Below are 72089 nucleotides of genomic sequence, written 5' to 3'. Positions count from 1 at the left end.
GTAATTCCCCCGAGAGGGTAAAGTAATTCCCCCGAGAGGGTAAATCAATTCCCCCGAGAGGGTAAAGTAATTCCCCCGAGAGGGTAAATCAATTCCCCCGAGAGGGTAAAGCAATTCCCCCGAGAGGGTAAAGTAATTCCCCCGAGAGGGTAAAGTAATTCCCCCGAGAGGGTAAATCAATTCCCCCGAGAGGGTAAAGTAATTCCCCCGAGAGGGTAAAGCAATTCCCCCGAGAGGGTAAAGTAATTCCCCCGAGAGGGTAAATCAATTCCCCCGAGAGGGTAAAGTAATTCCCCCGAGAGGGTAAATCAATTCCCCCAAGAGGGTAAAGCAATTCCACCGAGAGGGTAAAGTAATTCCCCCGAGAGGGTAAAGTAATTCCCCAGAGGTAAAGCAACTCTCCGAGAGGAATGAGGAGTTAGGAATAAAGAGTGAGGAATGAGCAATAAAGAGTAAAAACTTGAGGCATGAAGAATGAGGAATAAGGAATTAGAAATGAGGAATAAGGAATGAGAAGTGAGTTGTGAAGAGTGAGAAATAAGCCGAGGGTGAAGAACAAGGATTGAGGAGTGATGAATAAGGAATGAGAGTGAGAAGTTAGGAATGAAAAGTGAGGAATGAGAAATGCTGAATGCGGAGTGAAGAATGAGTTGTAAAGCATGAGGAGTGAATTGTGAAGAGTGAGGAATGAGGATTAAGCAGTGAAGAATGAGGATTGAGGAGTGAGTGTGAAGAATGAGAAACGAAGAATGAGGAGGAATGAAGACCGAGGAGTGAGTAGTAAAGCATGAGAAGTGAGGAATGAGAAATGAGGTGTGAGTAATGAAGAAGGAGAAGTGAGGTGTGGACAGTGATGAGTGAGGAATAAAGAATAACAAATGAGGCGTGAGGAGTGAGGAACGAGGAGTGAGGTATGAAGAGTTGGGGGTGAGGAATGAGGAATAAGGAGTGACGAGTGAAAAGTGAGGTTTAAGGAATGAGGAAGAGTGAAATGTGAGGAATGAGGGATAACGAATGAGGTGTAAGGAGTGAGAAGTTAGCAATAAGGAATGATGGGTAAGGAATGAGTTATGAGGAGTGAGGAATTAGGAACGAGGAATGAGGAGTGAGGAATGTGGAGTGAGGAGTGAAGAATGAGGATTGAGGGATGAGGAGTGAGGAATGAGAAGTGAAGTGTGAGGAATGAGGAATCTGAAGTGCGAAGTGAAGAGGAAGGGATGAGGAATGATGAATGATTTGTAAGGAGTAATGAAAGAGGAGTGAGGAATGAAGAATTAGGACTCAGATGTGAAAAGTGAGAAGTGAGGAATGTGGGATAACGTATGAGATGTAAGAAGTGTGAAGTTAGCAATAAGGAATGATGGGTAAGGAATGAGTTATGAGGAGTGAGGAATTAGGAACGAGGAATGAGGATTGAGGGATGAGGAGTGAGATATGAGAAGTAAAGAATGAGGATTGAGGGATGAGGAGTGAGGAATGAGAAGTGAAGTGTGAGGAATGAGGAATCAGATATGCGAAGTGAAGAGGAAGGAATGAATGATTTGTGATTAATAATGAAAGATGAGTAAGGAATGAAGAATTAGGACTCAGATATGAAGAGTGAGAAATGAGGAATGAGAAATGAGGATTGAAAAATGAGGAGTGAGGAATGAGAAATGAGGAGTGAGGATTGAGGAATGAAGAGTACATAATGAGGAGATATGGAATGAGAGAGATGAGGAATGAGAAATGAGGAATGAGGAGTGAGAAATTAGGGGTAAGAAGTAAGGAATGAGACATGAGGAATGAGGAGTAAGAAGTGAACAATAAGAAGTGTAGTATGAGGAATGAGAAGTAAGAAATAAGGAATGAAGAATGAGATATGAAGTATGAGGAGTAAGAAATGAGGATTGAGAAATGAGAGATGAAGAATGAGGAATGAGAAGTGAGGATTGAGGAATTTGGAATGAGGATTGCGGAATGAGGTTAGAAGAGTGAGATGTGAGAAATGAGGAGTAAGGAATGATGGGTGAAGAATGATGGGTGAGGTGTGAAAAGTGAGAAGTGAGGAAGAAGGAGTGACGAGTGAAAAATGAGGTTTAAGGAATGAGGAATAAGGAGTGAGAAATGTGGTGTGAGGAATGAAGAACTAGGAATCATATGTGAAGAGTGAGAAGTGAGGAATGATGAATAACGAATGAGGTGTAAGGAGTGAGAAGTTAGCAATAAGAAATGATGGGTAAGGAATGAGTTATGAGGAGTGAGGAATGAGGAGTGAAGAGTGAGGAGTGAGAAGTGAAGAATGAGGAGTGAGGAATGAGAATGGATGTGTGAGGAATTAGAAATCAGAAGTGCGAAGTGAAGAGGAAGAGATGAGGAATGATGGATGATTTGTAAGGAATAGTGAAAGAGGAGTGGGGAATGAAGAATTAGGACTCAGATGTGAAGAGTGAGAAGTGAGGGATGAGGGATAACGAATGAGGTGTAAGGAGTGAGGAGTGAGCAATAAAGAATGATGGGTAAGGAATGAGTAATGAGGAGTGAGGAATGGGGAGTAAGGAGTGATGAGTAAGAAATGGAGAATTAGGAATGATAAATGAGGAATGAAGAGTGAGGAATGAGGAATGAAGAATGATGATAATGAAGTTGTAGATACAAAATGTTATCTCATTTTTTGGAATATATGTATGTTATCTTTAATATGAAAGAACTCAAGGACAACATGAAATGAATAAAAGATAATAGATGAAGCTATCTTACAATTATAAGAGTAGATAAGGAGGAGAATGTAGGGATTGAGAGGGGTACTATAGAAGATATCAAATAAGCAGGAGGGCATATAGTTCCAGTAACAATGAAAACCTAAGCAAACGGGAAAAGGCGAATGACACGTCAGTCTTGTAAAGTGTTTCGAGCGATGAAGTTGCGATGGAATTGCTCCTGTTGCAATTCGGCTGATTGAGCCATTAGTTTTGAATGTGCCGGTTCCTCCTTCCGGACACTACAGGTACCAACCAAGCAAAACCTGGCAGACGTTCTAACAAATTTTCAACGAGGAGCACTTAACAGTGACGGGGAGTGGTTCAGAGGTCCATCGTTCCTTTATGAATCAGAAGACGAATGGCCTACCCTAAATACGCCAATAGAGCAAACAAACGAAGAAGCCAGGGGTTTCGTATCCTTTCATGTTGTCATCGATGTCGATCGATGTTCTCGTTGGACAAAAGTTCTGAGAGTAACAGCTTACGTGATCAGATTCATCGATAATTGTAAACGTAAAGCAACAGTCCAGCAATTAGTGACAATACCAGCTACGAGGAATCAACAACGCCTGATACTCGCACAGCTACCGACAACTCAACGTCCTCTAGAAAAAGAAGAGTTTCGTAAGGCCGAAGTTATACTATGGAAACAAGCGCAATACGAAAGTTTCCCCGACGAAATGAATATTCTAGTGAAAAATCTTGGAAAGAGACCAGGAGACAAGTTAGAAACAGTGAAGAAGACGAGCTGTATATACAAGCTTTCCCCAATGTTGGATAGCGATGGTGTTCTTGACGGATAGTCACGGCTACGCAGCGGAAAAGTCAGCGAATGGATTCGGGAGAAAAAGTAAATTAAGGCACTCGCGATTACTTTAACGTGAACTTTTATTTAACCAGAGAAATATAAAGATTAAGGAAACGCACGTGTCGGTCGCACTACGATGGCGGTTTGAATGACGCTGTTCGATCAGCTTCGGTCGATTGCACTGCGCGAGGGATCGGCAGCACACACAGGGTTCGGACGAGTGTGGCAACCAAAGTATATTGATTTGGTAAGGTGTGCATTGTTTCTCTCCACACTCCTCCTCGATGGACTACCGGTTCACTTGCACTACTGAGTCCCAATAGTTCACAAAACATTTGATGTTTCTTCGGCCCTAGGGGCTTTGTCATGACGTCCGCAATCATTTGATCAGTAGAGCAATAAACCAGTCTGATCTCTTGCTTTTCACACAAGTTTTTCACGAAATTCTCCCTAGTGTCTATATGTTTTGAGCGCCGGCTAGAACGCTCCGTCTTCACAAATGCGAGGCAACCTTGGTTGTCCTCGTTAATCATTGTAGCGATCTTCTGTTCTTCACCAAAATCACGTAGCAGCTGCCTCAACCATACGACCTCCTGGCAGGCTTCGCTGAGCGCCACGTACTCCGCCTCCATTGACGAGAGCGTGACTGATGATTGACGTCGACTGGACCATGATACTACTCCTTCACCAAACATGAACACTGCGCCAGATGTCGACTTTCGACTTCCAACGTCTCCGGCCCAATCAGAATCTGAATATCCAATCAGCGCTTGATTCGGTTCTCCTCCTAGTCGTAGACTGTAATCTGCCGTTGCCTTCAAATATTGCAATATGCGTTTCGCCGCTGTCCAGTCAGCTTCGCTTGGAGCGCTGAACTTACGGCCAAGGATCGCTGTAGATGCCGCTATGTCCGGTCGAGCATTCACACCAAGATAAATTAATCCACCTACAAGGCTTCGGTATTTCGTTGCATCCTCAAGCGCTTCTCCAGGTTCAACCAGCTTCAGGAACCCAGGATCCATGGGTGACTTCGCCTTCTTGGCCTGCTCCATCCCAAAGTTTGCGATAAGCTTCTCGATGTACTTCTGTAGTCGAATGCTATACACTCCACCTTCTCGCTGTATCTCCATTCCAAGGAAGTGTCGAACTTCACCGAGTGACGTGAGCTCGAACTCCTCCTTCAGAGAATCGAATAGTTGTTGCACTTCTCGCTCATTCATTGACCCAATCAGCATGTCATCGACATAAACAAGTAGAAAGACTTTCCCTTCACCCACGCTTCGGATGTACAAGCATGGATCGGCTGCTGAGGGCTTGAATTCCAGTTTCGCTAACACTTCGTTGAGTCTCCGGTGCCAGCAGCGTGCTGACTGCCGCAATCCGTAGATACTGCTCTTGAGTCTACAGACATACTCCTCCTTGCCAGGTACTGCGAATCCAGGGGGCTGTCGCATCATGATCTCCTCATCCAAAGATCCGTATAAATACGCGGTCTTCACGTCAAGGTGTCGTACTACCATATTGTGCTTTGAAGCCACCGCGAGAAACGTTCTCAAAGTAGCTTGGCGTGTAACCGGTGCGAACACCTGATCATAGTCGACTCCTTGTTGCTGGCTGTACCCCTGAGCAACGATTCGGGCTTTCAACTTGACAACTTCATTCCGCTCGTTACGCTTGACCTTGAACATCCACCTTGATCCCACAGCTTTACATCCCTTGGGTGGTGGAACTAGCTCCCAGGTCCTTAGGCGTTGATGCGAAGCAAGCTCGTCCTCCATTGCGCTCTTCCATTCCGGCTTCTGCATTGCTTCCCGGAAATTTGATGGTTCTTCCACTGCACATGCCGCTATTCCAACTGAATAATCCAGAACAAAATCATCGTAACGCTTGGGGATTGCTCCACGATTCAGCCGATCCGATCGACGGCTTGGCTCAGGAACCACTTCACGATTAGACGCATCCACGAAATCGTCGCTTCCAGAAACTTCATCGACTTCACTTTCTTCTTTCTTCTCAACAAAAGGCAGCAGCTTGATCTCGTCTTCTTCATTCTTCTCAGGAACAGTTTCATCCGGAGCCGAAGCAGGATAATCCATAGAATTCGATCCGTTGCCGAGTTCGATGAACCGGGCATCTCGACTCACTGTTACTTGATCCGTCGCAGGGTCCACGAAACGGTAACCCTTATGTTCCATAGAATAGCCTACGAAAGTAAGCTTGCGCGCCTTCCCATCCATTTTTCTTCGTTTGACCTCTGGAATGTGTACATAAGCCTCGCTTCCAAACACTTTCAGGTGGCCAAGTTGCGGCTTACGACCCCACCACAGCTCGTATGGTGTCTTCGGCAGGGCTGGCATCTCCTCAGTGAAAACAGAAAAACACAAAGAGCGCGCACTTTGTGTTGATCATGAATTTGAGTGCAGTGCGACAGCTACACTTTCTCACTGCTTCTTACCTCTCTGACGCCTCTTTGTGTTTCTGCTCTCGCTGCAATGCATCCTTCGACACAAAGTGTTGATGGAAAATGGTGAACACACACTCTTTGTGTGGCTCATTGAGTACCTACCGAGTGCTTCTATAGGAGCTTCTATTGGAATATATGGGAGAATTGTTGGAACGGGACCGACGAGTAGGTAACGGAAATCGATGTCCGATGTCATTTTGGAATCCAAGATGGCGACTTCCGGTTTGTGAAAATCACTTTGAACCCATGCAATATGGGTATTTTTGGAACGGGGCCGACGAGTAGATGACGGAAATCGATGTCTGGCACCAATTTGGAATCCAATATGGCGACTTCCGGTTTGCAAAAATCCCTTCAAACCCATTCAATATGGGTATTTTTGGAACGGGGCCGACGAGTAGATGCCGGAAATCGATGTCCGGTGTCGTTTTGGAATCCAAGATGGCGACTTCCGGTTTGTGAAAATCACTTTGAACCCATGCAATATGGGTATTTATGGAATGGGGCCGACGAGTAGATGACGGAAATCGATGTCTGACACCATTTTGGAATCCAAGATGGCGACTTCCGGTTAGCGACGTTCCAATATTGTGGAGTATCGATATTTGATTCGATACGATTATCCAATCGAAGTATCGAACCACCGATATATTGAATCAAAATATCGATATATCGCAATATCATTTGATATATTTAAAAGGGGGCAAACTTCCTGTATCGTTTAGTTACCTGACGTTGAGTTTCCTACAATTTGCAAACAATTTTTTGAATCCTCAATATTATCGGAATTTTGATCGATATGGGCATGAATATCTTCTTTTATGATACATCATATAACAATTGGTATGTGAACTGCTTTCAAATATTTAAAAATCAATTGTTTTCTAGAAACCCCTACAATTGTTATCCAAATTTTGGTATACGATATATCAGAAGGAAATATCGATACCATCGATATATTGAATAGGAAATATCGATACCAAAATATCGAATATCGAAAGTAAAATATCGATATTCCGATATATCGGAAGTATCGGAACGTCTCTACTTCCGGTTTGTCAAAATCACTTTGAGCCCATGCAATATGGGTATTTTTGGAACGGGGCCGAGGAGTAGATGGCGGAAATCGCTGTCCGACGCCATTTTGGAATCCAAGATAGCGACTTCCGGTTGGCGAAAATTTCTTCAAACCCATGCAATATGAGTATTTTTAGAATGGGACCGACGAGTAGATGGCGGCAATCAATGTCTGCCACCATTTTAAAATCCAAGATGGCGGAATCCGGTTTAAAGTGATTTTTACAAATCTTGGATTCCAAAATGGCGTCAGACATCGATTTCCGTCATCTACTCATCGGCCCCGTTCCAAAAATACCCATATTGCATGGGTTTGAAGCGCTTTTCACAAACCGGAAGTCACCATCTTGGATTCCAAAACGACACCGGACATCGATTTCCGTCATCTATACCCATATTGCATGGGTTTGAAGCGCTTTTCACAAACCGGAAGTCACCATCTTGGATTCCAAAACGACACCGGACATCGATTTCCGTCATCTACTCGTCGGCCCCGTTCCAAAAATACCCATATTACATGGGTGTGAAGCGCTTTCCACAAACCGAAAGTCGCCATCTTGGATTCCAAAACGACACCGGACATCAATTTCCGTCATCTACTCGTCGGCCCCGTTCCAAAAATACCCATATTGCATGGGTTTGAAGCGCTTTCCACAAACCGGAAGTCGCCATCTTGGATTCCAAAATGGCGTCAGACATCGATTTCCGTCATCTACTCGTTGGTCCCGTTCCAAAAATACCCATATTGCATGGGTTCAAAGTGATTTTCACAAACCGGAAGTCGCCATCTTGGATTTCAAAACGACACCGGACATCGATATCCAACATCTATTCGTTGGTCTCGTTTTAAAAATACCCATGTTATAAGGTAAAAAGAGCCAAATTGTGTACACTTTGAGCATGTTTTGCCAACACACTCCGTCAGCATTACTCTTTGCGTAATTACTCACACTCTCTTTCCTACTGCGTGCCCTCATTGTGTTCGTGTTGTTACACTTTGCGCGCGTCTGTCTCCTCTTTGTGCAGTGGTTAAATTCTGCTCTTTGCGCGCATTGTGCGAGTTGATGCCAGCCCTGGTCTTCGGAACAGATCTTGACGGTAATCGGTTTTGAAGGTAGGTTGCGGTAAGCGTCGCTTCACCCCAGAATCGCTTCTCGAGTCCAGCGTCGAGGAGCATACAGGTAGCCATCTCGGTGAGCGACCTGTTTTTGCGCTCGGCCACTTTATTCTGTTGTGGCGTGTAGGGGGTGGTAAATTGTGGTTTGATGCCTTCCGCACGATAGAAATTTCGCAGCTCTTTGTTGTCAAATTCTCCTCCTCCATCTGACCGAATAACTTTCGGCTTCTTGCCGAACAAAGTTTGCACCCATCGCACATACTCCTTGATGGATTCAGCGGCTTCCCACTTGTTCTTGAGGAGGTACGTTACCGTAAACCGACTATAATCATCGATGATGTTCATAACATATCGGTTACCGCTTGGGGTGGCGGTCTTCATCGGACCACACAGATCGGTGTGCACGATGTCCAAAATTCCAGTCGATTTACGTTCGGTAACAGCAGGAAAGGGGGGTCGCGACAATTGGCTTGTTTAGCGAATAAAAATTCACAGTTTTTTGTAGCTTAATCGAAAGAGCACATTTTTCTAAGTATAACACGATTTTATTGCACTTCAATATCTTAATGTTGATATTATAAATTGTTAAAAAAGATTTCAATCCGTCGACTCAATGACATTTCAATTTACATAATGACAGCTCGTCACGAAGTAAAATTTGCCGAGGGGTGATTCAAAAGTGATTTCCATACTAATTTCAAACGTGTTTTAAAAATAGTTCCAGGTCACGGAAAATTGTTAAATTTTGGATTCTAGTTCAATTTTCAACGTAGATTCAGAATATGTAAAAAACTGGATACCCTTAAACAAGCCAATTTCCCCTCCAAACAACACTCACATACGACACGCATACCACAATCGCTTACCTTCATACCTGTCGCAAGGTTTCCCTTCACTAGACGTTCGGCAGCCGCCCAATCACGGTGGCCCAAACGTCGATGCCATTGATGTTGGCAATTCTCTCCGTGTTGAATGGTAGTTACCTTGAGCGAAGTCTCAGCAAGCCTCAGACGGTACAGGCCGCCGCAACGACATCCAGTCGCCACAACGACACCTTTCGGATCGACAATCCGACACTCATCTTCGTCGAAACAAACTTCGAATTTCTTCTGCGTCAGCTTAGAAACCGAAATCAGATTGGTCGACAGACCAGGAACAAACTTCACTTCACTAATATCAATCTTCATGACATCCCCTTCACCGTCAACGCCATAGAGAACACCACTACCTTCACCTTTGATCTGCGTCTTCTTGCCGTCTGCCAGAGTTATCCAGCCACCGGCGAACTCCTTCAGCACCGTGAAGAACGAACGGTCGTTCGTCATATGGGCGCTGGCTCCGCTGACGATAATCCAGCAAGCCGACTCACTTCTGATATGTCTAGTGACCGAGAGGTATTTTAGAGTTTTCAGTTATAACGAGATGTAATGAAACACGTCTAGTTTCAGTGGTAGTCACAAAACTTCTGCTCTCTGTATTTCTCCTGTTCCTTACATAGGCTCTGTTTCTCCCTAGTTCCCTTTTTCATTTCTTCTCACTCTCTTTCTAACTCTGAGCGAGTTCTAAAGCGTTCGCACTACTACAACTCCTCCATCCTTTAGTTCGAAAATAATTCATTTTATTTCAAACAGATTATCTTTAAATTCACTACTTATTAAAAATCTTCGAATGCACTTTATGCTTAATAATCAAAAATCGAAATATACAAATATATACAATTAGAAAATACTAGTTAATTCGAATCTACTAATAGTAGAGAAAATCACTCCTCCTACGCTTCTTGCTTCTTCTCTTTGATCTTCTTATCGAAACCACTGGGAGTGGATCTGATTCCTGATTAACTTCAGGATCATCGTTTGAAAATATGAATGAATCGGCCGGATAGCCGTAGAATTCAAAATCTGGATTTGAAACATTTCCGAAATCTTTCCCTTCTTCTTCTTCTCTTCTTCGTTTTCTTGTATTAGGAACTTCACTATTGCTTCTTACAGGAGACGATGACAAAACATGTACAGATGACGAAATTGGTGCTTGACTTGCTAAAGATGACGAAATTGGTGCTGCTTCCGGATTTGGCGACAAAATGGATGCTGGATCGTTAACTGGGGCATTCGCACTCTCAATTGGGAAAACTAAGATTCCCCTGCGAAGAGTGCCTGTCGATAGCTTAAGCTGACGCTTATGCGCCAACACTATCCTTCCCCCAAGAGAAATCTGGAAAGTAGCATCAGAAACTTGTCTTAAAAATGTGGCTGGTAACCAACGTCTGATGTCTGTGGTGTTTATGTTTTTGTAGTAAATCAGATCTCCATTTTTGAGTGTGCCCAGGTAACCAATAAGCACTATCATAGGCGGCATATGAGCCGCTCAACAGGTTTTCAGTGCCAACAGGCTTCATATAACATTTTCAAGTGCTTTTAGGCACTGTCACCTTCGAGCACTGAAATAAGCCGTATATGCGTATATAACGCCATACCGCAGTGCTTGTAAGCCCTGTGCCCACAAGCCGCATACAACGGCTGTCAATGCTGTTGAAAGGCTGGTATACGTGACGTTTATGTCAATGGGATCAAATATGGCTTCACCCAAAACAAATCCCGTGATGATTGTTTTCAATCAGAATTACAAAATAAATGCTGATACAAATTGAGTAGCAGGATAATCGTTGCTATGGATGATTATCGAAAAATACTTGCGTATGTTCGTGATCTTCTGATTCCTGATGGTCTCCGAAACGACGGGAGCGGGAAGGCGAAACAATACGAAACTCAAGCTGTATTGGTCCCGGAGGCCATCTGGATTCCAGGAATTGTGATCCACTTTACGACGCCTAATGCAAGGGTTCATTCACACTCACCCACCCCCTCGTAACGCTTTTTGCATGAATATTATTCCAATTTTGTATGAGTCGTAACAACACGAGGACAACCACCCACCCACCCCTACAGCGTTGTGAATAAGCCCCAAGCAATTATTCTTGATACTTTTACGGTCTTTTCGATGTTTTTATTCTCCCAAACATTCCTCATACTTCATTTTAAAATCCTTTTGGACTCCCTTCGCAATGAAGTACAAATTATTCCAAATTAAAGCCTGGTATTTCCAGCCTCCAATAATCCTCTGCCTTATGAACGATGCTGAGCAAAGCAACTCAGAAAAGCATAGATGGGGCAGATGGAAAAGGGGACCGAATCATCTAATAGGAGCCTGGAAAACATCAGTTCGAGTCTAAGATACTAAACAAAAAAATTAACTTGGAACAGGTCAAAGAAAGAGAGAAAAGTACAGGAGATAAACAAACTTTTTTTTTCTCTTTTCTCCAACCAACTTGCTATAAAATTTTGACGTCTCTCGCTTCAGATACTCGGTACGAGTAGGCAGTATATAAGCCAAATAATTCGCCAAAAGCGGCTTTTTAACAGCCTTTAATTACGATATAGTTCCTATTGGCTCTGATAGCCATGTCTTTTATTCGACTATAGAACCGACTTGGTGCCAAACTTTACGGCTTATTGGTTACTTGGGTGGTAAAAGCATCAGGCTTTTTATTACCTTTTACTGTGTGTAAATTAGGTTCATCATGCGAGTTAGTCAAATGGTTTTTAAAATTATTCTTGGGATTAATTAAGTCCAACATAGTCTTTGGCTTATAAGAGAGTAATCTTTCTGAAGGGAATTGGCCTTTGTTGTCTAGACAAATGTTGCGGTAGTTTGACAAAAAATATGCAATTTGTTCTTCAACGTCCAAACTCCTCATTTCCGGGTCAAGGAAAAACTTCTTCAAAACATCTTTGACTAACCGTACAGTTCTCTCTGCTTGCCCGTTGCTTTCAGGATGATATGGTGGACTTTTCATCACCAAAATCCCCTGGTTTTCCAAAAATGTCACAAATTTGTCAGAGTTGAACGGTGGTCCTCCGTCCGTGACAACAACGTCTGGCAAACCGTATCTGGCAAATATTCCCAAAAGAACCTTCAAAACCTTATTGCAATCTGTTCCGTTCCGCATGTACTCCAACTCGATCCACTTGGTAAAGCTGTCAACGACAACCAGGAAAACTTTTCTGTCAAAGTGGAAAAAATCAGCATGAATCCTGCTGAAGGGTTTCGTCGTTGGAATCCATCGGGAGTAGGCAGGTTTCTTGGTGGTCGCAGTCATCTGATGGCATATCACGCAGCTCTTCACGTAGTCCTCCACGTCCTTGTTCAGTCCGAACCAGTAGACTGTCCTCCGCGCTAGTTGCTTGATTTTGCTTATCCCTGAGTGATTCATATGAAGCATTTTAAGTACTTTGTTCTTCATACTCTCAGGAATCACTATTCGATCCTGGAACAAAACGCAACCTTCGATTTGCTCAAGCTCCTGGTAGTGGGAGTACACGTCGACAAAACGCTTTTCCAACCTTTGTGGCCAACCTTCTTTCAGGTATTTTAAAATCGTAAGTAAAAAGTCGTCATTTAAAGTTTCTTTAGCCACCTCTTTGTAATCGATTGGAAATTCATTGGAAAAATTCAAATTCTTGACATATTCCCGTGCCAACTCTCTGGGAACTTCTTCAGTCAAAGGAAAACGACTGCAAAAATCGGCATTGCCCATCCTTGAAGAAGGTCGATAAACAATATCGTAATCGTAAATTGAAAGCTCCATAACGTATCTCTGTAAACGCGTCACCGAAATAGAATTCTTACCCTCTTTACCAAAAATACCGATTAGAGGCTTGTGATCGGTAAAAATTGTAAAATGTTTTCCGTAAAGAAATTTATGAAACTTCTTCACAGTGCTCACAACTGCTAGCGCCTCGAGATGCAAAATTGGGTAGTTTTTCTGGGCGTTATTCAAAGAAAATGAGGTGAAGCTTATTGGTTTTTCTTCGTCGTCAACCAAATGAGCGATTACACCTCCTAAACCATAGCTACAGGCATCTGTTACTACAACTATAGGCTTATACGGGTCAAAATATTCCAAAAGGTTTGGGTTTAAAAGAAATCCTTTACAATCGTTAAAAGCTTTCTCACAGTTGTCAGTCCAACAATACGTCACGTTTTTCTTTAAAAGATTGTAAAGGCAGCTGATGCGAGTGGACAAATTAGGAATGAACTTTGAGTAATAAGTTACAAGTCCTAAAAATGCCTTCAATTCCGACACGTTCCGTGGAGCTTTCGCTTCGCGGATTGTTCTCACTTTGTCGGGGCAGGGAAGCAATCCCTTGTCTGTCAAAACATGCCCCAGGTAAGGCGTAACAAAAAATTTGCATTTTTTTAAATTTACTTTTATGTTGGCTTTGGCAAGTCTATCCAAAACCAAAAAAAGTTTCTTCCTGCAGTCATTAAAGTCCTTACCCGCTATCAGCACATCGTCCAAATAAACTGAAACGTTCTCCAAACCACAAAGAACTTGGTCCATGACCTTCTGAAATATAGCTGCGCTAGATGAGGCTCCTTGAGGGAGTCTATGGTAGGTATAGAGGCCCTTTATGGTATTGATTACCATGAACCTCTTGGAACGGTCGGTCAAAAGCAGCTGGGTATAAGCACCCTCTAGGTCCAAGGAACAAAAAACCGTTGAACCCGAAAGTGTAGCGAAAAGATCCTGTGCTACAGGTAAAGGATACGTATTTGGAAGCAAAACTTTATTGATGGAGACTTTGCAGTCTATCACCAAACGAATACTTTGATCCTTCTTCACGATGGCAATAACCGGTGAAGCCCATTCGCTGGCTTCAACGGGTGTGATGACTCCTTGTTTCTCCAAGTCTGCCAAATAGTCAATTACTTGTTGTCTCAAACGTAATGGAACTTCGTAGGCCTTTTTAAAAATGGGTGTGTCTTCCTTCAAGATTAAATCTCCCTTATAACCAACTATGGGACTAGAAAAATCTTTGGTAAAAATTGTCGGAAACTTACTTTTAACTTCTTCAACAGCTTTTTGTTCGCCAGTCAGGTCAATGTTCCCCACAGTCAAAGGGGGGTTGGTAAACGTATATCTCCAACCGGTGTAAAACTCGTCCAACCATGTGCGGCCAACCAGCGAAATAAAATCGTTTTTGCAACGTAAAACAACCATGCTGAGCTGTTTTCGATTCCCAGCGAGCTGTACCTCCACCAAAATTTTTCCAACAACTTTGAGTTTGTTGCCGTCAATCACAACAAGTTTTTTGTTGCAATGCTGCAGTTCACAGCTTGCAAAATTTCGAAGGTACAACTCCTCTGAAATCACACTCTCCGCTGAACCGCAGTCGATCTCCATGGTCAAACGTTTCCGGTTTACTAAAGCCTCAACATAGCAAGGATCACTGATCTTGTTGACGGACGAAATCATAAGACATGGCATGCCGTCAGAATCATCTGAATTGTAGTCTAAGTCCATCTTCAACCTTTTGAAAAGTCCTGAATCTTTGGATGCTTTGGAGCTAGAAGATGGCTTTGGAGTGTCTACAAACTTTACACTGGCTTGACTTTTACGCGGGCTTTTGCCATGTAAACGGTAGCAAAACTTTCTAGTGTGTCCAGTTTTCTTGCAAAAAGAACAAACGTAAGTTGGTTTATCACCTGAACCTCTTTTGCCTTGGTATTTGTTGTTACTCCTACTTCTGGACGAAAATGATCGGTTCCTGTCAAAACTACGACTCCTGCTTCGGAATCTGTTCCTAGAACGCGAAACTTCCAGTCGGGGACCTAATCTTGCTACTACGCTTACACGCCTGTCATCATCATGCTTCAGTTTTTGTGTTCTATTTGCTGAAATCTCGGAGTTCAAAATCAGCCTTTCCGCTTTTGCAGCAGACAAATCTTCCTCATCACACAATCGCTTTTGTAACTGAGGGTCATTTACTCCTATTACAAGCATGTCGCGAATAGCCCTGTCTTTAAAATCTCCAAAGTCACATCGTTCCGCTAAATTCTTAACGGTTATTACAAAATCTTCCAAAGATTCATTCCGGCCCTGCCTCTTCGTCCAAAATTTATAGCTGTGCACAACAGCTGAGTCATTTTTATCATAGCGTTTCTTCAATTCATCAGTTAGTTGTTTGTAAGTTAACTCATTAAAATCTTTTCCAGGAAAAAGCCTTTTTAGTTCGGTAAAAACTTCTTTACCGCAAACCGCTAGGAAAGATGTTTTGTATCTATCCTCTGGAAAATCATTGTGCTTAAAAATCCATTCCAGCTGTTCCTGATACTGGCTGAATGGCATAGAAAATGGCACGTAAGGGTCCGCAATCGATGTTAAAGTCATCCTTTCCAAAGGAATGCACAAGAAAACAATACAAAAACAAAACTAAAATGGGACTAAACCGATAGTCAATTCAAAATAAAATAAAAAAATCTCACAGGAAAAAAAAATATCCCAAAAAGGTAAACAAAACCACGTACCTGATGACAAAAAAAAACGATCCGTGAACAGCCCTGTAGGCCAAAAGTCGCACTCCAAACAAAATCCAATTGGAATCCTTCCCAAAAGCAGCAGCAGCAGTCAAAAGCACACAAAACCTTCAGATGCGCTTGTGCATCCACAATCCAACGGCGAGTTCAACGGCAACAGCAGCAACAAAACGATGATGGCGAATCCAGCTGTAGCACAATCACCACAATCACAATGGCAAATTCTTTTTCTCCTTCGACGAATGGCTCCAGCAGTAGCAGCAGCAGCACAATACACACAATCCCGGTCGGCTGAACACAAAAATCAAACTGGCGACGGCGATTCGATGGTTTTCGGAGGAAACACCCGAGTTCGATGACCTCCGATGCACTTTCGATGCACTTTTTGTTGACACTTTCGCTTTCACCAACCTGCCGACTGGCTCCGTCGTTCGTCGTTCGGGTTGTCGGTATTGGTGTGTTCGGTCCGCTCTGCTTTCCACTCTGCTTCTTCGGACTAGTCAAAAATCAGCTTGAAATTCCCCTTTGCGTTCCCGGTCGCTGGGATCTTCTGGGGATCTGGTACGCACACTGAGAAACTTGTTGCTGGTGGTTGTAGTCGTCGATAAAAATTTGCTGCAAATGTGTGAACGAAAAATGGTGTGTGTAGAAAAACTATCGTCGACAAAAATTATCCACGTTTTCACAAAATGGCTTTTCTTCAAATGGCTTTTATTTTACAAGCAGTTTCAATAAAATGTTGTCGCTTCACTGTTTCACCGCCAATAAAAAAGGACAAAGCAAGGTTTTGTTCTGGCTCAAAGGATTTTCACACACAAAAGGACACTCTCAGAACAATGGCAACCAAGCAAAAATTATGGCGAAAAATTCACAAGGAGGAAAAAAAATTACTTACGCCGCTCCTTGGATAAAATTCGTGGCAATTCTTTCCGAATACACTAAAATTGCACTAAATTCACACGCGAAAAAAATTAAACTTTCTAAAAAAATTCTATCCTCGTACGTCACTGATATGTCTAGTGACCGAGAGGTATTCTAGAGTTTTCAGTTATAACGAGATGTAATGAAACACGTCTAGTTTCAGTGGTAGTCACAAAACTTCTGCTCTCTGTATTTCTCCTGTTCCTTACATAGGCTCTGTTTCTCCCTAGTTCCCTTTTTCATTTCTTCTCACTCTCTTTCTAACTCTGAGCGAGTTCTCAAGCGTTCGCACTACTACAACTTCCAACCGTAAAAGCAACTCCTTTGTTGTCACTGTGAGCAGCCTTCGCCTTAGCACTTTCTTCTTTTCTGGATTTCGGCGCACTTTCACTTTCTTTCTTCGACGACAAAAACTTTCGGCAGTTGCGTCGAATATGGCCAGGCTTCTTACAGAAGTGGCAAACTTTCTTCTCACTTTGTCCGTATTCCGCGGAACGCATCGCTTTCTCACTTTTCGTAGCACCCCCACCTTCCCTCTCCAGCCGCCGATGGTACTCATCCATCAGCCTGGATTTGACGACATCCATCGAAATGTCATCATCAGAACGACTGTCAAGAGCCGTAACAAGATTGTCGAAAGACGGAGGAAGGCTTCGCAAAAGCATACAAATTTTTGTATCTTTGTCGAGTTCGGTACCGGCGGAATCGAGCCGTTCGAAAAGTTCATCAACTTCGAGCAGATGCTGCTCGAGATCACCACGTTTGGACATATTTATCGCGCACAGTTTCTTTAAGAGGGATACACGAACAGATCGCGTCGTTTTCTGGTGGTACACTTTCAATGCTTCGTATGCGTCACGCGCATGCACACACTTCTTCACCAGTGGCAGCTGGTTGTCTTCCAGCATCAACATAAGCGTAGCTTTGGCACGGCGGTCGGTCGTTTTCCACTTTTCACTTTTCTCTTCCGGAATGTCTTCGGCAATCGTGTGCCACACATCTTCACGGGATAACAGATTCTCAAGGCGGACTTTCCACGTCTGCCAGTTTGTGCCATTCAATAGACCATTTCCGTCAGACCTTACCCCCTATTTTTATATTTTTCTTCGAAAGACGATTATTTTTAATGATTATTGACGCTTTCAGATCTAATTTATATGCACTCCTGATTTTATTGTAAATTTTTGAAAATTCGAGAATTTACCACATTTTGAGTAGTGCGGCACAGTTGTTTCAACCCTGTGGGTAAACAAAGTGGAGATTTTCCCACAACTTTCAAAACCCCTGCGCTGAGTGTTTGTAGATATGACGAAATGTCAATGTCAAATCAAGCACACGAGACGACACGACAAAATGGAGAAATCTGAGGTCCGATGGGCAAGCTTCGTTGTAAATGAAGCCCATCCTTTACTATTGTACTTATAACAAAAACTTTTACCGGAAGACGACTGCTAATAGACCGTTTTAAGCTTAGCAAGTGATGGAATTCTCCTTGGAAGCATTTCTGCAACGCTGCGGAACGTTTTCTACAAGAGGGGCATATTGGCCGGTTTGTTTTGAAACGTCAAGAATTGGACCGTTTGCAGATAACGTCTTGTACTCGCTTTAGAAGCTACCTGGCAAGAGAAAGTTGCATGCAAAGCATGATTAACTAAGTAAATAACACTTTGACACCAAAAACTGTATAAGTAATGGATTTGCCACTGCGATAGAGCAGTTTTTCCTTAGGGGGGCCTATACCTGTTTACCCTACCGTTTGATATCTGCTGCTTATGTCGTCAAGCTGTTCCGGAACCATATGACCAATGGATTATACATACTTCCCCATTTTACCACTCTCGTAGGTCTCCCCGAAAAATCTGCAAACGGTCCAATTCTTGACGTTTCAAAACAAACCGGCCAATATGCCCCTCTTGTAGAAAACGTTCCGCAGCGTTGCAGAAATGCTTCCAAGGAGAATTCCATCACTTGCTAAGCTTAAAACGGTCTATTAGCAGTCGTCTTCCGGTAAAAGTTTTTGTTATAAGTACAATAGTAAAGGATGGGCTTCATTTACAACGAAGCTTGCCCATCGGACCTCAGATTTCTCTCAGATTTCTCCATTTTGTCGTGTCGTCTCGTGTGCTTGATTTGACATTGACATTTCGTCATATCTACAAACACTCAGCGCAGGGGTTTTGAAAGTTGTGGGAAAATCTCCACTTTGTTTACCCACAGGGTTGAAACAACTGTGCCGCACTACTCAAAATGTGGTAAATTCTCGAATTTTCAAAAATTTCGAGACGAACATTTCTAAAGGTCCTAACTAACATTTTTACTCAAATTGAGTTATCACTATTTTCCAAATCCTCAGCATAAAATATAACGATTTTCATTTAAAAGTTAACTTTTTTTTATTTATTAACCTTAAAACACAGACAAACAGACGTAACACTTAGAACAAATCCCGATCAAAATCATAGTCACGATGACATGTACGCCCAATGCTAAAATCGGTGTGTTTGGCCGATGGACCAACAGATGGCGGTAGTGTGTAAACGTCAAACGCGAACAAAAACGATGCGAGCGCTGCGGGTGGTGGATTGGCCACCTACCATATATTTGAATCGGCCGTTAAAAAGGTGGTCGATGGACATCGGTGAGAGTGTGACGTCTGTTTGTCTGTGCTTAAAATTCGAAAAGAACAAAACGACCCAACTGCATTATCGATAATATCGACCAGCTCTGTTGATGGGACTTTTTGCTCGCCGAAGGTCTCATCTGTCATTTTCGATTTTTGTTTTCAAAATTGCACATGGGACCTTTGGCATGCAAGCGAGCTCTCACAGTAATTTTGAAACTATTTTGAGTTAAATTAATAAAAATGGATCCTACACAAGACCAATTCCGGATGTTCATACGTAAGTAAAGTTCAGTGCATTGAATAAGATTAAAATTTAAGGATGAATAATATTTCAGAAGCAGCATCACGTCGAAGCCAAAGATCCGATGGCAGCAGTCACTATGGTAGTCAACCTACACCTCCGCAGATAGATGATTCGTGCGATGAAAAATTCAAGCTACGGGAGAGTTGCAAATGCCGAACCTGCACCTTCAAAGAAGGATAATTCAGTTTTTAAGCTCTCTAAGAGGAAAAGCGCTGAGTCACCACGGAGCTGAAAGAAGCGCACTGGAACTTTTCAAAATGGTACGGAGACTCTACCGAAGCAGCATGCTTGAAATTAACTGCAGGACAGGTCAACAATCCTTGCAAAAACAGCAGCATTCATCGTGTTCCGTTTCATGAGATGAAAATGTCAAGCTACGGGAATGTTGCAAATGCCCGTACAACGGATTGGATTTTGCAACAGAATCACGCAAAGTACGACAGATGTAGGTTAACAGATTTATCCAACACTCGAGTCAAAAGCAGTAAGTAATTTTCCCGATGTACAAATGGCACATAAGTATAACGATTTTCCTTGCTTGGTTGTAGGCAATCTCTCCTCTACAGTAGCCACGCCACCCATATATCGATCTTTGAAGTCTCACTCTGTATCCATCAAAGGACATGATAAATCACTGAGAAAACTGATCAGTGATTCAACGGGTACAGAAGAAATGATCGATCTTGATTCGATTCCCAGTTACTGTAAAGAAAATGTCGTTAAAGCAAGTCATCAGCAGTATCGAAAAAGCGTTATTGAAGAAAGAGAGCAGATCAGCCCAAGCCTGGCTTCTACAAAATGCAAAGAACAAATTATAATTTCATTGGATCATCCATACATTAAGGTGTTCGAACTCTTAGTGCCACCCTCCATCATGTTCAAAGATGCGAGTACAAGTCTAATGTCTTCTGCGAGGTCTGTTGATTGCAATCTTCTTTAAAGTATGCAAAAAAAACTGTATGTTCAGACTTGAAGTAGATTGAATATTATCCCTCAAATGCTTATATTTTGACAGATTCGAGAATTTCGACTACCACCAGTCTTCAACAGTATCGTACACTCATGTGCACTGGATAAGTTCTCCTTTTCAGCAATATCATAGACTGTACACTGCATGCCTTTGATACAAAAGAAAAAAGAAAATCTACCAAAAAATATTTTTTTTTTGAATACCTCACTATTGCCCAATAATTTAAATAATATTTTACTCTAGTTGACGTAAATTTGATTTGAATCCATTATTCTTTACAAACTTAATCAACATTTACCAGTTTTTATTGAGTTTTACAAATATCCCAAGTAACAAAGGTATTTTCATAAAGACCCATTTGATAGGTCCCAACTGACAATAAAAGTGCAAAAGGTCTCATGTGATAAAAATATCCAAAAATAACGTAAACATGTAGTTTTCCGCAGAATGAACATCATTTTTTAATTTTTGAGCTTTTTTCACGTTTAGAAATGAAGTTCAATGTCTTATTTTATGTTTCTATTCTGATTGGCATTTGATTTTCATCACGATTTTTTCGAAGCTTATTTTCTCCGATAAAGGCAAAAGTCTGATGGGACCTTTTGAAATGTTCGTCTCGATTTACAATAAAATCAGGAGTGCATATAAATTAGATCTGAAAGCGTCAATAATCATTAAAAATAATCGTCTTTCGAAGAAAAATATAAAAATAGGGGGTAAGGTCTGACGGAAATGGTCTGTTTGGCAATCACGAACCGCGGATCCATTTTCACCGACGAAACAGTTCACTTTTCGACCCGATCGAGTTTGTTTACTTTCACACTCAACGATCGTACACCGAGCCGGTCGCGAATATGCTCTTCTTATTCTTCACCTCTTCCTCACTCTCGGAGGGGCCCACGAGGCGGATCACCAAACAAAATGGCTCTTCGACGCCAAATGTTTTCCAACACTTTTTCACTCCGATCCGGCTGGGCACATCACCTGACGGATAGTCACGGCTACGCAGCGGAAAAGTCAGCGAATGGATTCGGGAGAAAAAGTAAATTAAGGCACTCGCGATTACTTTAACGTGAACTTTTATTTAACCAGAGAAATATAAAGATTAAGGAAACGCACGTGTCGGTCGCACCTGAGACGAGACTCGCGAAGACGGTCTTCTTTTTCTGTGATTGCTGAGTTTTTTTCTTATTCCACTTTGTGTTTATACCAATTATGCGCAAGCCGTTCAATCCCTCACATGAGCCTCTTAGCAAAAAATGATTGAGTTTGCATCACATCGAATCATAAATATCCGTTTGAGTGAAATTTCATGCCAGCAAACGTAGCAGGCATTAGAAATAATTAATCTTCTGCTTAGATTTATCAGCAACTTTGGAAAAAACTGCTCCGCTGACTGAGGTTTTTAATAACAGTTAACTTTGAACACAATACTTTTCACTTTTTCAGCCATAAAAACGGTGGGCTGCATTTGACGTTTCGTGAGAGGGGAATCTGGGCTGCATATGACGTTGATATTTTTCCTCTTCGCGAGTCTCTCTCAGGGTCGCACTACGATGGCGGTTTGAATGACGCTGTTCGATCAGCTTCGGTCGATTGCACTGCGCGAGGGATCGGCAGCACACACAGGGTTCGGACGAGTGTGGCAACCAAAGTATATTGATGTGGTAAGGTGTGCATTGTTTCTCTCCACAGTTCTACGGCTGGGTGGTAGAATGGAATTGTCAGAGGAAATACCGTTTGATAAGAAGTTTGCTATCATTCTTCCACGCAAACATCCAACGACAGCTAATGTAATCCAGTTCTACCATGAGAAGTTCGGTCATGCAAACCGAGAGACTGTAACGAACGAGCTTCGCCAGAGATTCTGGATTCCGAATATCCGCACCGCAGTTCGCCAAGCAGTTAATGAGTGTGTTTGGTGCAAAGTGCATCGATGTCGTGCGCAAGCGCCCATGATGGCTCCTCTTCCAGTTTCACGAATGGCGGCGTACATCCGACCTTTCCATTCAGTAGGTATCGACTATCTGGGACCAATAGAAGTTACTGTCGGACGCAGGAAGGAGAAAAGGTGGGTTGCGGTGTTCACGTGCCTTGCTGTTCGAGCCGTACATCTTGAACTCGTTGCGAGCTTGTCGACTCAATCCTGCCTAATGGCCATTCGACGATTCAGCTGCCGACGAGGTGTGCCGAGTGAAATATTTTCAGACAACGCAACATGTTTCAAAGGGGCTAACAATGAAATGCAGAGAATTCACTGTGAATGCGCAGATGAATTGGTAAGTGCTACGACAGCGTGGCACTTCAATCCACCAGCTACGCCGCATATGGGCGGCATTTGGGAACGGATTGTGAGGTCCGTAAAGGAGTCAATGAAGGCGTTAGATGACGGGAGAACTTTGTCAGATGAAGTACTGTTCACAACCATTGCTGAAGCGGAAGATATGATTAACGCTCGTCCGTTAACATACATGCCACAAGAAGCGGCCTACGAAGAAGCAATCACTCCAAACCACTTCCTTCGCGGAACAGTGGTCAATGCCGATTTGATAGTAGACGGGACGGTGGATACGGCAGCATCTTTGCGGGATGCCTACAAGCGTTCTCAACAACTAGCAAACCAAATGTGGGAGCGATGGTTGAAGGAGTATTTGCCGACGATTAACAGACGTACCAAGTGGTTTGAAGAAAAGAAGCAGTTACAAGTGAACGATCTATAGTGTTTTTGGTGGACGGAAAAAATCGAAAGAACTGGAGCAGAGGAATCGTGGAAGAAGTGTTGCCTGGACCCGATGGACGAGTTAGACAGGCGATTATACGAACAGCTCATGGTGTATACAGGCGTGCGGTGGCAAACGTAGCGGTGTTGGAAATTTGAAGGTAAAACCAGAAGTTCCGAGGAACAACAGGATGTTACGGGCTGGGGCGTGTTAACACCGCGCGTTGCCAAGTGTAGCTGACCAATACCACAAAAAGCAGAAACGCGATTTGGGCATACCTTTCTGTTATTAGCGAATTGCATCGTTCGCCTTCTAAGGCTGAATGGGGAAGGAGAGATAGTAGTGATAAGAAAAGGATGGATTGAAGACTATTGTAAATAAGAGTAGGACAAACGGCCATTGGGAAATACCCGTAGAAGTTGGTTGCTCCGGCTAATTAAATTTAAAGCATATTTGGTAGTGAATTTCGTAAATTGAAGTAGTTTCGGACACAGTAATTGATGAGCTAGATGAAACAGGTATAGTTTATTAACATTGTTTCAATTCGTTGAAGGTTTCCAAATCGTTGTATCCAGTACCCAGTTCGCATCGACGGTATCCTAGAAGGGAAGAAAATTGAAGTAAATTACTCTGTGGTAGTCGTAAGTAAACTTATAGATAGAACTAAGGAAAATATTAAACATGAATTTGATGTATTAGGAGCGAAAGTAGGCGAAGAAGTTGGAAAGTTGGAAGTGAAGATAAGCTGTACGGAAGTGGTCTAGGGCGTAAAGGAGAAACCAAATATTGTAAGTAAGATTGGAAAAGAGTTTGGTGAAATAACTAATAAAATTATACTTTTAGTTTGAGCTGCCACTAAATAAAGGTGTTTGCTACAAGGAATTGGTTCTAATCCGAACAACTATAATAGAAATGGGTACGAGAATACCCATTAATGAATACTTGAGAGTTGCGTGCACCTTGTTTTTTGCCAGCTTTTAAAACAACTGGACCACTGTGCGCATCTAACTTTCAGTGGGGCAAAAACTGTCAACCACTGTTTTCGTCTTCTTCGTTTTCTGCTGTTTTGACGTTTCTTTTCTTTCGTTTCGTCCGCGTGACTGACAGCTCGAGAATCGATTTCCCGAACGTTGCCGAACAGTCTAGAATCATTCCTTGTCGAGGACAGCGGTGTTTTTCTTCCCTTCGTTCGATCGTCACAAAGTGCAGTCATTTTTTGAAGAAAAATCCATTGAGCAAATATCGTCATTTAAAATACGTTACAAAACCAAAAAGTGAACACATTCGGGTGCAGTTCTGAAAAAGGTACAGTAGAAATAGAGATTTAATTGGATTTCTTGCAGTAAGTAGCAAAAAAGAGCCTCAGCCTGCGACGAAGACTAACCTCAAAAATTGATACACTTTTTTTTCTGGAAAGTTGCGTCTGGTGAGTGTTTGAATTCCTCTCGAAAAAATGGCCAAATGGGGTGAAGGAGACCCTCGCTGGATCGTGGAGGAGCGACCCGATGCCACAAATGTAAACAACTGGCACTGGACGGAGAAAAACGCCACCCCATGGTCCAAGGATAAGCTGAAAGCTCTGCTGCAGGATTTTGTCATCAGTGGCTCCGGACAGGAGTGCAAAATTGTAGAAATTGAAAAAATGGATGGCGAAGCCACTGCCAACAATCGGAAAGGGAAGCTCATATTCTTTTACGAGTGGAACATTGTCCTCAAATGGAAGGGAACGGTGGACAACGAAGACGTAACCGGAAAGGTGTCCATTCCGAATCTTTCGGAGGAAAACGACGTAGACGAAGTGGAACTGACCGTTTCCGTGGACGAATCGAACAATGCCTCGGAGAAGCTGAAAGTGTTCATGTACAATGTCGGGCGTGACAAATTGCGAAAACAGCTCGACACGTACATCAAAGAGCTGAAGAAGGACTTTGCCAAAGGACTGATCCTGCCAAAGAAGGGCACAGAACAGGACGAGGTCAAGGTAAAGCCAGACAAGGAAACCGTTTACGCCAGTGGTTTCAACAAGCAAAAAATTGAACTGCAAACTGTGATTAGCGAACCGAAGAACGTTGGCTGCAAGCTGGATGTGAAAACGCTGGAAACCTTTGAGCGGTTTCAGTGCCAGGCCAATGAGCTGTACGAGGCCCTCACCCGGACGGACATGGTGACCGCTTTCACGCGAGGGCACGTCAAGCTCGATCTGTTCAAGGGCGGAGAGTAAGTTTTGATGCGCGATGATCCTAAAGGCAATGAATTGTTTCAAATTGATTTACTGTTTTATTTTCAGATTCGTACTGTTCGGAGGAAACGTATGCGGAAAGTATGACGAAATTATTCCAAACAAGAAGATTACTCAAACGTGGCGGTTGAAGCAGTGGCCTGCCGGACATTACTCTAACGTTGTGATGGAGTTGGTTCAAAAGGTAAGTCGATCAAAGGGATGCTGTTTGGGATTGGAGATAGCAGTCGGATAGTTGAACGTTCTAACAGGCTTGGGTGTCGGCCAAGACGCATCACGCGAAGCGAAAATCCTTTGTAGTTTTCATTATTAATAATTTTTATTCGTTCCCATACAATTTTCACTTCGCGTTTTGCGTTTACCCTGGCCGCGCTCTTACTATTTGATTATTATTATGATTTTAGTGTGATGCCTAACTGTGACTTGACCCGAATATTCAAGCTAACTAATGTTGCATGTATAATTTGAATCAAGCATGGCGTCTACTACAGGTCGGACTCGATTATCCAAGATTCGATTATCCGGAGTATTGGGTGCAGAGCTACTTGGGCACTTCCATGATTCAGTTTGGCATGGGGGGTTTTTCACGGCCGAATTGTCTGAAGTTTTGCAATAAGAAACGCTATAGTGCGACGCATATTGTGGCCAAATTTGAGCGCTGTAGCCTTCAAAACACCCCACTGCCGAAGTGAATCAAAAGTGTTAAGAATAGGATCCGGCTCCCTATTTTTTAATATTCTTGTTTTTCAGTATTTTTGCATACATTTGAGATAATTTAGTATTGCAACACATGTGATGGAGCGCATGAGTCCGCATTGAGACACATCTCAAGAAAAATGAGTCGCACCAAAAAAGGTCTCACAATGTACAGCGCACCCGTGCGCTAGCAAGCAATGAGCCTCCTACATCTAAGGCTACAGCACGTGCACAGTAACTCTACATTTATGTGCTCCTGAGAAATATGCAACTCTATAGTAAACTATTGACGTTGGATAACGTCCTTCGGCAACATATGGGGGTACAATTTCAAAAAACGAAAAATTGAGCATGTAACGAAAAGTGGTCAGGTTTTGACCGCTAATAACTCAGCCATTTATCGATAGATTTTCAATATTTATACATCAATCGATCGGAAATTTATCTACGCGTCGATTCAAATGGAGGACACTATTGATTATTGGCAACAAACTATTGAAAAATCGTAAAATGATGACTCCTTTCTTATCTAACCAATCACGTTCAAGCACATTTTTGGGTTCCGCTTCCCCCTATAAAAGCGCACCGGTCCTGCTTCTTCCCTCAGTCTTCTTTTTGCGGTCGGACTGTTCACACGGTCGGGCGAGTCATTTTCGCTTTGCGTTTGCTCCTGCCGTCACAGTTCAATTTGTGTCGTCGGAAGAGGAAGACGCAAGATTGATTTGCGGCGGCGATGACGATGGCTTGGGCGCTTGTCCGAGCGGCGAACTACTGTCGCTCGGAAAAGCGTCCAACCCGTCGTCATCGCCGCCGCAAATTTATCCGCTCTTGCAGATTTCGACTTTGAATTCAGCATCGGTGGTCAAGAAGCAAGCCCACTAGGAACGAAATACCACAGGCCCTCTGAGTTGCTGATCCGAGGAGCTGCTTCTAATTGAGAGTCGGACTTGTGAAATCGCTCAAGATTTTAAGAGTGAGCATCGTTTGCAAATTTCAACTTATGCCCGGTAATCAACAACCCGTTTCTCTTGTGCGCCATCCACGTCACGTCATTTAGCTGGTTCGTCGTATAGGCAAATCGGCGCTTTTCAGGGCCATCAAATGTGTTGAAAAGAGTTGAAAGAATAATATTTTCGACCTTATTACATCTTATATTTCTCAATCAATCTCACAGCTTCATACACAATTTAATTTGTCATGAATAATTGATGGCACGACAATTTGATACTGTATTCACGGACGCTGCTGCAGTGCCGTCACAACATTTCACAACGATTGTAAAACAGAGTGGCATTTCTAACAGCTTCTTAGACTTGCCATATTTTATGAGAACATATGAAACAAAATTGCGACATATTTAGAATGCTTCTGAAAAGAAATTCTCATTGAACAATTCTCATCATTTTGGCACCCATGGATCAGAAATTTTCCTTCATACAAAAGAAAACTATTGATTATCAATAGCGAACCATTGACCAACTATTGATTTTCATGAATAAACTTGAAAAATCGATAAATATCAAGGCATGTCTTATTTTCCATAGAAAAGCACATTTTTCTTGTGTATTCCTAGCACAGACATCATTGCTCGATATCTTAGCCACTTTCGTCATGCAAAGAGAAACGCCCCTTTCGGTCTTCTTCTTACTTAAGAGTTATTCTATCGTGTTCAGTCGAAGCCAACCAAGCTTCAATGAGCCCCGCGTACATCAGTCAATCGTCGACCAGTAATTGGAGAAGGACTCCTATCGGAATAAATTTTACACATTCGTCGCTGCCGCTGCTTCTGCTCTTGTTTATTCCCAACCCAAGCTAAATGCTGCGGGTTCCGTGAAATCGCTCATCATGGCCATGGGCATCCAGCTAGACCATCAAATTCGTGGAGAACTCGTCTAGAAACCTTGAAAATTGCCGTCGGAGGAGTGAGCAAACCAACGAAAACAACGAAGCACAAAATTACAGACCGCATTTCGATCGTCTTCGGTAATCTTTTGGTGTGTTTCTGTCTAACAATGGATTGACAACCCAGTTCGATCGACTGTGACTAGCCCCAACCGTCCTTTTCAGGACGACCATTTCATTTTGAAAGAGTTGTGAGAATTTTCCACCGTGAAGAGCGACATTACTGGTGATTGGATGTGATTGATTCAGATTTTGGTCAGTAATTTGCATGCAATCATTTATCACGGCTAAATAATGCTTCTCGAGGATCACAGTGTCAAGAAATAAAATTCCCATTGTGCGCGCGCGGTCAGGTAAATCGCGAACGGCACTTGAATTAAGAATCCATCACGGTTTGCCTCGCAATTAGTGATGATTGAATGATGCCGTTGTCGTCGTCGCATGCTAGAGCGATCAGTATCAATTTGGCGAACAAAGAGCTAAAACTTATCAGCAACAGCTTTGTTGACGTTTTGATTTGGTAAGAAATGGTCGATCGAAACGAAATACACACACAGAGAAGACTGCAAAAATGCTACCGCCGCCCGACCCGAGCGACGGGAACCTAGATAAAACTTTGTTTGCCATTTATCTCCGTTGAAAACTTATCATTCGAAATTACAATCGATAACTAAATATTAATTTTTCAATTGTGGCCCTGTAAAGGGTTGTTGTTTGAAATTGTGCTTCAATGCAATTTAAGCGCCTTCGCCACGGATACGACGAGCCAGCTGGATGTACTTCGGTGACGGTCGTGCTCTGAAATCACAGATCGGTCTTAAGCTGACACGGGAGACCGTGTTATATAAGCCATTTTATGAGACGTTTCGAATCATATGGTTTCCTTTTGTTTACCAGATTTGAAAGTTTCAGGCGGGCCGATTTATTTACGTTTCTTCTAGCGCTACATTTGAAAGGAGCATATTCATCAATGGCGCTGGTGGCAATGAAACAAAGTTTTTGATTTTCGCATGTAAAATTTAAATCAGTGGGCAGGGAAGATATTTTTCATCTACGTTACCTGTAATTCATGTAAACCGGGTAGAAACAGGTAGAAACATGCGCTGAAAGAGACGGGGACGTCATCGCCAACAAAAATGTGACCAGCGCCATTCAGATATCATGCTAGTTTTTTGGACAACAACAATGAGCGGCCCGCCAGAAAACGTCACTAGAACATCTCGTAAAATGGCTTATTCCCTATCTTTTGTCTCACTCTAACAATTATCATCAAAACTTTGCAGACAAATCTCTAGTTTTAGTGAACCGATTAAACTGAAAATTTAATGGGTTGTGCACTACATATATATAATGCTAGTGATACATTTCTCGCATCGATATATTGAGTGGTACTTGAGATTAACTTTTCAAATGGAGAGGGTGATTAAACCCGTGGCCTTAATCAAGAAGTCCTGATCGATTTCACCGCCAGCAACAACGATTGCTGTGGCGCACAAGATTCGCAAACTCTGCACCTGTTATGATGTGGAGCTGGGCTTGTCAAATGATTATGGTGATATTTGCGCTGCCGAGATCACTATAATGAATTGTCGGGCACTACTGGTTTGCTTCTACATTTCTCCGGATACCACAATGAAGCAGAAGAAGTTCTTTATGGCGCGGTGTTGAAGTGTTAACCGAACCAACCAAATAATAACACACAATGTCCATAATATATCAGAATTGACATGCAACAAATAGTTTGAAAATTGATTAGATTTTTGTCAGTACCTAGAAATCTTTCATATGTTCGTGACGGTCCTAAATCAGGAAATAGAAGAAGCTAACGTTATCCAACGTCAACTTGGCGGTCGTATCTCGGAAACAACCTCTTACTTTTTTGAGTGTAATATTTACATAGGATTGCATAAAAATTAAAAATTGTATCGTTTTCTAAAAACTATTATGGATCAAATTGTGACATATTACGGATCAGTGCGCAAAATCAAGAGATTTTCAACTAAATGCAACTGTATTGCATAATTTGGCGAAAGTTAACAATGCGTCACATATTACTGTAAAAAATAGTAGTGTTAGAGCTAGAAACAAGGGTAAAATCCCTTTTTTTTTGATACTGCATTGTAGTAACTGATACATGAACTGTTTTCACTCCACACCAAGTTTTCCACCCATTTTTGTCTGATAAAAAATAAAAATTTACAAACCTTGATGTTTTATAAGTTTTATCCTTAATGCTATTGTCTGAAAATGTCGAATCCAATGCTTAAAATGTGCAGAAATCTACAATCTTTGGAAGTGATCCATAACCGTGGTAAACAATCATTCCCTGGCCCATATTATGGATTACTAGTTAGAAGTGCTAATATTCGGTATTTAGAATCAACAATCAAGAAAAATGTTTTCTGAGTCATCGATAGGTGTGTGGTGTACGCACGGGCCTATCAATCGTAAGGTTTTACCCTGCCCTTCGGTCAGAAAGGGGTATGGGCGATCACATAATGCAAGTCACAATTCTTCAAACAAATCAAGCATTTAAGATGGCTAATATATCGACTTTCGACGTGTTTGTGACTTGTCAAAATTAATGCAGAAGTTCAATCCTTTAAAACCTCATGAGTCCTTAACACCCCATTTTACGGTACTTTGAAAAATCATTTGAATTTTTTTTCTTTCGTTCCAGGAGGACCACACCGAGCTCAAACTCACCCAAACACTCATCCCATCGGCCGAGTTCGAGGCTACGAGGGCCAACTGGAACCGTTACTACTGGGACAGTATTCGATCCGCCTTCGGATTCGGAAGTTTTCTGTACTAACACCGAGTGCCGCCCGAAGTGCGCGTTGGCAGGCTGAGTGTGAGCTGAGCAAAAAACGAATGTCGGTGATCGAGTGAGTGAAGGCCATTCACGCGGATTAACAATACACAATTGTTTTACACTAAACAAAGCATCAAAGTTAGGTCTACCAGCTTGTTCTGGACCGTTGGAAAATAGAGAGTTTCATAATTGGGAAAAAAAGATTGCTGTTCTTTGGAATGATTCTAAACGCGTTGGCGCTTCGAGGTTAGGATGGTTGTTCTATTATCATGGTTTGACTTTCCCAGCTTTTTCAATTTCGGTACTTCAGCACGAATTGGCACAACACGAACTTGATTAGTAGATTATTTTCCGTTTATTGTATAGTATACGTTAATTTATGACATGGTAGCGAAGCAGTAAATACTACTTTTGGCCAGGAAAGTAATGCTTAGAGTTTTTTTTTGTCTTGCTGGTACAAAAGGTTGCGATACTAATTCAGCGTTATTGCGTTTTATTAGTAAAGTGAGACATTTAAATTCTTAGAATAATAACCAAACCTTAAGCGCTACTGTATTGCCGCTTCCTTGCAAAAAGAAAGTGAGATAAAAATATTCGAAAACCAGAAACTATTGTTCTTTAGATAACAAAGAAATCTCCCTAGTCACAAAAAAACATCCGAAACGGGAATTACAAGTACTAACAAATAACGTGCAGATAAGCTTGTACGTTTGGCCGAACTAGGTATTCCTTCTTCATTCTTTCTTTCCCACAATTTTGATCGACTATTTCTTTAGGATAATTGTGTTTATTCTGCGCGGCTGTGAGTCGAGACTAGTGGCTCTCACCAGGAGTGAGGTGAGACGACTAATGTTAATTTTTGCTTCGCTGACCCTGACACCTTCTCCCCTTCTCAAAGCTAACTCCTGCGTACGCTTATGATATGAATAAATGGTCCAAAATGCCTCAATAATGATTTGTACCGTTTTCGCGTAATAAGATTGACATTTTAATTGGGTTTATTCTACGACTGGCGTGAGGTGACAATTGTCGGTCTCGTATAGCGAGGTGACAATTCTCGACTCGAGTGAAGTGACTCTCCATTTGATTTGCACGGCGAGTCACTTCACTCGGGTCGAGAATTGTCACCTCGCTATACGACACCGACAATTGTCACCTCACGCCAGTCGTAGAATAAACCCAAGTATTTATGCAATACCGTGACATGCTCTATTACCGTGAGGTTAAAAAAAACTCAAGTTTCAATCGATCAGATAAAAATAACGTATGATTATTTTCAAGTCTTTCATGTTTTATATTGTAGACCGTTTTATATACTTTGCATAAAAAATATGATTTGAACCATTTTGAAAATTTTAACCATAGTTACAGTTGATGTTATTAAACATACCAGTGTTCCAAATACCGTTCATCTGACCCCTACTGCTGGGTCACATTTTGAAACATCTCTCAATTAAACAAACGAAGCACATCAAAAATAAAACTTTTGTATCAAACAACGTATTAAGGTTTGCATGATTGATTCGGGAAATAACATACACTGAGAAAAATCTACACGTCAAGGTCGTGTGTTTTACTTATAGATTTGCGCAATGAGGAAAACCACATGATTTGAGTGTGGTAGCCATATGGATTTCATCATTGATTTCACGGTATAATAACATGTGTATCAACATTAGGTTGTCATGTGAAACAAACATGAATTTCCAAATATTAAATCATGAAAACCAACTGATTTGCTTATTGAATTCGAATGTAGTAGCTTTAGATAGTCATGTGTGATAAAACATAAATGTCATGGGACTGAAAGAAGAAATTTGGTAGAAGAACTTTTGCTCCCCAAAATATGGATCCGAGGCTCCTCTACTTGTCGCAAGCTCTCTTGATTTTTTTTCAAACCCGTGAGCCAGCAATAAGCGGGGCGCCGCAAATCCATAATTTGGGAAGCCAGGGATAAGCATATTTCATTTTTTTCGAAACTGAAAGCCAGGAAAATCTGTTAGTGGAATTCGATTTTTCTACTAAACTATACATTATAATCAATGTTTTCTTATAGAAAGTTAGAATTCTCGTACATCGGTCAACTTCACTAATAAAAGAAAAATCGAATCCACAAATTTTCATCTAACACTTTCAGCTTCAAAATTTACTTCTTCTCTTTGGAAGCATGATGATGACTGTCGTTCGACATGAAGTCCAACCGCAATTCAGTTCACTATGCATCCCATGTTGTTCACAAACAATTTAGAAGCTTTGAACATGGAAATCGATAGCATAGCTCATGGATTTCATCATAACAATCTCATTGCGCATATCAATGAATCGACCAACATGAACATGATGATTATGACACAAGATAACCATAAGCAAAACACACTGAATTCGTGTTGGAGTGATGATCTATGCGTCACAGGAACAAAGGAATTTAATGTGTAACACACACGAAGTTTGCAAGAAAATCATAGCAAATCGATATGGACGTTCATGAATCGATCCATAATTTTAAACAAACAGATCGAGCGTGTGGATTTTTATCAGTGTACCCACATTTGCGTGCAATCGTTCGCCTGAAGAGTCGACAAATGTGAGAAACCATGCGCCTCCATCGGTTGATTCGCTAAGAAAAGCATGTTATGTTGAAGCAAACATTTTATGACCAAATGCTCCAGTAATGTAATACGAAAACTGGCAATGCTTGCTTATTCAATCATCAGAAATGGAAAATAGTTCGTATCAACATGAGACAAGCTTATCAAAGTCAAAGATCCCAAGGTATTTCTCTTCCTGCTACCTATAGGTATAAGCATAAAGGTAAAACGGGAGACCCATGGGTTTATTCTACGACTGGCGTGAGGTGACAATTGTCGGTGTCGTATAGCGAGGTGACAATTCTCGACTCGAGTGAAGTGACTCGCCGTGTAAATCAAATGGAGAGTCACTCCACTCGAGTCGAGAATTGTCACCTTGCTATACGAGAACGACAATTGTCACCTCACGCCAGTCGTAGAATAAACCTGCCAATCTCGAGTTTTAGTGAACCGATGAAGCTGAAAATTTATTGGGTTGTGCACTACATATATAGAATCATAGTGATACATTTTTGCATCGATATATGGAGTGGTTCTTGCGATTTGCTTCTTGAAATGGATAGGGTGATTATGGGCCCTATTTTATAAGTTGAGTTGATCAAAATGACTCGACTGGAGTCACTTGGGTTGATTCTACGACTGGCGTGAAGTGACAATTGTCGGTGTCGTATAGCGAGGTGACAATTCTCGACTCGAGTGAAGTGACTCTCCATTTAATTTACACGGCGAGTCACTTCACTCGAGTCGAGAATTGTCACCTCGCTATACGACACCGACAATTGTCACCTCACGTCAGTCGTAGAATAAACCCAACTGTCGACCAAAACTACCGCTCGACATGGCTCTGTCACCCGAGTTTTTCGACAGTTGTCACTCTATGTGACTGGATTATTATGGCAGTCGACGGGTGACATCTGAAATATGCATGCTTACTTTGATCGACAGTGATTACAGGCGAGTCACATGAATCTGATGACGTCCCGTTCGGCCTTTCAAACATCTCTCACAAAGTTAACGCGTGTTAGCGCGAGGTTAAGGACTCATGCTCAAATTATGACCCCCAGGACATGGAAAGTGGGGCAAACTTTATAGAGGTCCCCAAGCAAACTGCCACGAACACCAACGCACAATCAATCTTACACAAGTCGATTTCCTCAGAATGAAAACGTATCGATGTTTGTTTGACGTCACTGAGCTTTCGGTAAACGGCAGGCCAACAAGGAAGTGGTTGTTTTGCAGCAATTCTGTTTATATTTGGATTCTCACAGCAAACAAAAGCAATGTTGTGACAGTTCTCACAGCAAACAAAGAAAATTTTGTCAACATTGCACTACTACGCAGGCAACTGGATTGGTCTATACAATTTTCGGATTACATAATTTGTGTATCATCCCTAAGTTGAAAGATTTTCTGACGCTTTCTTTGTTCAAGTAATAAACGTGGATGAATGAAAACGTTTATGCATGTCTTTCAAAAGTATAGCATAAAATTGGTACATTTCTATTGAGGAGTTCCTCAACTAAGTTTATTTAATTTTACAGAAAACCACTTTTCCGCCAACAGTCCGCGTCGGTATGAACTGCAAACATTTCATTACCAACTTATCTAATAAGTCAGACGATCCCAGACGGTCTTCTTTCCACGTTTTCCGTCTGCTTGAAGTGCTCGCATCCGCAAACCAAATCCCAACTCATCGCCCAAACTCATCTATCTTGGGGTATACTCGAGTGTTATAGATGTGTAGACAGACACTCAAGATCCCATCCTGCGGGTAATGTGGACGGAATGCACCCAACCCACCCCGTCATCATCACTAGGGCACTTTCTCTCTCTATCTCTGAAGATTTCCTTTCCGTTTGCTTTAACGATGTAATAAGTAAAGATTTCCTTCTCACCTGGCAAAAGGCGGTATGGTATGTCAATCTGCCCCCCACACCAAAGCCCAATCCACGCCCGAGCAAACTGTGCAGTTAGGGTGGCCCATCATGATCAACTGCACAAATCTTAAGTTACACCCTCCAAATTTGTTTATTTGGACCATCAGAAGTTACTGTGCAATTTTGAACGAAACGTATAAAGGCTAATTGGGGAGTCTAAACTGGATTAAAAATGGTACCGTAAAATGGGGCAAATGATTCTTATTGCAATTTTAAATCGATTCAGGTGAAGATGAATCGAAGCCAGAGATCAAATTTTCAAGAGCACGGATCTGGAGAACCAAACATCCGTTTAAGCTGAAAACTTAATCGATTGGTCACCACCAGCTAGTGACCAATCGATTAAGTTTTCAGCTTAAAAACGGATGTTTGGTTCTCCAGATCCGTGCTCTTGAAAATTTGATCTCTGGCTTCAATTCATCTTCACCTTAAAACCGTTGATGATCTTGTTTAGACCCATCCCCCTCTAATAATTTATGGATTTCACTTAAAATTTAGCAGTAGCTTTCGGGGGTTCATATGAACACATCTGAGGGTGTAACTTTATATGTTTACTGCTTGATTTTTTTCCATTTAAAAATGGGCCACCTTAGTGTGCAGTGCAGACCCGCAAGACGCTCATCGCTCTTCAGGATCCTCTTTCGCACGATTTGGTGTGTTTCTCTCCCGTAGCTTTAATGTATTTAGCAGTGCTTACCCAGCATCACCTGGCGCAGAAAAGTTTATATAAAGATATAGAACATGGACATCTGGCTGCATCAAGCGTGTCACCCGGTTATACGAAGGGATAAGATGGGTTGAAGATGAAACGGCAAGCGACCTCGTTGTGATGCATAATTTTTGAATAAAGTCCTTTTTGCACCCCCACCGATTCCTCAGCACCCCCACTTTCTTTCCATACCAGTTTGTTTTTCTCGAGCTGGTGTTTCGCCATCATCTTTCTTACTATGATCATCATCGCGTGGGTGGAAATGGGGAAGGAAAACCACCTCATGCCTCATTGCCAGCAAAACCTGTCGCTTGGAGGTGAGTTAGTTTTAAATGAAATAAACAAGTTTCTCTTTGCTACACAACATGTTTGTTATATTCATGGGGTGTATTGTTTCCTTTTTGATGATACAGTGTTTATGATGTTTGAACAGAATGCGTAGGTAATTGCTGTCCTTATTTAAGGGGATATTGGACATACAACCGTAAAATTGAAATTTCGACCGTCAGGATGTTTATCTGGTAAAATTGGTACAACCTTAGAATTTTTCTTTTTGTTAGGAAAATATGAAAATTGAAAACATTTGTTAAATATATCAACTAAGAATGATAAGCTACTTTCTGGAAGTTTCTTGATGAGGATGTAGAAAATTCCATCAACGCCAGGAGCTTTCATATTTTTGATTTTTTTTAATAATAGTTCCGACTTCCAAATCAGTCTCCCAGTAATTTTTGCAAACGTTCTCTTGATTGAGAATGTTTTCAAAGTCCAGAGTAACTTGATTTTCTATTGGACTAGTAGGTCCTACATTAAAATTGTGCGCGCTTTCAAACTGCATAGCAAGTCTGTGAGCTTTTTCGCAATTAGTTAGTAATTATTAGTTTTTCTCTTTCAAGCCGGTATTGGCTTCTGAGTTTTTTTTTTTCAAAATTTTAGATAATTTCCAAAAGGGCTTAGAGCCAGGGTCCGATTGAGAAATTTTATTTTCAATTTTGTTTTCTTCATTGTGAAAATCATTTTTGCAGATCCTGCCATATAATTTTCATAGCAGGATCGCAAGTGCGTTGAAATTGGCTTCTCCTCACGCTTTTAAGACGGATCAAGAGTTTAAGATCGTCATCTATAATCACGGATTCAAATTTCAAATTGCAATGCCCCTGGCTTCAACAATGGAATTTGTTAAAGTTTCATGAGCGTTGTCAATATCAAGTTTTGTTTGTAAAGAAATGTTAACATCAAGATTACTATCGATATATGTTTCATATATATATATATGTAACAGGGACGTGATCAGAATCAGAATCAGCATGAGTAACTAATTGGCTACAACAATGACTGGAGTCTGTTAAGACCAAATCAATCGTAGATGGATTTCTAGAAGAGGAAAAGCACGTAGGGCTATCAGGGTATTCAATTGAGAAATATCCTGAAGAGCACTCATCAAATAAAATTCTGCCGTTGGAATTATTTTGCGAATTATTCCATGACCGATGTTTGACATTAAAGTCATCAATGACAAAAATGTTGACCCTTCCTTTTGTTAGTAGTTGCTACCATTCATTTACTTAGTTAACATCTAGACAGACAACACTGAATCAACAATTTCACGCCACAATACTCGGTTCGTGGCCGCATCTATCTATCCTCGGTTCTGCCTCACGCTCGCCAAATCGATACACACTTGATCCACCCACCTAGCTCGCTGCGCTCCACGCCATTTTGTATCAACCGGATCCGAAGCGAACACCATATTTGCAGGGTTGCTGTCCGGCATTCTTGCAACATGCCCTGCCCATCGTATCCTTCCAGCTTTGGCCACCTTCTGAATACTGGGTTCGCCGTAGAGTTGGGCGAGCCCGTGGTTCATCCTTCGCCGCCACACACCGTTTTCCTGCACACCGTCGAAGATCGCCCTAAGCACCCGACGTTCGAAGACACCAAGTGCTTGCAGGTCCCTTACTCCGGCTCTTGAGCCCGGCTCTCCGCATAACACCATCTAGCGCAATTTTGAACAAAAGTCACGAAAGTCCATCACCTTTCCAGCGGGATGCAAACGAACTGGAGTGTTCGCCTGAAACCTTCAAACAATTTTGCACACCCTCCATCGTCGCTCTTATCAGTCTCGTGAGCTCCCCGGGAAAGCTGTTCTCGTCCATGATTTTCCATAGCTCTACGAGGTCGATACTATCGTATGCCGCCTTGAAATCGATGAAAAGGTTATGCGTCTGCTAAAGATTGAAATTCAAAATTTGTTCTTTTTTTATTATTTTTTTTTTACTTTTGTTATCTGCAAAGGCATACGTCATTTTATCCGACTAATCAGTGAGTTTGATGAACGATTATATGAATGAATTGACACTGTCACAGCAACCTGGTTTACACGCTAAACTATCGGAATTAACATTCTGTAAACCGGGTGTATCTTTGGATAACTTAGTGTATGTGATCATGTCAATCCGTTTTCCTCTATAGTTCAAATATTTCAGAACACACAAGCGCTGTTCGCATGTCTAACCAGTGTATTATTAGGTAAAGAATGCATATCATGAAAAATGCATTTTCTTCATATTTGCGCGTACCTCGAACGGACAAGCATGCTACAGTGGCACAACTGTGAAACATTCCTGACGAAAAGTTTCAATGGCTGAAGCGGGAATCGAACCCGCACCCTATGACGGTACAATTTTGTGCTACACGGTGCGAAAATCTGCAGTGGGACTAACATGCGCTAACTTTTCATCATGGGACAATTCGATTTGGTGTTTTTTTTTCTTAATTTCACCGAACAAATAGTGTTGTCACATTAGTGCAGCTGAAAGATCATTAAGAGCTGAGAGAGAGGAGACAGCTCACTGACAACTGGCTTGTTTTCTTGGCTTCTTTGATTTCTTTTTCTCATGTTTGGGTTGTGTACAATGGTTCGAAAAGCACAAACTGGGTCAAAACCATTATCACATTCCATTTGTTATCAAAAAGATCATAAAATTTGAAAAAAACCAAAGCAATCGACAATATTTAAATAATCAACGATTTTATTTGCGAGAGCATAGGAAAACAACCTGAATTTTCAATCATTCTTTAGTTATAGTTTGGCCAAATTTTGACGGTTTTTCATGATCTGCCCTTCGAATGTGCGGTTTTCCAGTGACAACTGATGACAGGTTCCCTCGACTTTTGTGAGCTCGCAATCTAAGCCAGCTGTCTCCTCTCTCTCAGATTAAGAGTTATGTTGAAAACTGATGTCAACTGAGTTCTGATGTCAACTGAACTGAACTGATGTCAACTGAGTTTGTATACACAGAGTTGCGTAAAGAGATTTCTTTGTATAGTTGGGCGTTTCAGAAATTGACAAGAAAATGCTGCGTCATTTATGGATGCTTACTAATGAGTATTTTTTGTCTACTCATATAAATCACCAAATCTGCATTATCTTTTCTGACCCTGTACATCCGCTGTCAATTATAACTAGAAAGAATAGCCTTCTTTTAAAAGAAGGAAAAAACACTGATTGATGTGTTAGCCATTTAAAAAAATAGTTTGTATTTTGCATCTAAAATAGTCAAATGTCATTTCCATTTGATTAACCCCTCTATCGACAGCTTCATTTTTTACTGCTAAAAAAAATCAAATCGCGATAACTTTTTGTTTCTTGTTATTTTTGCACCATTTATTCACAATATCTCAAAAAACTAGTTTAGGAATCCCTGTCGATATTAATCATTGGTGAACTAGGGGCCCAGTTAGCCGTAGCGGTAAACGCGCAGCTAATCAGCAAGACCAAGCTGAGGGTCGTGGGTTCGAATCCCACCGGTCGAGGATCTTTTCGGGTTGGAAATTTTCTCGACTTCCCAGGGCATAAAGTATCTTCGTACCTGCCACACGATATACGCATGCAAAAATGGTCATTGACACAGTAAGCTCTCAGTTAATAACTGTGGAGCTGAGAAGCAGGCTCTGTTCCAGTGGGTACGTAATGCCAGAAAGAAGAAGAAGAAGAACTAGTTTAAAAAATATTCCGATGTTCCTTGGGAGACCATATTCTTCATATGAAATGTCTTTGCCAGCCATTTTGATTTTGGTCAATTTATCAAAAAAAATAATATGTGTACTATACAATGCGAATTAGGTTCAGTATTCTTAGAGAAATCTGAAAATTACGATATGATGTTTTTAAGGGTTTTCAAGATTTTTATTTGTCCAGCGTGGTATCAGAAACATAAATGCTCATTACTCAAAGACGACTGCACCAAATTGCTTCATTTTTTCACAACATAATCGCATTAATGTTTCACTTCGTGGAGTGAAAATCAAATAACGGGAAAAAAATTGTAGCCTGAGATAGCTTTCGGCCTAACGACCCTTTCGGCCTAACGACCTTTTCGGCCTAACGGCATTCGGCCTAATGGCCTTCGGCCTAACGACGTTCGGCCTAACGACTTTCGGCCTAACGGCCTGCTCCCAAAACAAATAGACGTCATTTCGTCTACGCAAATTATTTGGAATCCCTAACATCTAGTCTAGTAACCTTAGATAATGGGCATATCGACTTACGGGGAGGAACTCGGGAATAAGAAACAGATCGAGATAGGGAGGTATCGAGATAAGGAGGATATCTAGATATGGAGAGTGAAAATGTACGCAGAATGAAGGGACCGTGATAACCATCGACAAAGAGAGAGATATCGAGATGTAGAACATCGAGATGTGGAGAGTCGGCTGTGTGCACTTTGATAATAAGCAGAAAATGGATCGAAGTGCAATACTTACAAGTAACGCTCAATCATGAGTAGAAACCATTAACATGTATATTCATTAAGGTGATTCAAAATATCGTTTTTGCTCCACACCGCTCATTCGATTTCAGATCAAATTCTGAGTATCCTCCCAAAATTTGAGCTCATTTGAATGAAAGCTGAGACTGCACAAGCCCTTCAAAGTTTGTATGGGAATGACTATGGGAAATGCAAGCAATTCATTCAACCGGTCATAGTGTTTGCCCATTGGCTCTTGAGAGTTGGAGCTACGCTGATATTGTTAAATACATTCGTCAGCTACAACTTTGCCGAAGATCGTATTCAAATCAGTTTTCTTCCAAATGAGCTCAAATTTTGGGAGGACACTCAGAATTTGATCTGAAATCGAATGAGCGGTGTGGAGCAAAAACGATTTTTTGAACCACCCAAATATTCATTCAATTCTATGCTATTTTTTTTTCTCTGTTCGGATGCGCCACTGCGACCAGTATTTAGATCTATTGTGGCATTACCCGTATCCTTAGTGTATAGTGCATGTCGCATTACTCCATTTCCATTGATAGGTAATGAAGCATCGATTTCTGTACAGTTCTTGTTTTAATTCCTCAGATATTGATGAACTATGATGAAAAGGTCCCGCTATTTACACCCTTCATAGAAATTTACATCTCAGCGAAGGCGCGCCCCTTAGCAAACATAATCGATTAAATTTCTGAGAAACCAAATCGGTAGGGTCGGTGTTCCCTTAGTGGACAGTCCCCTATAGTCGCAAAAGGTGACTTTTCACGGCCGTTTTGCTATAAATCTTTTCAAAACATTTTTTGACATGAAGGTCAGGACCTATTTATCTAAGTACCATTGATTTACATCTTGATTTTGCTCAAAAAATGATCGAAAAAAATATTTTTGCTTAAAATTTGAGCTCCCTTGCGCCTATAGTAAACCTATTGTTTCTATAGTAGCACAACTGAGAGAAACTATTTTTTATTATACGAAATAATTGATTAAATTATAACTTTTTTACATCAAACGAAAGCTTAAGATCCACATTTTGTAGGAAAAATATAAAAGTTTTGTAAAAATACGGTTTTGATAAGTATTTTTCCGACGCCGTGATGCTAGTGCTACTATAGGAACAGAAATTAGAAATAGTGCTACTATAGGCACATGTATTCCTATAGTGGCACACGCGATAATAAATACAAACATTTGAGTTTTCGTATGTTTTATATTTTTCCCACAAAACCAAGATAAAAATCTATCAGATGATGAAAAATTAAGGACGCTAGCATTATTTTTCGATTTTATACGAATTTTTGTTCTTAGCTATGCGGCTATTGGTACATCGACCCTACTACTGATATTTGACCATGCAACGGAACTCTAGTTCCATCCTTGTTTCGCTTTTAGCAGTAAAGTAGCAGTAAAACCGAATCAAGCTAGAAAATGTGTTTAGTAATCAGAATTCACGTGAGTCCTTGAATTACCAGTACATACAGTCCTTGTTGAGTTAATACTCATGATTGTTATCCTGGCTTCAAGTGTAGTCTCGGGACTGACCAACTCCGAGTCTTTAACCATCTGCTAGGTAAAATAGATTAATTTTCAGAAACTGTTGCCAGTAACAAGGACTTTGTACCGAAAAGCCTTGAATTACCGATGAAAACCATGGTTTCACCGAAAACACCAAAACCGACACGTACCAGAACCTCTCTCCCGAGTGAAAGTGAAATAACCAGCGACCAAGTCACACCTTCAGTGAAACGTCCAATCAGTGCCGTCTCCCGAACGGAATCGTTATTCCAACTACAGAAAAAGACGAAAAAGAAGGCCTCCGAAGGTCTTGGGACCATTCCCAAGAAGCGGTAAGTCCATCAACCTTTTTCTCTATTTTCTCACCGCCACCCCAACCCCCCAAACCTGACACCCCCGAAAGAGCCTTCCTCAATGGTACCGTAAATAGCAGCATACAGCCCAACACCGATTTCATGGCTTCTGATCGTCGGAGCACCGGCGAACTGGAAGTCTTGCCCCAACCAGCATCGCCGGATCGACTCCGGCATCATGCCCAACGTATCAGTCCTGTCACCTCTCTTGACAGTCGGGGCGCCAATGTACCGGACGCTCTACACCAACCGGAATCGTTGGGTCGACCTCGGCGTCTTGAAGGAGAAATGGACGATGAGCTCCTGCTTCTTTCTGTTCGTTGCCCAGCTAAAACTCCCGGTAGCCAGAGCCCCGTCGGTGCGGTCGTTTCCCACTTCGGAACTGGCGGACAACCTCTGGCGTTGGGAGAAGATCTGGAAGAGGGAAATCAAGCTTCTGAGCCATTTTTCCTGGACGACGTGGGAGGTGAAGGTTTTGAAGTAATCGGGACGCGTCGGGCTCTACCCGCTACCCCAATGGACAACGTGGGAAGTCAAGCCCTCTTTCTTCAAACGAATGCCAAATCAACCAAGACCAGCAATTTTGAAGCCTTATTACCCTCCAGTATCCCTGCCGGCTCTTTCGCGATGCAGCCTGGGCACCCCAACCCGGGTGGTAAGTCCCACCCCGTCAATAGCTCTTCCGGTACTCTCAGCTCGCCCAACTCCATGGTACCTGGAGTGCCTGTTAGACATCACATGCAACGCTACCCAAATCCCGTCGAAACTTCACCGTCACCGAATGCTCCTTCAATACCATCGTCAGGGTTTTCCGAAACATCCCTCTCGGACAACCGGTCCCAGCGGATAGACTCCCCCTCTGGGCTCCACGGGCACTTCAACCCGTGTGATAAGTCCCCCTCCGTCATTAGCGGTTTGACAACCAGGCCTTCCAAAACTGCCAGCTTGACCACCAATGTTGCAGCGGCAGCTCATTCTCAGCACATCAACCTGGGCGGCAGATCCTTTCTACGGCAAACTTCTCAGAACTCCAGCGGAACCTCATCGATTTCCCGAACTTCTTTTCCCACGCCAACTCTGCCAAAACCAATTACCATTCTCCTTCAATGGAACATGATTGGTTTCTATAATAACCTCGCAAACCTCGAACTTCTAGTTCATGACACTACACCGTGGTGCTTAGCTCTGCAGGAAGTGAACAGGGTATCGCTCGCTTCGTGGCCAATATCGTTGGACTATGCTCCGTGGCAGTAACTTGAGACACTCAGTCGCCCTGGGTGTATTAACGTCGATCCCTTTTGAGGTCCTCAGGCTCGACTCAGACCTACCCGTTGTCGGAATACGCCTTAACGGGCCTATCAGGGTTTCCGTTTTAAACGTCTATCTCCCCTGCGGAACCTTACCCAACCTGCGTGAGCGGATTGATCGAATCCTTGAGGTGATACCCGGACCCACCCTTTTCGTTGGCGACATGAACGCTCATCACCCTATTTGGGGCGGGCACCGCTCTGATGCCAGAGGAATCGCCCTACAAAATATTTTCGAGGAACATGACCTTATTGTCCTTAACAACGGTGCAAATACCTTCTTTAACGGGCATACCTCCTCAGCCATCGACGTAGCTGCAGTAAGTCGCTCCTTCGTTAACCGTTTTCAGTGGAGTGTGGACTCCGATATGTACGGTAGTGATCACCATCCTATTCGAATAGGCTCATGTGCCTCCCCGCCGGCTTTGGCCCGTCGGCCTAGATGGATGTACGAGAAGGCAGACTGGAACGAATACACTGAAAGCTTTCGCTATCTTTCCCGAAATCATGCACCCACCAACTTAACCGATTTGGCCAAAGTGATCCACAATGCCGCGGTATCATCTATACCTAGTACTAGCAATCGACCGGGCAGGAAGGCTCTACACTGGTGGACGGATGACACCAGAAAAGCAGTCAAATCTAGGAGGAAAGCACTACGCACGGTCAAGCGTATTCCCATTGGCCACCCTAACAAGGAGAATGCAATTAACCTATATCGGCGGCGACACATGGAATGCAAAAGGATAATCGCGGACGAAAAGCGTGCCAGCTGGGAAAATTTTTTAGACAGCATCAATCCAAAACAAACTTCCTTTGACCTCTGGAACAAGATAAATGTTCTCAGTGGAAAGCGTAAAGCAACACCACTTACACTTCAAATTCAAGGCTCTGATGTTTCGGAACCTCCAGCAGTAGCAATGGCTCTAGGCGAATATTTCGCAAAGCTAGCAGCCATCGATAGCTACAGCGATTTCTTTAAACGCCGTATTCAACCAACTCTCAGTTCTGTGGCTGATTTTTCCGTTCCTGATGATCATGATAACGCGCCAATCAACAATCCATTCACTCTCAGTGAACTAATATTCGCAATCAAATGTAGTACCGGTAAATCTGTTGGCCCAGATGGCATCGGTTATCCTCTCATAAAAAATCTTCCTCCTTCCGGCAAACTACAACTCCTGGATCTCATCAACAAAACATGGCTCACGGACAGTTTTCCGTCAGAATGGAGCGAAAGCCTTATCATCCCCATACCGAAGACTAACAGTGACTCTCGTGGCCCATCCAAATTCCGGCCAGTTGCACTCACGTGCTGTATGTCAAAGGTGATGGAGCGGATGGTGAACCGTCGACTGAAACAGTTTCTGGAATCTCATGACCTCTTGGACCATAGACAACATGCCTTTAGAGCAGGGCACGGGACTTCAACCTATTTTTCCCAACTCGGTGATGTCCTACATACGGCTTACTCCAGTGGCTTGCATACCGAGATCGTTTCCCTAGATCTATCGAAGGCGTTCAACCGGACATGGGGTCCATTAGTTCTCCGTCAACTAGTTGAATGGAATCTATCAGGGCACATCATGCGTTTCGTGCAGAATTTTTTACAACAGCGTTCCTTCCGAGTCCTTGTTGGTGACTTCCTATCCGACTCATATCGGGAAGAGGCCGGCGTTCCACAGGGATCCGTGATAGCAGTCACCTTATTTCTGGTGGCAATGAACGGAGTGTTTAGCTACCTTCCCAGTGGCATATATGTATTTGTATACGCTGACGATATCCTTCTTGTCGTTAGCGGTAAAACACCAGTTCGTGTCAGAATTAAAACCCAAGCAGCTGTCAACGCGGTATATAAGTGGGCCTCTGCAGTCGGCTTCGAGCTGTCCGCATCGAAAAGCGTTAGATGTCATGTGTGTCCATCTAATCATCGTAACCCCGTCCCAATTATGGTCAATGGGGCAGTTATTCCTAACAAAAAAACCGTCAAGGTGCTTGGGGTCACTGTGGACCATGGGCTCACCTTCCGGCATCACTTTGACTCGGTGAAGCAGAGTTGTCAAACCCGCCTAAATATAATCCGGACGATCTCACGCCCCCACCGAACGAACAATCGGGCAGTGCGCTTCCGGGTTGCGCAAGCCATAATCGATAGCAGGCTAACATACGGGTTAGAACTCACTTGTATAGCGTTAGACCGACTCGTTAGCACTCTCGCTCCCGTATACCACGGGTATATACGCATAATATCAGGGTTGCTTCCTTCAACTCCGGCGGACTCAAGCTGCGTCGAAGCAGGTCTTCTCCCCTTCCGTTTTTTCATTTACACGGCTGTCTGCAGAAAAGCTGCCGCTATTACCGAAAAAACATCCGGAGACGACAGGATTTTTATCCTATCTGAAGCGTGCAGAATCCTCCAGTCGGCCGCCAACGTGGACCTCCCCCCAGTGGCCAAGGTTCACTGGTACGGAGATATTTGTTGGCACTCATCGAAACCAAACATAGACAACGCAATTGCAAATCAGTTTCGCGCAGGTGACAATTCATCGTTTCTTAGAGCTACCGTCCTCGATTGGCTACATAACAAGTATCCCAGTCACGAAAAACGCTACACCGATGGGTCACTCTCGAACCTTGGCGTCGGTTTGGGAGTTTCGGCCTCCGACATTTCACTAAGCCTTAGTCTTCCTCCTATATGCTCCGTTTTTTCCGCGGAAGCCGTTGCTATTTTCATAGCAGCCACCATACCATCCGACCGACCAGTATTAATCCTTACAGATTCAGCAAGCGTGGTTTCTGCCTTGCAATCTGAAAGGCCCACACATCCATGGATTCAGGGGACGCTAGAGAATGCTATGCCGAACACAACCTACGCATGGATTCCCGGACATTGTGGGATACCCGGAAATGTAGCTGACGATAACCTCGCCGGGACTGGCCATTCTTCTCCTCGTTTCGAAGAAACGGTTCCTTTCGATGACGTCAAAAGATGGATTTCGAAAACTTTCAAGAACGTATGGGGTACTGAATGGGCTCAGCCTTACTCTCCGCACCTGCGAAAAATCAAACTCTCAACCGAAAACTGGGTTGATTGTCCTCTTCTCCACGATCAACGAGTCATCTCCCGCTTAAGAACCGGGCATACGCGGGTTTCTCATAACATGGATGGACGTGGTCCTTTCAGACGGATGTGCTCAATCTGCGGCGTTCAGAACTCCATCGAGCACTTTATATGTACATGTCCGCAATACGAATCAGCCCAGAGATCCTTCGGAATTTCGGGAAGTATCCGCAGCTCCCTAGGAAACGACGCGGCCACCGTGTCAACTTTAATAGAGTTCCTAAAAGCTATCAACCTGTACGGACAAATATGACCCAACACTACAAGCCAGCTTAGTCCGGCTAAGCAGATGTCCACCGCCAAAGTCGGCGGCTATACGCAATTAGGTTATCAAATTTTTCAAAAACAAGGAAGTTTCGCATTATGCGGTGCGCATTCACAATTAGGATATTTCAATTAAAGACTGTCGGTGGATGTTACACGTAAAACAACGACAGGTCGACTCTCCAGTGAGTCAGCTAAAATAGCGTTACTCTGTGTTTGTCGAGACCCCTTGGTTGGGCTCGAAAGAGGCACCCCTTAAGGGTCCTTCTTTTTTGAGGCACCATTTCGGTGACCTCTTCTGACGAGTGTTGAACTAGCTTTATGTTAAAAAACACTAAAATAAAGAAAAAAAAAAAAACTTGAATTACCAAAACATATTACCCTAGCCCGACAAACAAGATGAGACTAGGGTTCAAGTTGGTAGATCTTACCCAGTAACGCACCACGAAAAGGTGATCTACTCGCGTTACGGGTAATTCTATGTTATACTATGCTTATTAGACTGGCCTTTAAACAAAAAAGTTGAAAAACTCTACGGAGCACCCCTTAGGTATGTGCCTTAGAGTAAGAAAAAAGCTCTCTCAAAATTTCAACTCATTTGGTTGTTCCTCCAGCTGGCGCATTCAATTCGAAGTTTGTATGGAATATTTGTTTCAAATATATTGAAAATTGTCCCTATGCCACTATTTCGTTCCGTAGACTAGTAAATCACGTTCAATTGAACCCAGAATGATAAATTCACTAGTCGATACCCTAATGAACATAGTTGCAGAAGGTTGTGTCTGGTTTTAAGCTCATTTTAATTAACCTTTCAGCAGTGCTGTAAAACGGTGAACAGAGTCTGTTCATGCACACCAGAAAAATGCTACCGCATCGGTTGTTCATTTTGTGCGATCGCGTTCTTGCTTTCTTTGCTCACGATCGCCCGAACACATATACTGTAAAAGCCATCGCATCATTTCATTTTGACATGCAATCACGCGTCCGATTCCCTGTGATATTTCTACAATAACACCACATATCGGTCAATTTTCTCAATACTGTCGTACATTAGTTTGTAATCGATCTATTATAATCATAATCCATCCAATTATTCACATAAATAGCTAGGAACGGAAAAAAGAACGGCTGTGAGCAGACTCTGCTCATCCAGCAATTTCGCTCTTTTTACATTTGTTTTGTTCTGGTTCTCCGATTCAAGAATCTGTGACCAAATCGGTCGCTGTTGGTTCGTGAGCGCGTGAGCGTGGATCCTGCTTAATATTGGTTCATTTTGCGTAAACGACATGATTCTTTCCACCACTGCCTTTCAGTAGCTGAAAGTTAGGCTTAGATCAGCACTCCCGTACAATCACATATATGCATGCACCTTGTACCGCAACTCGCCCAGCGTTATAGGTGGCTATGATGCGCTTAATAGCTACCACCCAGCTATGTTGAAGAAACACCAAGCATTATTGCAAATCTACTTCAGATAGTTAAAAAACCAACTTTCTCAATTTTAATCATCATACAACCTTCTAAAATATTGTTCGCTATGGTATCAAGTAGTGTTTTTGACATTCTGGGTTCAATTGAACGCGATCAACAATTTTCCTGACCCAAACAGGAGATTATGTGCAGTTTCCCATATGTGTGAACTGAAAATCCCATATTAACTTCAATTCAATTGCGCCAGCTCATGGAACGACCAAATGATCTGAAATTTTCAGGAAGTCTTCCTCTAACCCTAAGAAATAATCATAGGGGGTGCCCCGTGGAATTATACAACTTTATTTTTCTCCCATACTGAGCTGGGCATTGCTTATGATGATAGTGTTTTCCAACAGAGAAACTCTCGATAAAAGTAATGGATTTAATGTTTGTAATGATAAACAAATAAACACTTGAGGCCAACAAAGACTTCATATGCATCTGATTGGCATAAATTGGATGATATTTGTGTCACTTTTAATTTCTTCGCAAAGTCTAACTGTTAGCTGTTGGGTGTACCAATAAAAATGTTGATAAAATCTGTTTTAGTATTGTTTTTACGTAAAAGTATCGAACAACATTTTGATTCAAATGCCTAACACTGTGTTCATTCTGTCTCATATTCCGAACACCTTGATTCAAATTCCGAACAGCACGCATAAATTGTATTTAAATGAATTATTTCGCAAATAAATTTAACTGAGCTTGTTCATATGGTCTCAAAAGTAGAAGCATTAACCTAATAATGCTAATGTTGCTGCTGTTCGTGTTACCAACATCTAGTTTGCCACGAACTGACAGCGTGAGTACCGGGCATCAAAGTGTCGAATTAATTATAAAAACCAAAACGACGACATGGTATTGAACAAACAATGAAAAACCATAATTTAAGGTAATAATAATTAAAATCAGTTTTGTGCGAACAGCGCTTCTAGCGTTCTATTACTGATATTTCTATTGTCTCAAACTAGAGAATCATCACCACTCCCACGGTAAAAATATATTGGAGACGTTAAAATTGAATCGCAATTGACTGCCATTTCCTTGTTATTTGGTTACATATTTCAGCGAAATATTTCAACCAGATCGCCATACAAAAACCGAGTGTTTGGAATATGAGTCTGTTCGGAATTTGAGACAAAACGGTAGATGAACGAAACAAAAACTAAGGTGGTGTTTATAAACTATAAGTAAGCGCTGTCTCAGAAGAAATGTGATACCAAAAATGGACTTCATAATATTAATCACATTAAGGTCAAAGCTCCCAATATGTATAGAGGGGTCCAGATAGTCGTGGCGGTAAACGCGCAGCTATTCGGCAAGACCAAGCAGAGGGTCGTGGGTTTGAATTCCACCAGTCAACTATCTTTTCGGGTTGGAAATTTTCTCGATTTCCAATTTCATAAAGTAAATATCTTAGTTCCTACCACACGATATACGAATGCAAAAAGGGTCGATTAGCATGCAAAGCTCGCAGTTAATAACCGTTGAAGTACTAATAAGAACACTATGCAGAGAAACGGGTTTTGTCCCAGTTAGGACGTAACGCAAGAAAGATGGAGAAGATGAATTTTTAACCATCATCGCTCATCTTCCATTGCAATCCCATGGAGAAGCGTGGTTGTTTAATTTAGAGAAGGCTAGCATAACTTAGTACTCGAAGGTGAGAGGCGGAAGAAGCTTGTCGTTAAAGTGCCCTCCAAAGTCAGCATACGAGCGGAAAGGGCTGAGACGTAAATGAAGCGTTAAATCTCGTATGTGGCATCGAGTGGGCCTACATGGAGATGGCGAAAGCACCCTGCGGTGCTGTTTGAGTGCTAGATACGACCAGTTACAAGGAAATGTATGTAACTGGAAACCTATACACATGCCTAGCTAGATACCTGTCGGCTCGGCAGCAAAGTGAATGGACGAGTATAAAATCTTATGGCTGTTTTCTCACTGTGAGCTAAGGAAGCACAGTTGGTAAATAGTTGCTTGTAGGGTCCTACGATGGGGTGGAGGTTTATGGCGGGGATCATAAATATGGCTTCGACTAGCAAGCAGAACGCGAAAATTTGTTACGACGGCGGGTGGCACTCAATGCTTGGAATCCCTTAAAGGTATTTGGACGAGGTTGAAGGCATTCCTTTTCGATGTCATGTTTTTTTTTATCAGAAGATTATGTTTTATGTGCGGATTATCGGGTAACACACATTGAACACGAAATCCAGAGTCTTTTACACACTGTTAGCATGATGAGGATTTGTTGAATTGGGAACATTTTTCGACCTCCTTTATAATATCGTACATTTATTATGCTCTATGTTTTCCGCGTTGTTTGCAATGGAAAATGAAGAATCATTTCTATATTTTATATTTCAAAACGAAGTGATTAATAATCAAACCATTTGTTCACTTGCTCAACATGATGACAAATTCTTCATAGTTGATCTTTCCGTCTCCATCGATGTCGGCTTCCTCCAGCAGATCTGCTAGTTCGTCATCGGTCAATCTCTCGCCAAAGTTCTTCATAACAGCCGACAACTCGTCAACCGTGAGAAATCCATCTCCATCCTTGTCAAAAATTTTGAACGCATCCCGTAGCTCTTCCTGTGTGGAACCCTCCCGTGACTTACGTGCCATCAGTATGAGAAATTCGTTCAACTCAATCGACCCACTTCCGTCCAAATCGACCTCGTGGATCATTTGCTCGATTTCCGCAATGGAGGGATTCATACCCAAGGCCCGAATGACCGATCCCAGTTCCGATGTGCTGATCGAACCGTCGCCATTTTTGTCGAACATCTCGAACATCTGACGGAACTGGCGCCCTTGTTCCTCTGTTAGACTATGGGCGGACATTCTTGTTTTTTTTTGAGTTTATTGAATTACAATTTCGAGAACGAAAATTTTGATAAGTGTTTCTGAAATGATGTCTAATTCTAATAAAAAAAATATGACTTTTAAAAGCATGGCTTGCTAGAATTTTTGATTTGTATTGCGGATCTTTTGGGAAATTTCCGTCTTGCGGTAGCCATAAAAATGTCTTTGGTTCTACCGCAGCTGTCAAAAGTTCTACCGCAGGTTTGAGAATTATTTTATCAATGTATTAAACCATTCAATCATGATATGCTTGTAGAGCACAAAGCTTATGAAAACAGCAGAAAACAAAAGACATTAACGTGGTTTCCATGGTATTATTGCAGTCATTGCATGCAGCAAATAAAATATATAATACGACTTTTTTATGTAAAGGCGTAACTAAGCATATCGTAAAGGTGTATTATTTTAAATGCTTGAAAATCATTTGTTCCCATAATGGGGAATAAGACTACAGTTCGAGCAATATAGGTATTATCTCACGCAAAATCTAGTGATTAGCATCGAATTTTTATGTTATCTTTAAACTTGGCGAAATATATTGAGCAAATTGCTCTGCGAAACATTTATTTTATCCCAAGTATCACCAAAAATATTGTCATTTTCGAAAGTATAATAGAACGTCAAGTTTCTGAGATATTAGCAGTTTGTTTATATAGATTCCAATCATCTTGCGCGTAAATTTTCCATCTTGTACGGCGATTTATTTACTTAATTGATCACAGAAATACATTTTTTATGTGTCAATGTATACTAATTAACAAAGTTCATAATAATTATGCTTCAGAAAAATATTGCATTTTGCCATATAAAAGAATCCTACAGCTTTGTATGGAGACTGCAAGCAAATTGAACAAATCTATTAACAATGCAATCGTGGACAGGCCTGGTGTAGTGGTAAGAACGTACGCTTCTCACGTCGAGGACCAGGGATGGGATTCTATCTCCGACGTAATGACGTAAAGTTATGACGTAGAGATTATAGCGCAGAAAAAGAGACGTAACATTTAGTATAAATCGCGAACAAAATCATAGTCGCAAGAAAATGCTATTGAAACGGCTTATTAGCATTACATCAGTATTATATTATTGGCATTATATAACCATAGTTATCCCATAGCCTCACTTTTAGTTGTAGTTTCATGAGTGATGGAAAAGTATAGATTTGAAATATTGTTGACAAATATTACAGAACATCTATAGGTCACACTAGTTTATACATCCATCAAAGACGTAATTTTGACAAAACGTTCGAAATTTTTCAAATCGTCCTTGAATTCGGGTCATAATGATCTACCGAGTCTACTGTCTATATTGCACTAGTCTAGACCCGTCCAATTCTCGAAGAACATTTTAATTCCTATCCATAAAGCATCATATGATATAATAATAAAGGCTTTCATGAAAATTGAAAATCTAAAGGTCTTCAGAACACAGTTGTAAGAAACAATTTATGTCTGCAGCATGATTTATTATTCAAACCAAATGTTATGAATATATCCTTTTTTTTTTTTACTTATTCGTTTATTTGATAGGCTCAAGCGCCGTCAGGCATAACGGAGCCGAATTCATTTGATTTGGTTTACAAAATCTTGTTTGCTTCTTAAATATCTATGTTAGTTTTGGGGAACCGAAAAACTCGCGGTTTGGTCGAGGTTAGGGAATACAATTATTTTTTGGGTAAGGATGGGATTTAAAGGTTTGATTGATCACAGTTAGCAGCAAAGTGGCGGTATGGTGCTGTTCGTCAATCATGGGGCGGACTTAAACGACCTGTAACGATACAACAAAACGGTTTCAAGGAAAGCAAGGTGGACAAACGGAACGACAGACATGGGTGATCAAACAAAAACGTCAATATCCTTCAAAAATTTGAAGAGGAGGAACATGTAATCGAAGTCTAGCCTACCCAAAACATCTCTAATGTCTTCCTTATCTGGTTTTCCTTGGGCCCTGAGGGATGCACATAAATTGGTTCTGGCAATTTCGTATTCGGGACAATACCACACGACATGATTGATGTCTTGGTAACCTGCGCCGCAACCACATCGATTGCTGTCTGCGAGGCCTATTCGATAAAAGTGTGAGCCCAGGGAGTAGTGATTGGACATCAGACGACACATTACCTTGATAAAATCTCGGCTCATGTCCAACCCCTTAAACCACGGTCTATTCGATACCTGTGGGAGAATAGAATGTAACCACCTGCCCAGATCCCCTTCATTCCATTTTTGTTGCCAACTGATCATGGCTTGCTGGCGAGCAATTGTGAAAAATTCATTGAAGGTAATACGCCGTTCGTAAATATTACCTTCCATAGCGCCCACCTTGGCGAGTGAGTCCGCTTTCTCATTGCCCGGAATCGAGCAATGAGAAGGGACCCAAACCAAGGTGATGTTGTGATTCGATAGAGCACTCAAAATAGATCGTATTTCTCGTAAGAAATACGACGAGTGCTTTACCGGCCTCATTGAACGAATAGCCTCTATGGAGCTGAGACTATCCGTGAAAATGAAGTATTGATCAGAGGGAAGAGAGGCTATTCGCTCTAATGCGTAGTGTATCGCCGCTAATTCAGCGACATATACGGAACAAGGATTTTGAAGTTTATGGGCGGCGCTATGAAATTCATTAAATACACCAAAACCAGTGGAATCATTTATTTTTGACCCGTCTGTGTAAAACGTTCTGTCGCTGCTGACTTGGCCGAACTTGTCTGCGAAAATTAATGGTATATACTCCGAACGGAGTGGTTCTGGAATTCCATGGATTTCACGCTTCATGGTCAGATCAAAAGCTACAGTTGAATTGGAGAAGACTGGGAAGCGACAACCGTGGGGTAAATTCGAGGAAGGGTTAATCTCCAGAGTCATGTACCAGTAGTACAGTGTCATGAATTTTGTTTGAGGATTTCGTTCGATTAGCTTTTCAAAATTTTCAATTACCAATGGGTTTAACACCTCACAGCGGATGAGGAACCGGAGCGACAATTCCGCAAAACGGTCTGATAAAGGAAGAACTCCTGCTAATACTTCTAAACTCATAGTATGAGTCGAGTTCATGCATCCTAAAGCGATTCGAATACAGCGATACTGAATACGCTGCAGCTTCAAGATGTGAGTTTTCGCCGCGGATTGGAAACAAAAGCTACCGTATTCGAGGACCGAAAGTATTGTTGTACGATATAACTTTATCAGATCTTCCGGGTGAGCTCCCCACCATGTTCCTGTGAGTGTACGCATAAAGTTGATTCGTTGCTGGCACTTCTGATGCAGATACTTGATGTGCTTTCCCCAGGTGCATTTAGAGTCGAACCAGATCCCTAGATACATGTGCGAAAGGCCTTGAGTTAGTTCCTTACCCATGAATTGAAGCTTGATCTCTACTGGGTCACGCTTCCTAGAAAAGACAACTAACTCAGTTTTCTCCGGAGAGAATTCGATACCCAGCTTTACAGCCCACGTAGACAAATTGTCTAAAGTATCTTGCAACGGTCTTTGCAGATCATCCGCCCCTGGTCCTATTACAGAAACAACGGCATCATCTGCAAGCTGTCTTAGCGAGCAATTTTCCACGAGACAATTATCAATATCTCTTACATAAAAATTATAAAGCAGGGGGCTCAAGCATGAGCCCTGGGGGAGACCCATGTAGCTAATTCGTGAAGTTGTTGAGGTTCCGTGAGAAAAGCTCATACGTTTCTCAGACAACAAGTTATGCAAGTAGTTATTCAAAATTGGGGAAAGACCACATTCGTGGAGTTTGTCTGAAAGGACATCTATACATACTGAATCGAAAGCCCCTTTAATATCCAAGAAGACTGAACCCATTTGTTCCTTTTGAGCATAGGCCAGTTGAATTTCTGAAGAAAGCAACGCAAGACAGTCGTTCGTTCCTTTACCTCTGCGGAAACCAAATTGCGTATCTGATAGAAGGCCGTTCGATTCAACCCACTTGTCAAGCCGAAAGAGAATCATTTTCTCCAACAGCTTTCGAATGCATGATAACATCGCGATAGGTCGATACGAGTTATAATCCGACGCGGGTTTTCCGGGTTTTTTGATGGCTATCACTCTCACTTGTCTCCAGTCATCCGGAACAATGTTGCCCTCCAAAATTCGATTGAAAAGATTCAACATGCGCCTCTTAATGACGTCTGGGAGGTTTTTAAGCATGCTAAATTTTATTCCATCCATGCCTGGGGCAGAGTTGTTGCATGAGAGGAGAGCAAGTGAGAATTCAACCATCGTAAACGGTTCGTCCATGTCGTTTCTGTCGGTATGAACGTCTCTAATAGGTCGTTGCGTTGGAACGGAATCCGGGCAAACCTTCTTGGCGAAGTCGAAGATCCACCGAGGAGAGCTTTCGCGATCCTCATTGACCGTAGAAGCGTTCCGCATTCTTTTCCCGACGGTCCAAAGTGTTCTCATTGACGTTTCGGGCGATAACCCGTTAACAAAATTACGCCAATATCCGCGTTTTTTTGCCTTTACGAGGCTTTTAAATTTTCGCTCGAGTTTAGTAAACCGCTCGTAATTTTCTAGTGTACCGCGTTTGCGAAAGTTTTTGAACGCGGCGGATTTATCGCGATAGACCTTCGTACACTCGTCGTCCCACCAAAGAGTGGGTGGCCGGCTTCGTACTGAAGATCCTGGAAAAGGGCGACGCTGGGCTTGAAGAGCACTCTGAATAATTAACGCGGAGAGAAATTGACATTCTTCCAACGGAGGAAGAACATCAACTAGCTGTTCGCCCTCGTAAACCCCCTTGGCGTACTTTTCCCAGTCAATGTGCTTGGTGAGATCATACGCGAGGTTTATCTGATGAATTGGATTCGAATTATTGGTAACTGAAATTCTGATAGGCAGGTGATCACTACCATGGGGATCTTGAATTACTTTCCACGTGCAATCCAATGATAGTGAACTCGAACAGATTGAGAGGTCTAAAATGCTTGGAGGATCTGGAGGTTTTATTCGTGTTGCTTCCCCAGTGTTCAAAATTGTCAAGTTGAAGTAGTCACAAAGATCATATATCATGGAAGCGCGGTTGTCATCCCTCGGTGACCCCCAGGCTGTACCGTGAGAATTGAAATCTCCTAGAATCAACCATGGCGCAGGCATAGCACAGCATACGGCCGAAAGATCTCTGCGGGATACTCTGGCATTGGGCGGTATGTACACGCTGGCTATGCTGAAACTTTTACCTCGTATAGTAACATGACAAGCAACTACTTCAGTGCCTACCATCGGGGGGAAATCAATTCTATAAAAGGAGTGGAGCTTATTGATCCCCAAAAGCACTCCTCCATACCCATTCCCTCGATCCAGACGAATAATATTAAAATCGTGGAATGGGACATCTTTTTCAGAAGTTAGCCATGTTTCACAAAGAGCAAATATGTCACAGCGCGTACTGTGAACTAAAAATTTGAACGCGTCTATGTTTTTAATAATGCTTCTACAATTCCACTGTAGCACTTCGATCATATCCCCGACCTCGTTGGTTAAATTAGCCATCGAAGGATATGAACGAATCAAGAATCGGCCAATTTGAAGCCAGTCGCTTCAGAAGGGGTTTTACCAAAGGAAGAATCATACTGATAAGGCTTTTTATAGCGGGTGAGACTTCTAACGTTTCGAAGATGATATCCACTATCCCAGAAAGAGTCATTTTTCCAGAAGCATCGACATATTGTTTTCGATTTTCCTGGCTTTCTGAGTGAAAAATTGGGACATCTGGGGTTTTAGATGTTCCCGGAAGTGACGGAAAGTCTCCAGCTGATAATCTAAAACCAGGAGGTTGAACTTTAGCGGGGCTTCTGTCCCTTCTTGATTTTTCCAGGGATGGTTGGAGAACCTGTCTAACAGCTTCGTTTGGAGAAGCTTGCTGGCGTTGCTTGAGCCGTTTTGCAATGGCTCGCTTCCTCTTGGTTCCTGTATTAATGACAGTATACTCTTCCCCATCCTCAGAGCCAGAGCCCTGATCATCAATAGGCAGGGAAGTGAAGAGGTTATTGCTGTTAATGGATTGGGCTGGTGGATCAATGGCCGGAGCGATCTTCTTCAGTATTTCTGCGTAAGATCGCTTTGACCGCTGTTGCAAGGAGCGAATTGTGTGTTTCTCCCGCTCTATGAACTTCGGGCATGCGACTAGTTCATGTGGAGCTTGTCCACAACAGGTACATTTTGGTTCCTTTGGACAAGGGCCCTCCACATGCTGCTCTCCGCACGTGATGCAACGAGGTTTGTTACAGCAGTACGTTGCGGTGTGCCCTAATTGCTGGCATTTTTCGCAATGCATAACCGTCGGTTTATAGAGACGGACAGGTAAACGAAGAAGCCCAATCACGAGGACGTCCGGAAGGGCTGACCCAGAAAAAGTCACTCGAAACGAATTTGAAGGACTTTTGGTGCCATCAGATGACACGTGGTTCATTTGTTTGACATCAATTATCTGTACTGGAGGAACGGCACGATTTTTAAAACCTCCAGTACCAGATCTGATGTCTGCACATGTCAAAAACGGCTCGGTGACTACTCCTGAGCACTCGACCTCTAGACTAGGGACATAGACATGGTACTCCCTTAAAAAAAGCTCGTAGGCAGCAATTCTGTTGGCTTGTTCGCGGTCACTGACGGTGACTCGCAGTTTATTACGGCTGGGCGAAGACACCTCGACAATGTCTCGAAACGACTTTGCCAGATCCTTCTGAATTTGAATTTTGTTTAACGGTTTGCCTTTGGGCCGAAAAAAAACCAGAAAGGGACCCTTAGATCCGGGTGGATAGGCTTTTGGGCGGGGGGTCACAGTGGAAAGAGTGATAGAAGAGTCATTTGTCTGGGAATGTGGAGGATTGACTATGGGGTGTGTTGTAAAACCAGTATTGTTTGCCCCTGAGGTGGAGGGAAGCAATGCGGTGTCATTAACGGAAGTATCCATCGATTCTTGAAGCTTCCCAGGGATGGTTGGACTTAATTCTTCAAACGAGGGAGATTCTATTGATTCAACATCATCATCGGAGATATCGGATCTTTTCGGCCCCCCGCCGTCATCTGTTACGTCCATTGCAATGGATCAGTACGTAGTGGACCACAGAAGCCAAAAATAATGCTAATAATAATACAACAACTAACCTAATATGTACAAAAAAAAAAAAAAGAAAGGGTTGATGATTATTACTAGAGAATTAATCCAAACAATAATAATAATAATAAAGAAAAATAATAATAAAAAAAAATAATAATAAAAAAAAAAAACTTTTAAGCTAATTCAAGTGGGCCGTGGGCCGCAAGTTGGCAACCACTGATATGGACCCGAAAACAACTAGCACGTGATAGATGGTGGATAGGAAAAACAAGGCGAAAGACAATGAATAGCGAAGGCTACTTATCCGTCCGGAGTAGGTAGGTTTTGTTGATGCACAAATCACTACAACAGCCGATGCGCCTTTGTCGCCGTTGTCGTCGTCGTTGTTATTGGCGACCAAATGATGACGATGATTGATTTCGATGATCGTCTTGGGTTAAAGATGAACGATGCTGCAATGGCATCGCCAAAGCCAGCTCGCTTCCCGTCGTCGGCAGGAATCACCTTGCGGCAGATACTTCTCACAAGCAGGAATGGCAAATGATATAAAAAAAAACACCCTCGGCGTGAGGAATGAAAAAATAAAACTCCACTTGTTTGAGACTCGCGTGATGATGAACGGAACAATGCGTCCGACTCGTCCAAAAGCTCGACAGGGAATGAATATATCCTTACTTGATCACAAAACTCTGGTTTGTACTACAAATTTCAAATCATTCTGATAGGAAAATTTACAATATCCACTGGATCGACTGGCAGTGCATATTAGGTCATATCGCAAAAATAAGAGGAAAAATGTAGGGTGCAGAGCTACTTGAGCACTTCCCAGCCCTGTCGTTGTAAAATTTGAGCTACTTAGTCATCACCTGGGGGCTGCGAACTAAACATGAACAAGCAGCCAGGTTGCTGACAAACTAAAATTATAGTAAAAATTAAGTCACCCCGTATAGGTACCGTTTTGTCTCAAATTCCGAACAGACTCATATTCCGCACACTCGGTTTTCGTATGGCGATTTGGTTGAAATGTTTCGCTGAAATATTTCACTAAATTACACAGCGCAACAAAAATGACATTTTTGCGTGTCTCAAGGATCAAATTAGGTGTCTCTAGTAGAATTGGGGTTGCTGAATCTGATGCCGTTCTCAGAAATTTCCCAGCACGTCACAATTTTTGGCTGCAGGTCGCCAAAGTTGTATAAAACATTGGTTTTATTGATTTTTACCCAAAATTTGAAGTATATTTTATCAAACTTTTTTGTGATTTTATCCACCAAGCATGCAAAAGAGGACTTAAACTTTCGTTTTAGATATATTTTGGTTGAAATTCCACGATTAAATTTAGGTTAAACCGATTTTTTTCAACATGCTTGCAGTCTCCATACAAAAATTTTCGTTTCTCTTATATGGCAAAACACAATACTTTTCTAAACCATCAAAAAATGGCTTTTGCGCATCAAAAGCATTATGAACATCGATTAATTGTTTGTTATACACATAAAGTTTGAATTCTGTGGCAAATTAAGCAAATAAAGTACCTTATAAGCTGGCAAACTTGCATGCAAGTTGGCTGAAATAGTCATTTTTTGCATTTTCAACAGTAAATATCTCAAAAACTAGACGTGCTATGATATTTCTGTAAACGGCAATTGATTCAGCAACCCTTAATTAAGTAAATGTGGGTCACAGTCGAGGATGGAGAGAAGCGGCCATGAACCGAGGGAATTGGCGAAATATTGTTGGCGAGGCTTTATCAAGATAATTGATGTAAAGCCAAATAAGTAAGTAAGTAAGTAGTATTAAGTAAATAGAGGTATTTTGATGCTGGAGACAAAAACGTGTTCCGCAGTGTTACCGGGAAATGGCAGTCATTTGCAATTCAATTTGACCGTCTCCCAATCTATTTTTTACTTTGGGAGTAGCTATTATTCTGTAGTTCGAGGCCAGATAAACTAGCTCAGATAAATTTATTTGCGAAATTGTTAATTTAAATACGATTTATTCATGTTGTTCGGAATTTGAATCAAGGTGTTCGGAATATGAGACAGAATGAATACAGTGTTCGGCATTTGAATCATAATGTTGTTTCAAACTTTTGCGTAAAAACAATACTAAACCAGTTAAAATAAGCATTTTTATCGGTACACCCAAAAGCTAACCCAGCTAACATTAGTAATTGAATAATAGTTTGTTAAGCTGATATTAGCTTAAGAGTGATTTGTTCAACTCTTATTCAGCTAAAATGTTTGTTGGGAATCGTTAGACTTTGAGAAGAAATTAAAGTTTAATCAAATATCAGCTGATTTATGTCTATCTGCATTCTTAGTTATAAAAACGCCATGCAGAGTATTACTATTGTAAATTAAATCTATATCATGTTTTCTGGCCACGATTTTGAACCTCCACCAAGTATCAGTTTTCAAGGCATTTAAAAGAATTATGTTTAATGTGTAAACATATTTCGTTCGACTAGTATTGTAGAATATTGTGATAATAAAAATTCTCTAAAATAGTTAAATTTCACACGAATATGGAACAACGATTAAAACGGTCGATTTTTAGAGGTTATCAAAATCAATGATTGTCAATCAGAAGTCTGATGGGAAAAATCAAGTTATTTTTGGAGCAACAATTTTACAGATGTAATAAACTAATTTTTCCCTTATATTTTTTAGAGAATTATATTTTAAATTTGAAGGGATTTGATATGAGTAGATTTTTTTGGTTAAAAGTAAGTGCTAATATAGTATCAATATGAAATATTACTTATCAGGTATCAGAAGGCCGGCTCCAAAGGCACGTTCCCCACCAGTTGGGAGATTTGTGCCATCGCCATATTTGAGCCTATTTCATCATCTACCCGATGGGAGAGGAAAGGGAAGGGAAAGATGGGAGGAAATAGGAGTGGGGTCCCTTGAAGAGGGAAGATCGCATTAGCGAAATGAGAGCATGTAGCTCCATACCACAATGGGTTCGAACAGCGCCCTAAAAAGGGCACTGCAAAACGCATGAGCGTAAAGAGAGCCTATAGCTCATTACCACAGCGGGTTAAGAATAACAGAATGTCCTGAAGATTCAGGCGTCTGAATTCAGTTTCACTTAATAAGTGTTTGCCAAGTAATTGGAATCGCATTTGCGTAAAAACTGGACAGTTACATATCAGGTGATACGAAGTTCCATAATCGGAGTCACAACTATCACACACAAATGAGTCTTCTTCTTCTTTTCTGGCGTTACGTCCCCACTGGGACAGAGCCTGCTTCTCAGCTTAGTGTTCTTATGAGCACTTCCACAGTTATTAACTGAGAGCTTACTATGCCAATGACCATTTTTGCATGCGTATATCGTGTGGCAGGTACGAAGATACTCTATGCCCTGGGAAGTCGAGAAAATTTCCAACCCGAAAAGATCCTCGACCGGTGGGATTCGAACCCACGACCCTCAGCTTGGTCTTGCTGAATAGCTGCGCGTTTACCGCTACGGCTATTTGGGCCCCTATCTCACAAATGAGTCAGCACGCTGAATATTTGCCATGTGATAGTTGAGTCGACAGTGGCCTGTCAACGCTCTGACCAAGAGACTGCAATTCTGCTTTGACAGATTTGTTAAATACTTCGCCACCCTTGGAGATGGCTCAGTAATGTACAATTTTGTTTGACGACACGACTCCAAACTATTCCAATATTGCTTGTGCTGAGTTGCCGCCCAAGAGTTTATCTTAAGCTGCACCCAGCACTTCGAAATTGGAATAGCTGGCTCAGGACCAATGAAGTCATGCGATGCTCCATCGCGAGCTAGCTCATCAGCCAATTCATTTCCAGCGATGGAAGAATGGCCAGGTACCCATACAAGGTTTACAGAGTTGACTGAATTCAGTTCCTCAATTTGAGTTCGACATGCGATAACAAGCTTCGGCCTTGAGTTGGCCGAAGCGAGAGCTTTTATAGCAGCTTGACTATCTGAACAGAAGTATATGACTTTACCCATCGCGCTGTTGAAGTGCTGATTGCACTCCACACATAAGGGCAAATATTTCCGCCTGAAAAACGGTGCAGTTTCTATCAAGTGAGTAAAACTGATTCAGCCATAGCTCACGAGAATATACTCCTGAACCAGCTCTACCTTCAAGAAGGGAGCCATCAGTGTAACATACTATATTGTTTGATATACTTCTTTCCAAATAGCCAGACGTCCACTCTTCCCGTGAAGGGAATTGTGTGATAAATGTCATGTAAGGAAAGTGACAAGCAACTGTGAGATCACTTGGAGCAAGGACAATTTTGTCCCAATTCACCAAAAGTGGAAACAACGAAGTGTGTGTAGATCTGCGATTCACTGGATTTTTCTCCAGTAGATCCAGTACCCATAAACGGTAAGAGCAAGAAAGTGCTTCTTGTTTAAGATATATGTGTAGTGGCGCAACGTCGAAAAGGGCCTCGAGCGCTGCTGTGGGAGTTGTAGAGAACGCACCAGACATCGCCATCAAGCACATCCTTTGGAGATGGCCCAATTTTGATTGGATTGTTCTCACTTCGCCCTTTTGCCACCACACAAGACATCCATATGCCAATATTGGTCGAACAACTGTTGTGTAAATCCATTTGATATATTTGGGTTTGAGGCCCCAAGTTTTACCAAAGGTTCGCCGGCATTGACCGAAGGCCATGCAAGCTTTTTTGACTCTGAAATCAATGTGGGGTGTCCATGAAAGTTTGGAATCTAGAATGACTCCGACATACTTTACTTGATCAGTCACATTAATTTCAGTGCCAAAAAGACGTAAAGGTCGAATTCCATCGCGGTTTCGTCTTTCCGTAAACAGAACAATAGATGTTTTATTCGGGTTAACCGAAAGGCCATATTGGCGACACCAACTCTCGACTACCTGAAGAGCACTTTGCATCAGGTCGAATAGGGTGCTTATGCACATACCAACTATCAGAGCTAGATAGTCGTCGGCAAATCCATGTGTTGGAAAACCGCTATTATTGAGTTGCCTCAATAGCGTATCTGCTACGAGATTCCACAAAAGTGGTGACAAGACTCCCCCTTGGGGGCATCCGCAAACACTCAATTTTCGAATCGCTTCTTCTTCTTCTTGGCATTAACGTCCCCACTGGGACAGAGCCTGCTTCTCAGCTTAGTGTTCTTATGAGCACTTCCACAGTTATTAACTGAGAGCTTTCTATGCCAAAGTTGCCATTTTCGCATTCGTATATCGTGTGGCAGGTACGATTATACTCTATGCCCAGGGAAGTCAAGGAAATTTCCATTACGAAAAGATCCTGGACCGACCGGGAATTGAACCCAGACACCTTCAGCATGGCTTTGCTTTGTAGCCGCGGACTCTAACCACTCGGCTAAGGAAGGCCGCTGCTTGACGCAATGTCGAGAAGAGATGTCGGTTTTTGAGCATTTGATGAATCCAATTGGTAATCATTGTAGGTAGCCCATGGTTTCGTGCGGCTTCCAATATGGCATCGAAAGACACGTTATCAAAGGCACCCTCAATATCCAAGAAAACACCCAAGCAGGATTGCTTCTGAGCGAATGCTTTCTCGATATCGTATACAACTTTGTGTAAAAGAGTCACAGTGGACTTTCCAGATTGGTAAGCATGTTGATTCACATGAAGAGGCATGTTTGCCAAATAAACATCACGGATGTGATGATCGATAATGCGTTCCAGACATTTCAGAAGAAAAGAGGTCAGGCTGATTGGTCTAAAACTCTTCGCTTCTTCATACGACGCACGTCCTCCTTTCGGGATAAACTATTCAGTAATATCACGCCAGGATCTGGGAATATACCCGGTAGCAAAACTGCTTACAAGTAGCTTTTTCAAAACATGTTTGATAAACTCAAACCCCTTTTGGAGCAGAGCAGGATAAATCCCATCCGCTCCTGGAGATTTGAAAGGAGCAAAACTATTAAGTGCCCATTGAATCGATTCAGTAGTTACGATACTGCGAGCCGAGGCCAGAGACTCGTAACTACATGAACAGACATTTGGTTCATCCGTAGATGCTATGTCCACACATCCGGGGAAGTGTGTATTGAATAGACATTCTAAAACTTCTTCATCGGAAGAAGTAAAGTTACCATTAGGTAAGCGAATTTCGTTCACTTGGAAATCCTTAGATTTTGCAAGGATTTTGTTCAGCCGACTAACTTCACTCAAACTGGAAACATTTGTACAAAGGTTTTTCCAGCCGGATCGTTCAGCAGAACGAAGAGCCTTCTTGTAAGCCTTGCGAGCCGACTTGAACGACTCTGATCCAGCTGAACGGCGTCTGTTCCAACTCCTTCTACATTGTTTCCTGAGTCTAGTCAGATCGGAATTCCACCATGGGGTCCCTCTTGTAGTCTTTACAGACCGCAGAGGACATGCTTCTTCAAAAGCTTCCATAATGTAGGATGTTGTAGTATCAACGGCATCATCCAGATCACTTGGATTTTCAATGGACGGAGAATATCCATGAAATTTGGTCGCAACCAATTCAATATAGAGTTCCCAGTTTGTTGACCGGGGATTCCTAAAACGCAAAGTCTGCGCAGTTACATCTGAATGTTCAAAGAAGATGTAGCGATGATCAGATAATGATTCCTCATCTGATACATGCCAATTCGTCAACTCGTGACTGATTCTATTCGAGCAGAGCGTTATGTCTAACACTTCTTCTCTATTAGAAACCATGAAGGTTGGGCGATTGCCTATGTTAAGTAATCCAAGGTCTGTACTACTTAAGTATTCCATCAGACTGGAGCCTCTCAAATTGATATCTGAGCTGCCCCAGATGATGTGATGAGCATTGGCATCACTGCCCACAATCAGCGGAAGGCCTTTTGTTACGCAGTGTACGACAACTCGTTTGAAGTCATCCGTTGGGGATGGTTCATCATGTGGTAAATATACCGAACAATAGACGTATTTCCTATTGAGGTCACCAACAGAAACATCAATTGTGACAGCACATACATCTCTGGTCGTCAACTCAGAAATGAGTGTAGCAACGATTGCTTTATTTACGAGCACGCATGCGCGCGGCATGGAGCGCGAGTTTGCCATTTCAAGTTTGCTGAAAGTAGCAAAAACTGGGTCCACAAGGTTACCCAGATAGAAATTTCCTCTACGAAAGTAGGGTTCTTGAACTAGCGCCACTTGGGCTGCACCATTTTGCATGAGTCTGCAAAGATTGATCGTTGCTGTTCTTTTATGCTGAAGATTGATCTGAGCTAACCTAACCGTAGCCACTACCCAAACTAGGCAGGATTAAGCTTTTTACAATCTCAGCACGAAAAAGACCAGCAACGAAAAAACCAGATCGGTATCTATTTGAAGTCGCCAAAGGCGAAAGAGCACAGAATACACTGTGTAAAACGCAAAATGCGAATCCATATAGGTGATAATTTAAATTAAATGTCAACATATTCATAATCCCACCCTTATTAAGCCTCAGGATAGAGACTGAAGAAGGGCAGCCGATTATCTCGGAGAAACACAAGGTCACCTGCACCATTGCTCCGGGTAGCACAGGAAGGACTCAATACTGTGGAGGGCGCCCTGGTACCCCACAGGCTCCGTTAGCGGTTAGGTTTTATTTAGACCCCCCTAACCATTCATTCCTAGGCACGGTACGCATCACACCATAAATTAGGGGTCACCTGTGAGGTGGACTTTTGTCCACCGGAACAGGCAGTCCGTAGTGTTAATTCTTAGCCAGTTGAAACAACCGCTACCGACACTACGCCGCTATCTAGGCTGCTCGGGAAAAGGAGGTTAATATTGATGATTAACTCCTGAAGTGCCCAAGCAGCCGACTAGTATTGTAGAATATTGTGATAATAAAAATTCTCTAAAATAGTTAAATTTCACACGAATACGGAACAACGATTAAAACGGTCGATTTTTAGAGGTTATCAAAATCAATGATTGTCAATCAGAAGTCTGATGGGAAAAATCAAGTTATTTTTGGAGCAACAATTTTACAGATGTAATAAAATAATTTTTCCCTTATATTTTTTAGAGAATTATATTTTAAATTTGAAGGGATTTGATATGAGTAGAATTTTTTGGTTAAAAGTAAGTGCTAATATAGTATCAATATGAAATATTACTTACGCCTTCATAGAGTTACTTATTTAGTCCCCACGTCACATTTAAAGCACAATAGAAACACAATTGCTTTATTTTTAGAAGAGCTTTCAAAGTACATTGACAATCATCAAAATTGGTAACACTGCTGTAATAAAATCGATTTTATTTTACACATATTATTTTCATAATATGTTATTCTGAGATTACCAATTGAAATATTCGGAAAAAAACCGTTCACAAATTGCTGTAGATCGATAAATATGCGTACATGATTTTAAAAGTATGAAAATTTTCAGTAAAACTACCATAAACTGTGAAATTTATTCTTAAGATTGTGGTTTAAACTCACGATTTTGCTCTCGATTATACAAATATAGTTTCTTTAATAATCCAAACTAGTTTTGAACACGCTTTTTACTGTTCTCTTTTGCTGAAATTGAAAGGTGTATCAGCAAATTTGGCCATAAATGGGTAAATCACTAAAGTTACCTAATGTCAGAGAATTGTCGAATATGATTGATTTTTTAAAGCTTTACCTTTAGTAGGATAGTAAAGGATACAGACATACAATTCGTTCATAAAAACTAAGATTTTTGTTTTGCGAAAAATAGTGTAAACTTTGACGAACAGCTTTTCTTAGGAGTTTTGGAAAAAATATTTAGCTCTTCAACCAAAAGCATTTTCTAAGATATATTTTCATAGCAGTGTAGAATAATAGTTGAACGATTACGATTTTATCAATAAATAAAAAAAGATATAGCATAAACAAAGTGTCCACTTTATAAAATGAACAGTCCTTAATACCGATTAATAACAAGTTTTCTTTTGATATTTGAGTTTTATAGTGAAATTTGTTTGTAAATTACAATTTATTGCAAGTCACCCCGTTTGATGGTATTGAACTTTTGGATGGTTGCAGTAGATCGTTTTGTATGTATTATCTATAATTTTTTTTCAGAAACTTACAAATATCACTAAAATTGCTCAGAAAAACCTATTAAAAACTTTTCCTGCAATATAACCACTAATTCTGTCAGAATTTTTTTCAGTTCCTCCTCTAAGGGTTCTTACAAAAGTTTCTCATAAGATCCTACAATGATTTGTTTAATCACGCTTCAAAAAAATAGGTACAATTATTTCAGTAAATCATCCAAAAAATCCCCAGGAATTCCTACAAGAATTTTTTTTCTAGCTTTATTAACGAGATTTTTAGCCCTGGGCTAGTTCATCTCGGAACCAGCGGCTTTACTTCCCGGAAGTCGTCACTATAATTTTTTATTTTGTCATAAGTGACTATATCGGGGATGTGATTTGATCCCATGTTCTTGGCGCGAGAGGCGTGTGTTCTAACCACTACACCAGGTCCGTTCCCCTCTCCTACAAGAACTCATTTAAAGATTCTTCCAGGAGTATTCAAACAACTCATCCTTATGCTTCTTAAGAGATTCCGTAATCTTACAGGGCTTTACCATATCTAGCTCTGTCTATAAATATTGAAAACAAATGATTAAGTGTTACTAGCTGTTTCTCCAAACATCCTTCCGGAAGTTTTCACAGAGTTCGCCTAAAATTTCGCCCTAGAATTGTGTGAAATCTACAAGTGGTTCATTTAACCCGTATAGGCCTGAGTGAAAAAAAAACAACTAAAACTCTCGATGGGCTTACCTAGCAAAGAAACAATTGCTGCAGGATTTTTTTTACGAATGTTGGTATCTAAAATAATTTTAAAAGGAATTTCCAAAAGAAATTCACTAGAAGAATTTCGAGGAGTTTTTTTTAATGTTAGTTCTGGAAAAGTACATCAATTTCTAGAGTATTAGTAATGATATTTTTTGGAAGATCTTCTATGTATCCACAAATGTTTGTATTATCTTCAAACAATATAATTCGAAGTGATAATCACGTAAAAACACAATTCAAATCTTTAATAAAACGGAAACGCCATATAAGGGCCACAGTACTACTTAGGCTTACGAAACTAGTATCTTCGACCAAGTTAATCAAAATTAATCAAAGAACAACTTTCTAGAATACTTCAAATCATTAGCTTGAAAAGCAAGAAAGTTAAAAAAATCACATTGTATGTAACATAATGTCAAAATGTGATGACTATATCATACCAGAGACAAATAGAGACCTCCATGTCCCTTGCAATTGCCCAAAATTTTATGGCTCATAAGGTAATCTAGAATGCCGTGAAAAGTGTACTGCAATCTGTCAAACTTGGGTACCTTTTGCACTACCGAGGGACCAAATGCAGTACTAGAAGTGGTACCCAATCTGAGCCCGAGTGGGACGGACCTGATCATACTGTCAACTCTCCCTTACTCGATATTGAAGGCAGGGACGAAAATACTCAATCTACCATCGCCTACATTGATACTTGCTGGGTAGAACTTCGTTGATTTTTATTTGTTTTTATCCTCACCTTGACAACACAACAAAGATTGGCAAAGCGCTTGCGCAAGATTGTCAGTTTCCTTTTAACCTGCTGCTACTCAATCGCTTTTTGATAATCGGAAACAAAAAATTATATTCATTCTAACCAGCTTGACTTTTTTACATTCCGCTTCGGGAAGTTGTAATTTTTGCACGAGGCACACTAAAGACGCGTCAATATAATCCATTCCGTGCATCGGATCCTTCATTACTCATATAGCAGCATATTTTTTAATTAATTTGAACCTCATTGATAATCAATTTTCTAAAACTGACACTCTTCTGCTTCTGATATTCAAAAACACCAACGACATACGGGCATCGTTGTTTGTTTTGCCCATCTACTTTTGTGCCATCTTCATTGGTACAATCATATTGGTGGTGGTGCGGTTACTTTGATGGTGGCATAAATTCAGTGAATTGAGTATAGTGAGCATGATTTTTTTCGTCCCTGATTGAAGGGATCATCGAGTTTGAGAGGTATATATCTAGATACAGAACACATATTTTTCAAATTTTAAACTTTTCATTATTTTGACAAAATACATTTAAAATAGTTATTGTTACGTGAACAATAATAAAAAAAACAATGCAAAAAAAATAAAGTCATATCATCCAGAAATAGGCAGTAAACCTTACAGGGTGATTACTATGTCCTGTCAGTAAAATTAATGAAAATAGAAAAAAGATGCATGTTTTAATTTTTATTTCCAGTTTACAACCAGTTTTGTACATCTATAACATTTGTCTTGACTATGCATAGATAACATAATTCATTCTTTTTCCTAATTTCATTCCACATCCTTCGTTTTGAAAGCATAACAGTTGGCATAAACGTTATCCAAAAGCAAATATTTTATTCAAACTAGGAATATTATTTTTGCCAAAATTTCCCATAATTAGTCTCTTGCTATTCCCTAGTCAATTTAAAAGATTTAATTTAACCACAAATGCTGTTTGAATCGGGGAAATTTTAGAGCGATATTCGATTAAAAATACATATCTGTGGAAAACGTGCGTGCCAGCTTTAGGTATATGAAGAAAAAATTAATCTATACTTCTTGGATACAAACTTTATAGATGTACAAAATAGGATGTATATTGGAAATTGAAATGTATACATGAATGATTTTTCTAAATAAATAGTAATCACCCTGTAATTTTAACTCTTTTAAATGTAGCAGAATCTCAATAGAGAAACAAAAAAGTATATTTTAGTACCTTGACACTAAAGAGATGTACAAAATAGGATGTAGGGTAGGTGTACCAATTATGGATGCAATATGTCAACAGTAGTGATAAAAATCAAGTTGTAACCGCGTTTCTAAAACGCAAGCATGACTTGTTGGTGTCATTTACTAGTTTAAAGCCTTGCGAATCTGTTGATTTAAACAGTTTTAGTACTAAATTGACTTTAAGCTTCTAAAAATGGATTTTAAAAAGCGTTGTCTTTGTACCAATTATGGCAATAGCGTTCCTAGCATTCGACATAAAAGTGTACCAATTATGGACTATCGAATATTTGCACGAAATGAACTCAAACGCCATGAAGAGCGAATGATAATGCAACGCTAATATGTAATAAAGATACCGCTCATAAAATTTTCCAAAAATTTTGGGTTAAATAGATGTTAAATCATTTTTTTGCAATGGGTTCATGGGAGAAAATTAATTTTCGAAAATGAAGTCAAAATGTAGTGTAAATGCAAATTATGATACAAAACAGCATCAATGATCTCACATTACCTTTCCAGTGCCAATTTTTATCAAAAAAGAGGTAAAATTCAAAAATCGAGTGTCGCTGAAAACCCCTCTCTACCATGAAATTAGCATCTTCCGCTCGCGAACGTTTTCGAACGTGTGATTGAAAAATCTTAGTAATTGAGTACAAAACATGAAGATAATGCCTTACCGAACCGTCCCGTCGTGGAAGTCACCCGTAAAATAGCTTTACTTCTTTTATTTCACTGATCAAAAAATGTAAACAAACCGCCACCAGAGTATTGCCATAATTGGGCTCTCATACACTCTTTGTACCAGTTATCGACATAGTGGAAATAACACGATTTCCAACTTTAAACAGTAGAATTGATTGCATACCAACTAAATTTATTCATTTGTTCTCACTAGGCAACATACATTCATCGGTTGAAACAGTTTATCAGGATGAAAACATACATTTCGTAACGGAGGTCCCTTAGCCAACTGCTAAGAAGGTGACATATATGTGAGGCAAAATTTTCAAATGTTCATTTTTCGAAGTTTATTGCACGAATGTTCTTTTCAAGGTTTAGTTACCATCAAAAACAAATAGTTTAATCATTCCTGTGAATATAAGCCATTATAGTCTAGTGAAACAATAAGAAAAATCTCTTTTTGTTCCCACTATTGCCATAATTGGTACTATAGCCATAATTGGTACTTCTACCCTATATTGGAAAATGAAATGTATACATTCATGATTTTTCTAAATAAATAGTAATCACCCTGTAATTTTAACTCTTTTAAGTGTAGCAAAATCTCAATAGAGAAACAAAAAAGTATATTTTAGTACCTTGTACCTCGTAACCACTACGTGGATACAAGTAACTGACACTAAAGAGGACTACAAATAGTACTCGAAATACGGGTATCTGTCAAAGATAAGCAATTTGGGCGGAATTGAAAGGTACATGGTACTAAAATTTACTTTTTTGTTTCTCTTAGTTTTAATATAAATTTAATCATAATATTCAAATTCATAAAATTTATTAACATTTACAGAACATTTGTAACTTTTCATGAAAAT

The 72089-nt window shown here is 41.3% G+C and overlaps 2 protein-coding genes and 1 long non-coding RNA gene across 5 annotated transcripts; 2 read left to right on the top strand and 1 right to left on the bottom strand.

The window, feature by feature from the left end:
* Positions 1 to 19213: 19213 nt before the first annotated feature.
* Positions 19214 to 21470, top strand: LOC5567133. 2 transcript variants are annotated; one of them, XR_002502984.1, is made up of 4 exons: positions 19214 to 19408; positions 19467 to 19919; positions 19984 to 20392; positions 20451 to 21470. It is a non-coding gene; the product is annotated as an uncharacterized LOC5567133 (long non-coding RNA). The 2 variants fall into 2 exon arrangements; XR_002502983.1 differs by having other exon boundaries at positions 19217 to 19408; positions 19984 to 21470.
* A 2779-nt stretch (positions 21471 to 24249) lies between these two features.
* Positions 24250 to 31385, top strand: LOC110680778 (activator of 90 kDa heat shock protein ATPase homolog 1-like). 2 transcript variants are annotated; one of them, XM_021856562.1, is made up of 4 exons: positions 24250 to 24430; positions 24543 to 25342; positions 25413 to 25548; positions 30643 to 31385. In XM_021856562.1, the coding sequence occupies exons 2-4, from the start codon at positions 24579 to 24581 to the stop codon at positions 30775 to 30777; spliced, it is 1035 nt and encodes a 344-aa protein (XP_021712254.1). In that variant the 5' UTR covers positions 24250 to 24430; positions 24543 to 24578; the 3' UTR covers positions 30778 to 31385. The 2 variants fall into 2 exon arrangements, with proteins under 2 accessions (XP_021712254.1, XP_021712255.1); XM_021856563.1 differs by having other exon boundaries at positions 24250 to 24467.
* A 19702-nt stretch (positions 31386 to 51087) lies between these two features.
* Positions 51088 to 51737, bottom strand: LOC5567130 (calmodulin-beta). Its single transcript, XM_001651505.2, has one exon. It carries the CDS (start codon positions 51658 to 51660, stop codon positions 51211 to 51213), a length of 450 nt encoding a protein of 149 aa, XP_001651555.1. The 5' UTR covers positions 51661 to 51737; the 3' UTR covers positions 51088 to 51210.
* Positions 51738 to 72089: the final 20352 nt, after the last annotated feature.

The sequence above is a fragment of the Aedes aegypti genome, unplaced genomic scaffold, assembly GCF_002204515.2.
Source record: "Aedes aegypti strain LVP_AGWG unplaced genomic scaffold, AaegL5.0 Primary Assembly AGWG_AaegL5_hic_scaff_1824_PBJ_arrow, whole genome shotgun sequence".
In the NCBI taxonomy this organism is placed as follows: domain Eukaryota; kingdom Metazoa; phylum Arthropoda; class Insecta; order Diptera; family Culicidae; genus Aedes; species Aedes aegypti.
Note: the sequence above shows the minus strand (reverse complement) of the source record. Positions and strands in the feature narration are given on the sequence as shown.

Bases quoted from the DNA above. Each gene is read 5' to 3' on its own strand.
- LOC5567130 (XM_001651505.2), bottom strand. From the start codon at position 51,660: ATGTCCGCCCATAGTCTAACAGAGGAACAAGGGCGCCAGTTCCGTCAG.
- LOC110680778 (XM_021856562.1), top strand. From the start codon at position 24,579: ATGGCCAAATGGGGTGAAGGAGACCCTCGCTGGATCGTGGAGGAGCGA. The intron at 25,343-25,412 runs GTAAGTTTTGAT...TTTTATTTTCAG, and splicing joins GATCTGTTCAAGGGCGGAGA to ATTCGTACTGTTCGGAGGAA. The intron at 25,549-30,642 runs GTAAGTCGATCA...CTTTCGTTCCAG, and splicing joins TGATGGAGTTGGTTCAAAAG to GAGGACCACACCGAGCTCAA.